Source organism: Lynx rufus, unplaced genomic scaffold (genome assembly GCF_022079265.1).
Source record: "Lynx rufus isolate CCGP_SWC_20201006 ecotype Redwood Valley unplaced genomic scaffold, mLynRuf1.p SCAF_8, whole genome shotgun sequence".
Taxonomy (NCBI): domain Eukaryota; kingdom Metazoa; phylum Chordata; class Mammalia; order Carnivora; family Felidae; genus Lynx; species Lynx rufus.
In genome coordinates this window covers 35,817,174-35,889,262 of record NW_025814896.1, presented here as the reverse complement: position 1 = coordinate 35,889,262, position 72,089 = coordinate 35,817,174, and the positions used below count along the sequence as shown (strand labels likewise).

General features: G+C 39.1%; 1 protein-coding gene across 1 annotated transcript; it reads left to right on the top strand.

Annotated features, from left to right (window-relative positions):
• Positions 1 to 40,087: 40,087 nt before the first annotated feature.
• Positions 40,088 to 40,887, top strand: LOC124503713 (protein FRG1-like). Its single transcript, XM_047068936.1, has one exon. The coding sequence runs from the start codon at positions 40,111 to 40,113 to the stop codon at positions 40,885 to 40,887; it is 777 nt and encodes a 258-aa protein (XP_046924892.1). The 5' UTR covers positions 40,088 to 40,110.
• Positions 40,888 to 72,089: the final 31,202 nt, after the last annotated feature.

The window sequence follows — 72,089 nt, the reverse complement described above, 5'->3', positions numbered from 1 at the left end:
ATATGGGGCTCAAACTCATGAACCGTGAGATTCATGACCTGAGCTGAAGTCAGACACAACCTACTGAGCCATCAGTCCAGGTGCCCCTTCCCACATTATAATTTTTATCGCAGCACCACTTCACACTTATCACTAGCTACCAGTAATGAAATAATAATAATATTTACTTTCCTACTTTATTTCCTGCCATTGGCTTCTCCTGTATCCCTCATTAGAGCGTCAATTCCAGTGATGCTGGGCTGGCATTGCCAGCCTGTGAGAATGAACTGTTACATTCCTGGGAATTCTGTGAACCAGTTGACATCATGGTGGTAACTTGAAATCAACCATGGCAGGATATTTGCTCCATAGAAATTGGCATAAACTACGAAGAAGATCTTTGATTTGGAGAGAGGAGCATAAGAAGCACTGATCATGTTTTCCATGAAAGCAGTGGCTTGTCTGTCTTTTTCCTCATTTCTTCAGCATATAACATAAAACCTCTCTGTATTAGCACTCAATAAATATTTATTGAATAAGAGAATGAATTGATTCATTAATAGACAAGTAAGTGAGTGAATGAATGAATGTCACATAGCCAATCAGTAGCAAATGGATCTAGATTACAGGCTTTCTGATTCTTGATCCTCTGAGGGCTCTGATAATCCTGGAACATTGAGACTCTCTACCTACCTGACACTAAAGTGGGTTCAACTTGCCCCGATGCAGCCCTCCATGTCTGTAATTATGATAACCTCCTTTTGCCCAGAACTTGACCTTATAGACATGGGTGATATAACTTGTATTCATTCAACTACTTGCAACTACCCTACCACCCCATCCTGTGCCATCATACGTGATGATGTATGTTCTACTCACCTTGCCCCTCTAGCCTGGGTAACTTCTGGATTCCTTCTAATTTATTCTCATTCTGTTGGGGCTATTTAAATTCACATTTCCACAGGAGGCTTAAGACCTAATGATCTCCTAATACATCTTGAATTCTTCCGTGCTTTCCATCTCCACGGCCACTGCCCCAGTTCCAGCCACTGTTATCTCTTGCCACGACTGTTGCAGTGCCCTCCTAACTGATCTCATCTTATCCGCTATTGCCCTCATCCATCCATTCACTACTTTGGAGCCAGAGTGATCCTGTCACACTCCTCGATGCCACCCTAACTCCCACTCACCCCCACCCACCCCACTTAGATTTCTCAGGCTTCCTCTTGTTCTTAGGATAAAGTCAGCTGTCTCTAAGATGGCCAGCAAAGCCTGCATCCCTTGACTCCTACCTACTTCTGTAGCTCTTGAATTGGGCTCTTTTTGTTCCAGTCACTGGAGCACAGGCTCATATCTTGCCCTTCTCCTCCCCTCACAGGCTTTTTGAACACGCTATTCTTTGTTTAATCCTCTTCCTCTTTGGCCCAGATTTTCCTCCTGTGATCTGGGTCCTTATATTCATCTGCTTACTGGACACCTACTTCTGGGGAAGCTTTTGGCATCTAAAAAATCGCCAAATGTCCTCCTGCTCCTCTAGTCCTAACTGTGGCTGTTTACCTCTCCCTCTGGTTACCTCTTCCACGTCCACCTTGGTTAATGGAACTGGGACTCTCTCTGTCTCCTGGGCCAGAAATCTGGCAGTCACCTTAGAGCCCTCCCTCACCATAACTTCTCAAGGCTAGTCAGTTATCAAGACCTGTCAATTTTAATTCTTTAAAAGCTCTTTACTATCTCTTCCACCACCACTGTTACTTTCTGAGTTCTGGTTCTTATCATCTCTCTCACCTAGGCTACTGCAATATTCTCCTAACATGATCCCCTTCTCCTCAAGCTTCATCCAGTCCATGCCTTACTCAGCAGTGAGAGTGATCTTTTATTGTAAATGTGGTCACATTATTCCCGTCTTTAAATTATTTTAATGATGTTTGATTGTTGCAATCATTTTATTTTTTTAAAGTTTATTTACTTTGGCGGGGGGTGGGAAGAGAGAGAGAGAGAGAGAGAGAGCAGCAGGGGCAGAGAGGGGGAGAGAGAGAATCTCCAGCAGATCTGCACTGTCAGCACAGAGCCTGATGTGGGGCTTGAACTTGTGAACTGTGAGATCATGACCTGAGCCTAAATCAAGAGTTGGACACACTTAATCCACTGAGCAGGATTCCCCATTGTTGCGATAATTTTAAAACTCTTTTATTTTTTCAGTTATAGGGAGGCAGACTTTTCACTTTTAGTAGTTTCTGGAGAAAATGGTAAACAACAGGAATTAATCATTTTTTAAATATTTGGGAGAAAATACCCATAAAACCAGTTAGACAGGGGGTGTTTTTAGAAGTCTTTGACAATCAGTTCAATTTCTTTAATTCTTACTGGTTCATTTAGCTTCTCTCTACATTGATTATGTTTGCCGTTACTCTCCTAAGAAATTGTTCATTCCACGTAGGTTTTCAAATTAATAGACATAGAGTAGTTCATAACATTCTTTTTTTTAATTTCTGTTGCATATATAGTCTTTAAACCTTATGGATTTGTGTATTTGCTAACTCCCCCCAGTCAGTCTTGCCAGACATCTATCTTTCTCACGAAGTTTTTCGAAGAGCCAGCTTTTGGGTTTGCTTAATTATTGCCATTTGCTGTTATTTCTATTGTTCACAATTTCACAGATTCCTGTCATTATTTTAATATTTCATTTGTCTTTGGATTATTGGATTTTCTCTCCTGCTATTTTTCATATTCTTTATTTCCATGTTTAGATCACTTTTTTTTTTTTTACCCTCTTTGGTTTCTTGAGGTTTCTATTAAAGCCATATATAGGGGAAGGCATGGGGGAAGGTGTGTAGAGCTTCCATGCCCTCTCTTGGGGCTCCACCCCCAGCACCTCCATGTGTTTACCAACCTAGAAGATCTCCAAATTATTTCCTTTAGGGTTTTTATGGAGGCTTCATTATATAGGGATGATTGATTAGATCATTGGCCATTGGTGATTATGTCACCTCCAGTCTCAAGTGGGGCTGAAAGTTCCAACCCTTGAATCATATGGCTGGTTCCCTTGGCAACCAGACCCCATCCTGAGGTTAGTCTGGAGCTCCCAGCCTCTGGTACTCTCATTAGATGCTTGTGATTTTGGAAATTCCAAGTGTTTTAAGGAGCTATGTGCCAGGAAATGGAGTAGGGTCCAAATACATAGTTCTTACTATGTCACAAGTGTCTCATTACCATTTATTTCTAGATGTTGCTTAATTTAGATGTATCACAGAGTAGGGAGGTGGGAGGGTATGACCTGACCTCTTAAATCCCTGAATATTGTCAAAGAAGGAATTCCTCTTGAGGCAAATTCCATGAGAACAAAGCAAAAAGATCATAAGAAATAAGACAATCTAAAATGCCACCTTCTTTCATGTGTTTAAATGTAGGTCATGTCTGTCTCAATCCTCATCCCTCATCCCAAGGGAGAAAAGAGCCTTTGAATGAAGGAAGGATGACAGGCTAGTGACTCTAATTCATTTACACATTAACTGGACTCTTTTTCTGGGAATACCACCTCGTTCTGGGTACGAATCAGAGATGAAATTTTATAAGACTTCTTTTACATTTGTTGTTAAATAAGAGAATCAAAACCTACTTTATCAAATAATATCATTAGCTATTTATCTTGATTACAGTAACCCTATCTGGTTTCATCTTATAAATGTCACATTGTTTTTCTTGCATTGAAAAAAATTAAATTAAATTATGTGCTGGTTGTCAGATCAATTTGTTTTCAGCAGTCCAGCTATTCTTTTAGATTAAATACACGGAGGCAGTTTGATCATGATATCTAATGAACTTTAAGAAATTCTTTCTAATTTGTTGTACCTGAGTCCTATTTCATTATTCTCAAAAAACAGAACACCCAAATATAACACACATGTGTGAGTGTGCATGCACACTCCCCCATAAGCATGAATTTCAAAGAAATACCATGCTTTCTATCACACTCTTTGTATACAAATAATTTATATTTTAACTATGTTCAAAAATTACAAATTAAGGAATAGAAACAGCCTATTGACTTATTATTGTGTTTTTACAATTTACCATGAAATTAATAAATTTTGCATCATGTTTTCAGTAATATGCCTTACCATACGCATCTTGTAAGATGGATATTGTGTAGAAAAACAATGTCTCATTTTTTTCTGACAGATAAGACGTGTTTGGCTGATGATTTTTTAAAATGAGGCTTGGCTTGGTCAATGGGGTCACTCAGGAGACTTTTCCATGATTTGATCTGTAGCTCTGAGATTTTGATAAAGAAAAATGTATTTAAGGCATGTAATACTGTAAGACATTTTATAACCATATTTCATTCAAAAAGGTGTATGGAAATTAGCAATATTTTGATATCCCAAAACTTTTCAGAATATATCTCTAGTTGAAAGAGTAATAAGGCTTCTAATAGTATTTGGTTATTCTTGATAAAGCCTCTTTGTTATTCTTCCCAGAAATTGAAATTTTGAACAACTGTAGTGATTGGGATAGAAATCCTTTTGCAAGGGAGTTTCAATCATGAAGTTTCAGCAAAATTGAAGAGGGGTTTGTCAAGTTCACGCCTGGTAGCTGATCATTAAAGGTTTTAATGATAGATCACAATGTGATTTTGCCATATATTTGGAAAGTTCAAATAACTGAATGCCATTGCTGTAACAAAACTCCTTCCAATCCTGTGTACTTGTTCACGAGAACAAGCTTTCACAGTGTTTATATTTATAAAACAGAAGAATAGAAATAGAATCCATGATTAGATCCATGTTCTTTGAGCAATAAATATTTGTGTTCATAAATATCTACAAATATGTAAATTGAGGAAAAAATCACATTTATCTCATTAAGAGATACACTTGCAAAAAATTGGTTTTATGTTTAATGTTTATTTATCAAAATTTATGATAGATTTATAATGCTTTTATCAATTGTAAATTACCAATAATCACAAAGTTATTCAACACAGTTTGAAACATATTAACCTTTAGGGTCTTCAAGAATCGAAAAAACCTTCAACTTACTATACGTATTTTTGGTGCTTAGAAGAATATAGAATTTTTCAAAAATAAACAAATTACCTGTGGATAAAATCATATAGGAAGACCATAATAAAAATTTGATTTCAACTAGTAAAAGAAATAATGAAAATTTTCTTTTTAAAGTTTATTTGTTTTGAGAGAGAGAGAGAGAGAGAGAGAGAGAACGAACACAAGCAGGGGAGGAGCAGTAAGAGAGGGAGAGAGAGAAAATCCCAAGCAGGCGCCACACTGCAAGTGCAGAGCCTGATGTGGGGGTTAAACTCACGAACTGTGAGATCATGACCTGAGCTGAAATCAAGAGTCAGATGCTTAATCAACTGAGCCACCCAGGTGCCCCTGTAAATTTTCTATCACTGGAGAATTTCTTCTTTTTAATGGATGATTCTAAGTTTCAAAATGCCATTTGTAGTTATATTCCTTTTGAGTACTTAAAATAAGCTGTAACAGTATTATCTCATTGGATTCACAATTTGTGAGAAGGTCTATAATTTTTCAAAATTAGTTTTGGGATATGACAGGAAAACATTTCAAGACCATTGTGTTGAAATGTCACTTCTGGAGAAACAGGTTCATGTGTGGGCAGCACCAGGGCCACACAGCATCTCAGCCATAATATAGTAGGGATGTCTTGAAAATGGTATGGACCATGGGAGAAGTCCAGATGAATATCTCAGAATAAACCTTTGTCATAGCAGCTGCCAGCACACCTAAACACTCATCTCAATTTTCAGTGCTCTTCCAATAAAACTCCAAGTTCCTGAAAGTCATGGCTCCTGCTATTAAAGAATATTATGCAAAATTTTGCCCTTTTAGTATCATAGTAGAGTATTCTATAACAAGCCTGTCTGAGGTTTACCTAATGTTCTAGGGAAGTACGTCCAATAGAACTTTCTGTGATGATGGAAGTGTTCTATATCTGAGTTGTTCAGTATGGTAGCCACTAGCCACATGTATCTATTGAACACTTGAAACATGTGCAATTAAGGAACATAATTTTTAACTTTATGTAAGTTTAATTAATTAAAAATTTTTTTAAATTTAAATCCAAGTTAGTTAACATGGATATAATGTAATGTATTTAATTTAATTTAAATCCAAGTTAGTTAACATGGATATAGTGTAATGTGTAATAATGATTTCATAAGTAGAATTTATTGATCCATCACTTATATACAACACCCAGTGCTCATCCCAAGTGCCCTCCCTAATGCCCATCATCCATTTAGCCCATCCCCCCACCCAATATCCCAATATCCTTCCAGTAACCCTTAATTTGTGCTCTGTATTTAAGAGTCTCTTATGGTTTGACTCCGTCTCTGTTTTTATCTAATTTTTGCTTCTCTTTCCCTATGTTCATCTGTTTTGTTTCTTAAATTCCACATATGAGTGAAATCTTTTGTCTTTCTCTGACTTGGTATGCTTAGCATAATACACTCTAGTTCCATCCATGTTGTTGCAAATGGCAAGATTTCATTATTTTTGATTACTGAGTTATATCCATATATATATATATATATATATATATATATATCACATCTTAAGTTTAAGTAATTTAATTTCAAATTTAAATAGCCAGATGTGACTTGGCCACCATCTTGGAAATAGCAACTCTAAGCATAATGTACCTTTGTTTGATTTACTGGTTACCAATGATTAGGGCCCAGACTTTCCAAAGTTAAATGTTAGCTTCTAAAAGATTGATAAGTGGCAAATGTTTTCTGTCCTATCCTGTAAAATAGTTTTGCTGCCCTGTAGCACATTAACCAGTTTTGTATTTAATTAACAATCTCATTTCAACATTTTTTCTTTGACTGACAATATGTGCTTCAGTATTTTGAACTCTCCTTTGAACCCATTTTACGATCCTGTTAATACTGCCATTGATGAGTTTCTGCAATTAATTGACATATTTCCTATATATTTGTGAGAAAGTATTGCTTTTGAAGTTTTTGAAAATTATATTCTGATGTTACTTCCCTCATTTACTGTTTGAATTCATCTATCCTCAGATTTTGCTCCTGGATATGATCTGGAAGTACCCACTAATTACTTAGCTCTGTTTCCAAACCCAAATCCTATTTGTATTTGCTAGAGGAAAGAATATGAATTTCAGACAGAGTGGAATAAAATCAGCTCTGCCACTTATATCACTGCATAACCTGGACAAAACTATTATGTTAAACATAATAGGAGCTACCTAATAAGGTTGCTGTGAGGAATGAATGAACATCATAGAAATAAACTCAGTATAGTGCTGAACAGTCGTCAGTGTTCAATGAAAACTAGTAGCTTCCCCTGGTTTGGTGTCTGGCCCCATCCCCTTTTTCCATATTTATTGGCATTTCCCCTGCAAGCTCTTCCACTCTGGAAGCTTTCTGCTGTCCCCACCCTTTGCTGTATGAAATTCACTGAAACGACTTGTTGTGGGTTTGTGTCCTGCCCCCCTCCCCATTCTTAGGTTAAAGTACTACACCCCCCCCCCCCGCCCCGGCAATACTTTCAAATGTGACTGTATTTGGAGATAGGGTTTTTAACAAGGTAACTAAATTAAAATGAGGCCATGAAGATGGGCCCTAATCCAACATGAGTGGTATCTTAAAAACAGGAGATTAGGGCATAGCCATGTACAGAGAGGGAAGAACATGGGAAGACACAGGGAGAAGAAGACCATTTACAAGCCCAGGAGAGAGGCCTCAGAAGAAACCAATCCTGTTGACACCTTAATCTTGGACTTCCAGCTTTCAGAACAATGAAAAAATATTTTTTTTGCTGTTGAAGCCACCCAGTCTGTAGGTGCCCCAGAAAACAAACACAGCCATTTAAAAACTGAACATCTATGATCTTTGGAATTACAGAAGTCCCTCTCAGGAAATGATTTTAATCTTCAGTTAGTGATTAACACTTCAACATGGATGAAGGCCTAACATTGAAGTGAGAAACTGGGGACAACAGACTGGGGACTTTGGTATCTAAATAGTTAATGAGGAATTACCATTTGTTTAGGGAAAGAGTCAAAGAAAGGGAGAAGGCATGTGAGTACCAAGTATATCTTTGTAACAAATATGGGCTGGCCCAGCATATCAAGTCAACAACTGATGGATTTTTGTAAGAAACTATTACATCAGTTAACTATGGCTAAGTAACAACTATTCAAAATTTGGTAGCTTAAAACAACAGCTCTTTGTAATTTCTTTCTTCTTTCTTTCTTTCTTTCTTTTTTTTTTTTTTACTTTTAATGTTTTATCTTTTGAGAGAGTGTGTGTGTGTGAGCGGGGAAGGGGAAGAGAGAGACAGGGACAGAGGATTCGAAGTGAGCTCTGCACTGACAGCAGTGAACCCAGTGTAGGGCTCAAACTCAAGAACCACGAGATCATGACCTGAGCTAAAGTCAGACGCTCAACTGACTGAGCCACACAGGTGCCCCTAGCTCTTCATTATTTCTAATGCATCTACAGATTAGCTAGTTGGTTCTGAAAATCTGGGTTGGGTCCTTCATGGCAACCTAGTCCACTGGTTAGTCAGTGTGAGCTGACTGATCTAGGATAGCTTCGACCTGGAAAATTTAGCTCTCTTTCGTATGGTCTCTCATCTTCTGACAGGTTAGCTCAGGCTTACTCTCCTGGTGGTAACCAGGATCCAAAAGTAAGAATGGAATAGAGCAAAGCCCCTTGAGGCCCATGCTCAGAACTGGTACAATATCACTTTTGCCTCATTCTATTGGCCAAAGCTAATTCCAAGGCCAGGCCAGAGCCATTAGGTGGGGAAGTCTCTTGGTGGGAAGAGTGGCAATAACAGCTTAGAAAGGAAGTGTATTTAGGAAGGGGCAGAGAGTTGGAACCATTTCTATACAGTAGCCCCCCCTTATCTGCAGTTTCATTTTTTGTGGGTTCAGTTACCTGTGATCAACCATGGGCCAGAAGTAGATGACTTTCCTTCTGACCTATCGTCAGAAGGTCAATGGTATAATGCTATGTCACAATGTCAGCATCATTAACCTTACTTCAACTCATCATGTAGGCATTTTATTGTTGAATATCATCACAAGAAGATGGGTGAGTACAATATAATAAGATATTTTGAGAGAGGCCATGTTCACATAACTTTTATTACAGTATGTTATGATTGTTAAAATTAGTTATTGCTATCAATCTCTCACTCTGTCAAATTTATAAATTAAACTTTATCACAGGTATGTATGTGTAGGAAGAAACAGAGTATACATAGGGTTCAGTACTATCTGTGGTTTCAGACATCCACCAGGGGTCTTGGAATGTACCCCTCCCCCCAGATAAGGGGGAACTGCTGCAATATGCTAAACTATAAGTCTATTTTAAATTGTATTTTGACGTTTCTGGAGCTTTTGCACTTTACTTTTGCATGAGTGCTTTCTCGGGATATCTTTATATATCTTCAGAGCAAAATGTGCATCAAAAGATGCAGAATGTGGAAAATTAACAATTACGTGGGTTGAATTCTCATTCTTTTCGATATTCACCTAATGCAAACAGTTATTTTCAGTACAAAATAATCACAAGAGACAGTTTCCGCTTTCAGGGCTTTTCCAATATTAACAAATGGGCCATGCATATTTCCAAGCATACCCTCTCTACAGGGAATATATTTGTGCACTGCCTGCTCCTACATGCTGCTCAGTACACTACCATCTCCCATCACTGTCCCTCCTCCCTCTCTCCTCAGATGTACCACCCCTCTTCCAGCACACTAACTGTTCCCTTTGAACAGCACACTCGCACCTTCTCTGAGACTTTGCACCTTCTGTTACTTAACAATGGTCACAAAGTGTTATATGAAGTAATCAGCAGTTACACAATAAAAGGTACAAATATTCAAAATCAGAAATATTCAAAATTCATACAACTGTTTTCAAATGATATGACTTCATGCCTGCAACAAATAAGTAACTCAGCTAAAAACACTAACAGCTCAGAAATCTCAGTTAAATGGATAGATACATGATTAACATATATAAGATGTATGTGCTGTGTGTGTATTAATTCCACTTCTGGTTGGACACTCCTCTCCACCAAATTTTCATAGACATTGGAAACAATTATGTATCAGTTTAGTCAGTACTATTTATTATTCAATGGTTATATTTAATTATTGAATTTTGGCCTCTTAATGCATCCCAGACTATGAGAATTTAGCTAAGTGTCTTGTTACACATGAGGTCTTGTCAATATTTCTTAAATTGCTTATATTGTCTTAGGACTGATAGTTCACATACACATATTCATGACTATTATTGCTTTAACATAAAACAAAATTGTCTCATTCTATAATTTTAATATTAATTCTACTTTTCAGATATTAAGATTCCATTGTTTGCTTTTCTCAATATATATTTATCCACCTGTTTGCCTCTATTAACACAAGGTGTTTCAACATTACCATCCTTAATGGTATCCTTAATTTTTTTTAACGTTTATTTATTTTTGAGAGAAAGTGAGTGGGGGAGGGGCAGAGAGAGAGAGGGAAACAGAATCCCAAGCAGGCTCCAAGCTATCAGCACAGAGCCTGCTGTGTGACTTGAACTCATGAACCAAGAGATCATGACCTGAGCTGAAATCAAGAATTGGACGTTTAACCAACTGAGCCACACAGGCACCTCTTTAGTAAATATCTTAATTTTAGATTAAAGGGAAAAAAATCACCTTCTCAATAGATACTAAAAATTGATAAAATATAGTACCCATTCCCCCATCCTGTCTCTTTCTCTTCCACTCCCTCTCTTTCTGTCTCTCTGTCTCTCACTCTCTCACACACACACAACTATTAACCAACTAGAAGTAGAGGAATCTGTCCTAATTTCAGAAAGGGTACTTCCAGAATAACATAATAATCATTACATGCCAGCTGTGAAGACTTTAAATTTTATTCAGTAGAACAAATTCTTACAGTCTTAGTGACCAATTTATAGCTTTATAAAGCTTTATCTATATTTCCAATTATCATAGGAAAGAGTAAGTGGTCCCTGACTCTAGTCCTAAAAGCAAGGCTAGAATGGAGGGCAAGCAGGATGAGTCTAAAGGAAACCGAGCTCCCCCCAAAACAAATAATCCAATTAAGAAATGGGCAGAAGACATGAATAGACATTTTTCCAAAGAAGACATCCAGATGGCTAATAGACACATAAAAAGATGCTCAACATCACTCATCATCAGGGAAATACAAAACCATGATGAGATATCATCTCACACCTGTCAGAATGGCTAAAATTAACAACACAAGAAAAAAACAGGTGTTGAGGATGCATTGAAAGGAGAACCCTCTTATGCTTTTGGTGGGAATGCAAACTGGTGCAGTCATTGTGGAAAACAGTATGGAGGTTCCTCAAAAAGTTAAAACTAGAACTACCCTAACATCCGGCAATTGCGCTAGTAGGTATTTACCCAAAGGATACAAAAACACTGATTTGAATGGATACATACACCCTTATGTTTATAGCAGCATTATTAATAATAGCTAAACAAAGGAAAGAGACAAAATGTCCATTAACTGATGACTGATGAATGGATAAAGAAGTTGTGGTGTGTGTGTGTGTGTGTGTGTGTGTGTGTGTGTATGTGTGTGTGTGTAGTGTAATGGAATATTATTCAGACATCAAAAAGAATGAAATCTTGCCATTTGCAACGACATGGATATGGCTAGGGAGTATTGTGCTATAAGTGAAATAAATCAGTCAGAGAAAGACAAATACCATATGATTCTACTCATATGTGGAATTTAAGAAACAAAACAAACAAACACAGGGGAGAAAAAGAGGGGGAAACCAAGAAATAGACTCTTAACCATAGAGAACAAACTGATGGTTACCAGAAAGGAGATCAGTGGGAGGATGGGTTGGACAGGTGATGAGGATTAAGGAGGGTACTTGTCATGGTGAGCACTGGGTGATGTATGGACGTGTTGAATGACTATGTTCTACACCTGAAACGAAATATTACATTGTATGTTAACTGGAATTTAAATAAAACCTTGAAAAAAAAGGTGCAATGAGGAAAATTATCCAGCAGGACAAAACAAGAGGCCTCTAGAGAAAGCAGAAATTTAGCTAAGAAGTACTTGAAAGGTGATTCAGACCTACTGAAAGAAACTATGTGAACTAAGAGACAAAAAATACAGAAGCAAATCCAGAAGAGCATGGCACATTTCAGGTGTGGAGAATGATATTTTTCAGTCAAGTTTGGCCTAACACAATAGATTCGAACATGCAACAAGCTACATTTCCTGTAGACTGTGAGTCATGTCTGATTTTTCATGAAGGGCCCCATGAATCAATCATTACAGTACTTCCAGAGAAATTGTTCATGGACCATTTTATTCAATAGAGTATTCCTTTCCATGAATAGATGAAGATCATAAATGATAGCACAACAGACATATAGGACTTTAAAAGTAACTTAAAGTACGGGGCGCCTGGGTGGCGCAGTCGGTTAAGCGTCCGACTTCAGCCACGTCATGATCTCGCGGTCTGTGAGTTCGAGCCCCGCGTCAGGCTCTGGGCTGATGGCTCAGAGCCTGGAGCCTGTTTCCGATTCTGTGCCTCCCTCTCTCTCTGCCCCTCCCCCGTTCATGCTCTGTCTCTCTCTGTCCCAAAAATAAATAAATGTTGAAAAAAAAATTAAGGGTTAATATAGGGGATTCTGGGAAGATGGCGGCGTAGGAGGACGCTGGGCTCACCGCGCGTCCTGCTGATCACTTAGATTCCACCTACACCTGCCTAAATAACCCAGAAAACCGCCAGAGGATTAGCAGAACGGAGTCACCAGACCCAAGTGCAGACGAGAGGCCCACGGAAGAGGGTAGGAAGGGCGGCGAGGCGGTGCGCGCTCCACGGACTGGCGGGAGGGAGCCGGGGCGGAGGGGCGGCTCGCCGGCCAAGCAGAGCCCCCGAGTCCGGCTTGCAAAAGCGGAGGGGCCTGACGGACTGTGTTCCGACAGCAAGCACGACTTAGCGTCTGGGAGGTCATAAGTTAACAGCTCTGCTCGGAAAGCGGGAAGGCTGGAGGACAAAGGGAGGGTGAGCTGCGGAGCCCCCGGACGACAGAGCTCAGTTTGGCGGGGAACAAAGGCTCTAGCCAGCGCCATCTCCCCCGCCCATCCCCCAGCCAAAATCCCAAAGGGAACCGGCTCCGGCCAGGGAAATTGCTCGCTCCGCGCGAACACCCAACTCTGTGCTTCTGCGGAGCCAAACCTCCGGCAGCGATCTGACTCCCTCCGGCTGCCACAGGGCCCCTCCTGAAGTGGATCACCTAAGGAGAAGCGAGCTAAGCCTGCCCCCCCCGCCGCCGTGCACCTTGCCTTCCCACCCCAGCTAATACGCCAGATCCCCAGCATCACAAGCCTGGCAGTGTGCAAGTAGCCCAGACGGGCCACGCCACCCCACAGTGAATCCCGCCCCTAGGAGAGGGGAAGAGAAGGCACACACCAGTCTGACTGTGGCCCCAGCGGTGGGCTGGGGGCAGACATCAGGTCGGACTGCGGCCCCGCCCACCAACTCCAGTTATACACCACAGCACAGGGGAAGTGCCCTGCAGGCCCTCACCACACCAGGGACTATCCAAAATGACCAAGCGGAAGAATTCCCCTCAGAAGAATCTCCAGGAAATAACAACAGCTAATGAGCTGATCAAAAAGGATTTAAATAATATAACAGAAAGTGAATTTAGAATAATAGTCATAAAATTAATCGCTGGGCTGGAAAACAGCATACAGGACAGCAGAGAATCTCTTGCTACAGACATCAGGGGACTAAGGAACAGTCACGAGGAGCTGAAAAACGCTTTAAAGGAAATGGAAAACAAAATGCAAACCACCACGGCTCAGATGGAAGAGGCAGAGGAGAGAATAGGTGAACTAGAAGATAAAGTTATGGAAAAAGAGGAAGCTGAGAAAAAGAGAGATAAAAAAATCCAGGAGTATGAGGGGAAAATTAGAGAACTAAGTGATACACTAAAAAGAAATAATATACGCATAATTGGTATCCCAGAGGAGGAAGAGAGAGGGAAAGGTGCTGAAGGGGTACTTGAAGAAATAATAGCTGAGAACTTCCCTGAACTGGGGAAGGAAAAAGGCATTGAAATCCAAGAGGCACAGAGAACTCCCTTCAGACGTAACTTGAATCGATCTTCTGCACGACATATCATAGTGAAACTGGCAAAATACAAGGATAAAGAGAAAATTCTGAAAGCAGCAAGGGGTAAACGTGCCCTCACATATAAAGGGAGACCTATAAGACTCGTGACTGATCTCTCTTTTGAAACTTGGCAGGCCAGAAAGAATTGGCACGAGATTTTCAGGGTGCTAGACAGCAAAAATATGCAGCCGAGAATCCTTTATCCAGCAAGTCTGTCATTTAGAATAGAAGGAGAGATAAAGGTCTTCCCAAACAAACAAAAACTGAAGGAATTTGTCACCACTAAACCAGCCCTACAAGAGATCCTAAGGGGGACCCTGTGAGACAAAGTACCAGAGACATCACTACAAGCATAAAACATACAGACATCACAATGACTCTAAACCCGTATCTTTCTATAATAACACTGAATGTAAATGGATTAAATGCGCCAACCAAAAGACATAGGGTATCAGAATGGATAAAAAAACAAGACCCATCTATTTGCTGTCTACAAGAGACTCATTTTAGACCTGAGGACACCTTTAGATTCAGAGTGAGGGGATGGAGAACTATTTATCATGCTACTGGAAGCCAGAAGAAAGCTGGAGTAGCCATACTTATATCAGACAAACTAGACTTTAAATTAAAGGCTGTAACAAGAGATGAAGAAGGACATTATATAATAGTTACAGGGTCTATCCATCAGGAAGAGCTAACAATTATAAATGTCTATGCGCCGAATACCGGAGCCCCCAAATATATAAAACAATTACTCATAAACAGAAGCAACCTTATTGATAAGAATGTGGTAATTGCTGGGGACTTTAACACCCCACTTACAGAAATGGATAGATCATCTAGACACACGGTCAATAAAGAAACAAGGGCCCTGAATGAGACACTGGATCAGATGGACTTGACAGATATATTTAGAACTCTGCATCCCAAAGCAACAGAATATACTTTCTTCTCGAGTGCACATGGAACATTCTCCAAGATAGATCATATACTGGGTCACAAAACAGCCCTTCATAAGTTTACAAGAATTGAAATTATACCATGCATACTTTCAGACCACAATGCTATGAAGCTTGAAATCAACCACAGGAAAAAGTCTGGAAAACCTCCAAAAGCATGGAGGTTAAAGAACACCCTACTAACGAATGAGTGGGTCAACCAGGCAATTAGAGAAGAAATCAAAAAATATATGGAAACAAACGAAAATGAAAATACAACAATCCAAACGCTTTGGGACGCAGCGAAGGCAGTCCTGAGAGGAAAATACATTGCAATCCAGGCCTATCTCAAGAAACAAGAAAAATCCCAAATACAAAATCTAACAGCACACCTAAAGGAACTAGAAGCAGAACAGCAAAGGCAGCCTAAACCCAGCAGAAGAAGAGAAATAATAAAGATCAGAGCAGAAATAAACAATATAGAATCTAAAAAAACTGTAGAGCAGATCAACGAAACCAAGAGTTGGTTTTGTGAAAAATAAACAAAATTGACAAACCTCTAGCCAGGCTTCTCAAAAAGAAAAGGGAGATGACCCAAATAGATAAAATCATGAATGAAAATGGAATTATTACAACCAATCCCTCAGAGATACAAACAATTATCAGGGAATACTATGAAAAATTATATGCCAACAAATTGGACAACCTGGAAGAAATGGACAAATTCCTGAACACCCACACTCTTCCAAAACTCAATCAGGAGGAAATAGAAAGCTTGAACAGACCCATAACCAGCGAAGAAATTGAATCGGTTATCAAAAATCTCCCAACAAATAAGAGTCCAGGACCAGATGGCTTCCCAGGGGAGTTCTACCAGACGTTTAAAGCAGAGATAATACCTATCCTTCTCAAGCTATTCCAAGAAATAGAAAGGGAAGGAAAACGTCCAGACTCATTCTATGAAGCCAGTATTACTTTGATTCCTAAACCAGACAGAGACCCAGTAAAAAAAGAGAACTACAGGCCAATATCCCTGATGAATATGGATGCCAAAATTCTCAATAAGATACTAGCAAATCGAATTCAACAGCATATAAAAAGAATTATTCACCATGATCAAGTGGGATTCATTCCTGGGATGCAGGGCTGGTTCAACATTCGCAAATCAATCAACGTGATACATCACATTAACAAAAAAAAAGAGAAGAACCATATGATCCTGTCAATCGATGCAGAAAAGGCCTTTGATAAAATCCAGCACCCTTTCTTAATAAAAACCCTTGAGAAAGTCGGGATAGAAGGAACATACTTAAAGATCATAAAAGCCATTTATGAAAAGCCCACAGCTAACATCATCCTCAACGGGGAAAAACTGAGAGCTTTTTCCCTGAGATCAGGAACACGACAGGGATGCCCACTCTCACCGTTGTTGTTTAACATAGTGCTGGAAGTTCTAGCATCAGCAATCAGACAACAAAAGGAAATCAAAGGCATCAAAATTGGCAAAGATGAAGTCAAGCTTTCGCTTTTTGCAGATGACAGGATATTATACATGGAAAATCCGATAGACTCCACCAAAAGTCTGCTAGAACTGATACATGAATTCAGCAAAGTTGCAGGATACAAAATCAATGTACAGAAATCAGTTGCATTCTTATACACTAACAATGAAGCAACAGAAAGACAAATAAAGAAACTGATCCCATTCACAATTGCACCAAGAAGCATAAAATACCTAGGAATAAATCTAACCAAAGATGTAAAGGATCTGTATGCTGAAAACTATAGAAAGCTTATGAAGGTAATTGAAGAAGATTTAAAGAAATGGAAAGACATTCCCTGCTCATGGATTGGAAAAATAAATATTGTCAAAATGTCAATACTACCCAAAGCTATCTACACATTCAATGCAATCCCAATCAAAATTGCACCAGCATTCTTCTCGAAACTAGAACAAGCAATCCTAAAATTCATATGGAACCACAAAAGGCCCCGAATAGCCAAAGGAATTTTGAAGAAGAAGACCAAAGCAGGAGGCATCACAATCCCAGACTTCAGCCTCTACTACAAAGCTGTCATCATCAAGACAGCATGGTATTGGCACAAAAACAGACACACAGACCAATGGAATAGAATAGAAACCCCAGAACTAGACCCACAAACATATGGCCAACTCATCTTTGACAAAGCAGGAAAGAACATCCAATGGAAAAAAGACAGCCTCTTTAACAAATGGTGCTGGGAGAACTGGACAGCAACATGCAGAAGGTTGAAACTAGACCACTTTCTCACACCATTTACAAAAATAAACTCAAAATGGATAAAGGACCTAAATGTGAGACAGGAAACCATCAGAACCTTAGAGGAGAAAGCAGGAAAAGACCTCTCTGACCTCAGCCGTAGCAATCTCTTACTCGACACATCCCCAAAGGCAAGGGAATTAAAAGCAAAAGTGAATTACTGGGACCTTATGAAGATAAAAAGCTTCTGCACAGCAAAGGAAACAACCAACAAAACTAAAAGGCAACCAACGGAATGGGAAAAGATATTTGCAAATGACATATCGGACAAAGGGCTAGTATCTAAAATCTATAAAGAGCTCACCAAACTCCACACCCGAAAAACAAATAACCCAGTGAAGAAATGGGCAGAAAACATGAATAGACACTTCTCTAAAGAAGACATCCAGATGGCCAACAGGCACATGAAAAGATGTTCAGCGTCGCTCCTTATCAGGGAAATACAAATCAAAACCACACTCAGGTATCACCTCACGCCAGTCAGAGTGGCCAAAATGAACAAATCAGGAGACTATAGATGCTGGAGAGGATGTGGAGAAACGGGAACCCTCTTGCACTGTTGGTGGGAATGCAAATTGGTGCAGCCGCTCTGGAAAGCAGTGTGGAGGTTCCTCAGAAAATTAAAAATAGACCTACCCTATGACCCAGCAATAGCACTGCTAGGAATCTACCCAAGGGATACAGGAGTACTGATGCATAGGGGCACTTGTACCCCAATGTTCATAGCAGCACTCTCAACAATAGCCAAATTATGGAAAGAGCCTAAATGTCCATCAACTGATGAATGGATAAAGAAATTGTGGTTTATATACACAATGGAATACTACGTGGCAATGAGAAAAAATGAAATATGGCCTTTTGTAGCAACGTGGATGGAACTGGAGAGTGTGATGCTAAGTGAAATAAGCCATACAGAGAAAGACAGATACCATATAGTTTCACTCTTATGTGGATCCTGAGAAACTTAACAGGAACCCATGGGGGAGGGGAAGGAAAAAAAAAAAAAAAAGACGTTAGAGTGGGAGAGAGCCAAAGCATAAGAGACTGTTAAAAACTGAGAACAAACTGAGGGTTGATGGGGGGTGGGAGGGAGGGGCGGGTGGGTGATGGGTATTGAGGAGGGCACCTTTTGGGATGAGCACTGGGTGTTGTATGGAAACCAATTTGTCAATAAACTTCATATAAAAAAAAAGAAAAAGAAAAAAAAATTAAAAAAAAAAGTAACTTAAAGTAAATAAAAATTGTCAAATATGAACAAAAAGTTAAAGCAGCAAATACCTTGTGTGGGGGGTGGGTAAAAATCAAGATTTGAAATAAATATTTCTCTGAGGAAGAGAATATATAAAGGTTCTGACCAGAATCCTTAAAATAATATCTCAAATAATAAATGAAATATTTCTAGGAAGTGTACTAGTTTGGGGAAAGTTAGTATAAAATATAAAAGCAAACACCTAAAGGAAACAAAATCAAACAGAACAAGGCATTGGAAATATAAAACAAATATTTTCAAGGGATTTTTGTAAAACTTTCAAAGTGGACAAAATAAAAAAGCCTTAATGAAGTTACATTCAGCAAAGAGAAGACTGACTTCTAGCAGGTTCATGAGAAAAAAACCCTCAAGACCTAAGGAGAGCATGGAGCAGTTACTCCAGAAAGCAGAAAACCAGAATAAAACTTAGCTGAGGGAACCAACCAAATCAGTTCACTGCAAAATTCAGAAAGACCTCCAGGAAATGCTTGTTTACAAAAAAACGAATTTGAAGTTTTGAATAATTGCACCGGGCAGCTGAAATAATGGGTAAATCACCAGAGTGAGAAGATAAAATAAATCAGAGATGACAGATGATATATATCTCCTGGCTATAATCTTTGTTAACAATAGCTGGAAAAGATTGAGGCCATTTCCTATCCAAACTGAGTGATGAGGTGACAACCTGGAATGGGCTGGAAGAACAAATAAAGAACATGAGATTTGTTCACTGTGTTGAGCTAAGTTCTATTGGAAAATGAATGCAAAACCTTACAGCCCAGGGTAGGGTTCCCAAAAGCACATAAAAAGGTGGCTCCGTAAAAGAAGCTGATTTACGAAGAGAATAAATGGGGAAAGAAAGAGCAAAAGCAACCAGCTGCAGAGGAGATGAAAACCTGCAGGCAGAGAATTTAAGACATGGAGGAAGAATTACAGAAAATGGAAATATGCATATGCAATTCATGATAAGAAAGGAATCACCGCTTAAGATCAAAATTAGGGTGCACCTGCCTGACTCATTTGGTAGAAAGTGCGACACTTGATCTCAAGGTCGTGTGTTTGAGCCCCACATCGGGCATGGGACCTACTTTAAAAATCAAAATTAATGCCATTTTGTAAAAAAAAGGATGCTTCTAAACCAGGGACTCTAAAACCAAATCCAGGAAAACCTGAACCTGAAACAACCCAAAAAGAACTATATTAGTGGGCAAACTATATTGTGTGGTAGAATCACCTAGATGGCTTGTTGAAACAAAGATGGCTGAGCCCCATCCCTGAGTTTCTAATTCAGTAGATCTAGGGTGAGGCCTGAAAATTTGCTAAAGCAAGTTCTCTGGTTATGGTGATGCTGCTGGTCTCAGGACAACGTTTTGAGAACGACAGCTCTAAACAAATTTTGGTCACATATTAGAATCGCCTCAGCTCCTTGCAGACCTTTTCAATTAGAATCTCTGTCGGGGGGGAGCTCAGGCATTGGTATTTTTTGAAGGATCTCAGATGATTCCAACACAATCAAGGTTGAGAACCACCACAGTTAGTCAAGGTGGTTCTTTTGACCAGTTCACTGAAATTAGCAACATATTACCTCTCATCCCTAGTGACGGTGTTTTTATCTTTGATGCCTTTCTTTTCTCTTTAACAGAAGAGATTTGTCCAAAAATGAGCAAATCCGATTCGGGAGCCTCTACCATATCTTAGGGAGTCATCTGGTTCATCAATGGAATAGTAACTGCCTCTGTTTGGGTTCTAATGAAGCTTCATTGAGAAACCCGAGGAACCACTTTGATGATAGTTTAGGAGTATGATTCTAGTGTCAAAGGCTACCACATCCCTCTTCCACCCTCTCCACTTCCAAACAGGAGAATGCCCACCACCCTCCAGTCTATCTGGACCTCTACCTGAAGTCTGGGGGATTCACCTGCTTTTGCTTTTCCTTCCACCTCTGGATTTTCCAGAGCTAAGTAAATTGCCTTGGCTTTTGCCCAGAATAAGGAACTTGCCTTCTGACTCTGTGAGGATAGACGTGGGCACTCAAGTTGAAAATATTCAGACTCTCTTGGTTCAACAGAGATCATCTTATCTGGTCTCTGATCAACACCTCTCTCTTTATCCCTGAACCCAATTCAAGTGGCTCTATATCTCTAGCTTTTGCAAGATCTTTTTTTTTTAGCTTCAAGCATATTAGCATCCGCACCACATGCATGTACACACACACATATACACACATTTACTGCTCACAGCATTGCAAAGGACAATGCATACACTTTCTCAGGCTTTTAATATAAGACAATGAATGGGCAATTTAAACATTTCACTTGATTCTTTTTTCATTTTATTGAGGTAAATTTTAAAAAAATGTTTTTTTTAAGTTTATTTATTTTGAGAGAGAGAGAGGAGCAAGTGGGGTAGGGACAGAGAGAGAAGGGAGAGAGAAAATCCCAAACAGGCTTTGCATCATCAGCACAGAGCCCAATATGTGGCTTGAAACCATGAACCGTGACATCATGATCTGAGCCTAAATCAAGAGCCAGATGTTCAACTGACTGAGCCACCCAGGCGCCCCTATTGAAGTCAAATTTATGGACAGAGTAATATACAATTCTCCAGTGTAAAATTCAGTGAGTTTTGACAAATGTAACATCACGTAAATAGAGCATTTGCATCATCTTAGAAAGTTCCTTTATGCCTCCTTTCAGTCAGTCCCGTGAGCAATCTCTGTCCTGATCTCTATCACCACATACTAGTTCTGCCCGTCCTTGAACTTCATATAAATAAAAGCAAACATTATGTTTTTGTTTGTGTGTATTTTTTTTTTTTGCTCAGCATAATGACTGTGAGATTCATCCATACTGTTGTGTCTCAGATGTTTATTCTGCTGTGTCCTTGAGTAATATTCCATTATTTGAAAATAACATAATCACTTTATCCATTTTCCTGTTGATAGACATTTGGGTTATTTTCAGGTTTTGGCTGTTTTCAGTAAAATTCTATGAAGATTCTTGTGCAAGTATTTTTGTGGGCATGTGTTTTCATTTCTCTTGGGTGCATTTTCTCCCAGGAGGGCAATTCCCCTATCATAACCATAAGTGTTTAACTTTATAAAAGACTTTTGCCGAAGTCAATTATACCATTTTACACTCCAAGCAGAAATGTATGAGCATTCCAGTGGCTCTGGATCCTCATCAGCATGTGGCCAGTTGTCTTCATTTTAACCATACTAGCAGGCTTGAGTGGTAACATTTACTAATTTTGCAGAGTTTTTTTCCAAGGTACGCTGACCTGAAATTGTCCATATTTGAGCCAAGTTATTTAATTCTGAGGGCTCTATTTAATGTTTTTAAAGTTTACTATGGATGGAAATCATCTTTTGAGCTTTAGTCTCCTACAATATGACTGGACTAATTTTTTTTTTTTTAGTTTTTATTTATTTATTTTTTTGAGGGAGAGAGATTGTGTGCATGCATGCATGCAAGTAGGGAAGCAACAGAGAGAGAGGGGGATAGAGAATCCCAAGCAGGCTCTGCAGTGTCAGCGCAGAGTCTGATGCGGGGCTTGAACCCACGAACTGTGAGATCATGGCCTGAGCTGAAACCAAGAGTTTGATGCTTAATTGACTGAGCCATCCACACGCCCCGGGACTAGTTTATTTTTAATTATTTCAACCATGTAATTTTATTTAAAGTTTATTTATTTTGAGAGAGCATGCACAAGTGGGGAAGCGGGGGGTGGGGGAGAAAGAGAGAGAGAGAGAGAGAGGGAGAGAGAGAGAGAATCCCAAGCAGGCTCCATGTCCAACATTGGGGCTCAATCTCATGACTGATAGATTATGACCTGAGCTGATACCAGGAGTTGGACGCTTAACAGACTTAGCCACCCAGGTGTGCTTCAGTCATGTAATTTTAAATGGTTTAATGTTATGGAAATAAATAAATACCTTTTAAATAAAAATTATATAAATAGCCATAAAAAGAAATATGGGCTAGAAGGGAAATTTGGAATATGGAGTGTAGGTGGCCTTGCTTTAAGGTTAGCACTTAAGTAGGAAACTGAAGGAAAATTAAGAAAGGAAGGTTATGATATTCTAGATAATATTTAATAAACCACTATTCTGAGAATAACTTGCAGATTTTCCATGAGCATTTAGTATACAATTCAGGTATAGCTTCTTCTGCATCAAAGCAAAATGAAATATTTTTAATAGGCTAATACATAAATTGTTTCTATTTGATTTTGCAATATATTATATTGATTTCCTTTTATTGTTTTTTTAAAAGTTTTCTGGAGTGATATCAATTTAAAGACTTTTTTCATAGGCGTTTTGCATAAAATAATTGCTCAAAATATTTGAGAAAAATGTGTGTATAATCTACAGCAGTGATTCTCAAATTCAATAGGTATGGGAACTTGGTAAAAATACAAAAGCCCAGGCCCCTTGTCCTTTTCAGGAAACTTAGTCATGTGTGTTCTCCAGGTGATTCTGAGACCCACCAAAATGTACTAACCACTGCCCTCCAGCACATTCCAGTGTGAGGGAGGCCACACTGAAAGAAAACAAAATAGGACTTAATTATGGTGCAGTTGTCAGCAGTGACCAAAAGGTGGCTCACTGGATCACAACACTGGTTAGTGAACCGAGTTCATTTGCATATCAAGGCATTTCTAGAGAAATAAGCAGTAAGTGGAAATAAATACTACAGTTATAGCTCTAGAATAATTCAAATGACTCTCTTTTTAAATGTATTTGAATGTATGCTACTTCAAGAGAAACATATAGAAACTTCTATTCTTAAATCTGAAAACATTTCTTTAGACTATATGTTAGGATGCATTTCTTCTGAAGAAAAATTCAGTTCTGCCAACATAAAGTGATCAAGAAAAGGCTCCATTCATTACACTGTGCTTGACTTCACCGAAAGGTCAGGAGATGATTCATTCTGCTCTTACTAGGGCAGATATCCTTAAAGGTTCACGCTGGGAATTACTTCAAAGATGAAAAGTCTGCCTCTTAGGCCGAGTTTTAATTATGGCTGATCAATTGCAGTGATTCTGGCTGCAAAGCCAGCTTGCTTTGAGTTTACTGTGGAGGAGTGGGAAGCACGCTGTGTGGAACTGTACAGAGTGTTCTTTCTGGGTGACAGCTAAGCAAGGATTACAACTTCACTTAAATGTCCCCAGTCAAGGTGACACGTTCCAAAGCAGCCAGTGATTTCCCAGATCTGTGCTTATCAGTAGAGTTTAAATGCCCAGCTCAACCTGGAATTGTTCTTCGGGCTCACAATTTTCAAATAAAGGGCTCCAAATCAGCCCGAGGAATATACTTCACTTATTCACTGATCGTTGGGAAACATTTATTGAATGCCCACTCTGTGCCAGATAATGAGTAAGGCCTGAGAATTAAGACATAAAAGAGGGGTGCCCGATGGCTCAGTTGGTTAAGTGTCTTACTGTTGATTTCAGCTCGGGGCATGATATCACCGTTCGTGAGACTGAGTCCCTTGTCGGCTCTGTGCTGACAGTGCGGAGCCTGCTTGGGATTCTCTCTCTCCCTCTGTCTCTGCCCTTCCCCCACTCATTCCCTCTCTCTCTGTCTCTCAAAATAAATAAATCAACATTTTTTTAAGAAAGACATAAAAGATATTGTTCCGACTTGGGGGTAGACCAGTGGTCAACTTGCTATAGTTGTGTGATACTCATTCCCCTGCAACTGATGGTTGGATGCCTGCTGGTTTCACTGCTACACCCTTGTTGTCCAGCACAATGCCTGGACGATGACACGTACTTAATAAATATTTTCTCAATTATGTGGCTAATATGTTGATAGATGTTATCATAGCTACTAAGAGAGCACGATGGATAATTACATAACTCAAAGCAGAAAAACCTTTGGAGAACTTCCTTTGAGTTGGTTTCCTTTGACTGGATATGTTTACTATGAATGTGTACAGTTGGGGTTTTATAGTGGAACTGGCATTGCCTTGTCCACCTTCCCTCAACACTCCTATGTTACAGGTAATTTCCCTGGAACACATAAGACTCACCACCCAAGGGCTTTTCCTTTGACATATGCCCAGTTGCTGCCGGAAGTCACCCCAAGAGTGGCTTTCAACCAGAGATTTCCAGGAGTTGGTGGATAAACACACCAGCTTCCTGACTTTACTGGTGAGATAACGGAAGTTTTTCTACACTCTCAGTTCCTTAGTGGGCTGGAGTGTCTCTAATTGCCCACAGTGGTAACTGCCTTCATGACATATCTTTTACTAGATGCTTCCCATTCTCTGTCGCCCATTGGTGGTTCCTGGCATCAACTCCCAAATAAAACACACTCACGTCCTTGTCTTAGGGTCTGCATCTGGGAGAATTCAACCCAAGGATAAACATGAACTGTCCATGTGCAGATGGGTGAGAAGTGGGGAGAAGTGTTGGTGATATGTGCACAAACAACAAAGCATGAGGAAATGTGAGATTGTGAGGAGTTACAGTTGATGGGACATAGGGTGCAAGGCTGGAAGTGATGAGAACAGACCCTGTGTGCTAGTCAAAAAAATCTGCATTTGATTTGGAGAGCAGCAGGGATCCATTAAAATATATATATTTTAAGTTTATTCATTTATTTTGACAGAGAGAGCATGCATGTGAGTGGGGAGGGGCAGAGAGAGGGAGAGAGAGGGAATCCCAAGCAGGCTCCACACTGTCAGCTCAGAGCCTGACACGGAGCTCAGTTTCATGAACTGTGAGATCATGACCTCAGGTGAGATCAAGAGTTGGATGACTGACCAACTAAGCCACCCAAGCATCCCCACTAAAATATTTTTAAAAGGAGGGGAAGGGAGCATGTTATGGCCTAGTTGTAAGATACTAGTGTATTTGCAAGTATGGATAAGGCTTCAAGAGTGAATGAAATAGCCCAGGACAAGTGAGTACTGCTTTTAGAAGCTGATAAAAATTACAAAATCTTCTACATAAAAATGCACAACAACAGGTGCACACAATTTGCTAAGGAATTTCCAGGTGTTCATTGACACCCTTCATAGCATAGCCATGGACCTCCTCAAGGTTTCCAGAAGAGTGGTTGGGAACTCCAGGTGCTGAGTGAGAAGACAAGAGGGTTAAGGAATTGAAGCCCTGAGAACAATAACAGTAAATAGAGACAGGAATAAAGAAGGTAGAATAAGAAGCTGTCACTGGGATGGGAAATGACTCAAAGCAGAATTGTATAGGGAAAAAAACACAAGATGCTCTTGGTTGAGCTACCTTTGAATAACAATAGATGACAGAAAGGATCACCCTCTAGTACTTCCTGTTGTTGTTGACTCAAATAGGAAGAAATAGTAATCATCAATCAGGAAATACTCCGTGGCAGAAGATACAAATCAAAAGCATCCAGGTGAAATTCAGTTAATAAATGTATTGCTTGGTTCTGACAATGTTAGTTGTTTAGTTTTCTTTCAGTTAGTCATCAACCCTTAAAAAAATGTTTATTTATTTATTTTGAGAGAGAGGGGCTGGGGGGGAGAGTGTGAGCAGGGGAGGGGCAGAGAGAGAGAGAGGGAGAGAGAGAATCCCAAGCAGGCTCTGCCCTGTCAACACAGAACCCCATAAAGGGCTTGAACTCACAAACCATGAATTCATGACCTGAACCAAAATCAAGAGTTGGACACTTAACTGACTGAGCCACCCAGGGGCCCCAGTCATCAACATTTAAAAATAAGTTTTGGGGCACCTGGCTGGCTCAGTCGGTTAAGTTTCTGACTTCAGCCCAGGTCATGATCTCATGGTTCATGGGCTTGAGCCTCATGTCAGAATCCTCACTGATGGCGCAGAACCTGCTTGGGAATCTCACCTTCTCCTCTCTCTCTGCCCCTCCCTCACTCATGCTTTCTCACTCTCTCAAAATAAACTTTAAAAATAAAATAAATTCTAGATTTCTTGAAAAAAAAAACAATCAAAGAGAGGAGGGAGCCAAGATGGCGGAGCAGCATGGAAGTTCTCTGCTTCTCTCATCCCTGAAATGCAGCTACATCAGCACCAAACCATTTTGTATACCTAGAAAATTGATCTGAGGATTAACACAACAATCTGTATAACTTGAGCCACAGAACTTGGCAGTACATGGTGCGGGGAGGTGAACTGGGGAAGAGAGAAGCCATGGAGGGTAGGGAGCTGTTTTTGCAGAGAGAGGACAGAGAAAGGGAGGGACAGGCTGGCACTTTGGGAAAGTACAGGAAAAGCACTGCCCCCAAAAGTAGCTAGAGAGAAAGAGAAAGAGTGGGAACACTCACAAGAGACTGAAGAAAACTGTTCCCCAAAACCATTGACAGGGAGAGAGGAGAGGGTTTCAATACCATTAGGGTTCTATAAGCAGGGGAGTGCAGAGTTGGAATTCCATAGCTCAATACCTGGTGGTGCTCTGGTGGGGAGGAAGGGTGAATCCTCAGGAGCAGGCAGCAATGTCTGGGGTCCGGCGGTGGGGGGGGGCACGGGGGGGTCCATGGGCCACACAGGGAAAAGTGCTTCCCCTGCTTGGAGGGCATTGGGTAGAGGCCATACAGTCTCTCCACAGGCAAAGATCCCGATGGACTCTGGAGAACAGCCATGTTGGCTGGTATTGGACCAAAGACACCAGAGTGCAGTGAAACCTGGCACCAGCTGTGTATTGTGATTTGCCATAATCTCTGAACCTTGGCCACTGTGCAATCCCACAGACATTGGCCATTGCTCACGAGACTCTCCCCCAGAGAGGGAGAGAGGGCTGGAGTGAGTCCCAGCTGCAAGGTTCTCAGAAGTGAGGGGTTTGGAAACACAGCCCCATCTGAGATTAAATTTCGGAGGGAAGTGCCACCTGGCAGGTTGATGGCTTGGACAGGGACAGTGTAAAAGGGGACAGCATAGAAGCAGGGAGTGGACAGAAGCCAGAAAAAAAGGAGGGCTGCTTGATTGTGGGTCAGTGAGAGTGCAGAGTTCCTGTGCCAGAAACTAGGAAGCTGCATGTGCCATTTTCACCTCTCCTGTGTGCATGTGCATATAACATGCGTGTGCCACACCAATCACCCCAGTAAGCTAAGCGGCACCACCTAGTGGAGGACAGAGCCATTACACCAAGTCCCACCCAACTGTGCCCTCCTAGCACATGCCCTAGAGGACCACCACAAGTCTCTTCACCTGCTTAGTGTACAAACTATAGGGTGCTTCATAGTTTGAGTTTAGGGGATACTGGGTGTAACTTCATTCAGGTTTCATTCTGCTTGCTAGTTCATCTATTTTTTTTTTCTTTTTCTCCTTTTCTTTTTCTTGGATACAGAAAGAGAAAATTTTAATGGACAACTAATCTTTGACAAAGCAGGAAATAATATCCAATGGAATAAAGACAATCTCTTCAGCAAATGACGTTGGGAAAACTGGACAGCAACATGCAGAAGAATGAACCTGGACCACTTTCTTACACCATAGACAAAAATAAACTCAAAATGGATGAAAGACCTAAATGTAAGACAGAAAGCCATCAAAATCCTAGAGGAGAAAGCAGGCACAAACCTCTTTGACTTTAGCTGCAGTCACTTCTTACTCAACATGTCTCTGGAGGCAAGGGAAACAAAAGCAAAAATGAACTACTGGGACCTCATCAAGATAAAAAGCTTCCACACGGTGAAGGAAACAATCAGCAAAACTAAAAAGCAACCAATGGAATGGGAGAAGATATTTGCAAACTAAATATTAGATAAAGGGTTAGTATCCAAAATCTACAAATAACTTGTCAAACTCAACACCCAAAAAACAAATAACCCAGTGAAGAAATGGGCAAAAGACATGAATAGACACTTTTCCAAAGAAGACATCCAGATGGCTAACAGACACATGAAAAAATGCTCAACATCACGCATCATCAGGGAAATACAAATTAAAACCACAATGAGATACCACCTCATACCAGTCAGAATGGCTAAAATTAACAACTCAAGCAACGACAGATATTGGCAAGGATGGAGAGACAGGGGAACCCTTTGCACTGCTGGTGGGAATGCAAACTGGTGAAGCCTCTCTGGAAAACAGTATGGAAGTGCCTCAAAATATTAAAAATAGAACTCTATGACCCAGCAATTGCAATACTAGGTATTTATCCAAAGGATACAGGTGTGCTGTTTTGAAGGGGCACATGCACCCTAATGCTTATAGCAACACTATTGACAATAGCCAAAGTATGGAAAGAACCCAAATGTCCATTGACGATGAATGGACAAGAAGTGGTTTATATACACAATGGAATATTTCTCAGCAGTCAAAAAAGAAGGAACTCTTGCCATTTGCAACAATATGGTGGAACTAGAGTGTATTATGCTAAGCTAAATTAGTAACAGCATGACAAATATTACATGACTTCACTCATATATGGAATTTAAGATACAAAACAGATGAACAGAAAGGAAGGGAAGCAAAAATAATATAAAAACAGGGACAGGGACAAAACATAAGAGACTCGTAAATATAGAGGACAAACTGAGGGTTGCTGAAGGAGTTGTGGGTGAGGGGAAGGGCTAAATGGGCAAGGAACATTAAGGAGGATAAACACTGGTGTTATATGTAGGGGATGAATCACTGGATTCTATTCCTGAAATTATTATTGCAGTATATGCTAAGTTGCATGTAAATTAAAAATAAATAAATAAATATAAGGTGCATTTAGAAGACTGAAAAAAATCAAAACCTCTAGGCCAGGGTGTGTGTGTGTGTGTGTGTGTGTGTGTGTTTGTGTGTCTGCGTGTTGTATGAAAATCCTGGTTGTCAGGTGTACAACATCAAAAGGGTCCCAGTACACTATCTTTAAATTATTGTGCTTTGATCCCAAAATTCAGAGATCTATTCTCTCCTGAGAAGCCATTAGTCATTCACAGGTTGGGTTAATTTTTCAAGGAATAATGCAATCATTCATAACTTTTGAGAGTGGAACAAAGGAGAGCTTGAACACTAAAGGAAAATGAAAAGGGAATGGTGAGAGAATACAATAACAGAAGGCAAGAAGGAAGTTTTCCCAGATGAAAAAAAGAAAGGGGAATGTGGTGGATGCTTTTAGATCACCACTACGAGGCTGGTGTACTCATGGGCCAGTGCAACCCATATTTCAGCTTCTTTAATAACTATTGGTTGTTTATGGTTCATGACTGCATAGAACTGCCCTTAGTCAATGAGAGTTGCCTTCTATGATAGGTTATAAATCTTTCTTCCTGGAAGAAAAGGACATCCTATAGCCAACAACTGATAGACACAGAGGTACAAAAGACCAAGTGATAGTGATACAACTCATTCTCCTGAACTCCCAGTGGGATCAGAGACTAGATTCCAGCTGAGACCATGCCCTTGCCTTACATTTTCCCCCTGTTCTAATCATTTTCTCCCGAGAATTCTTCCTCAGTGAATTACCTACTCCTGAATCTGTGTCTCAGGCTCAGAATTTTAGGGAATTGTGACTATCATAACATACAAAGACTAACAAAACCTTTGTTACTACTTGTCTCCTTAACAGAGAATATCAAAATATCAACCTGTAAGGGTGCAATCGGATTTTGCAAAAGTAGATCAGGGTACAATGATATAGTCATGGCATTTAATGATTTGTATATTACAATTAAACTCAGAATTCAATTTGTAGTTCTCTTTAGAGACAACGGTATGCTATCCTAGAAGTGTGGATATTTCCACATTGGAGGTGAGACGTTACTAACTTTCATTCCAATGATAAACATTGTCAGTCACCACAGGCTTTTGAGGAGCTTCCTGTGAACGATTACAGGAAAGGTGGTTTCTGTTGGTTTGTGCTAGGCATATGGGTTTCGCTTCTAGAACAAAGCCAAGGAATGTGGACTCCTTATTTCACTGCTGGAACAAAGCCAAGGACTGTTGATCTGTAGGTTGGCCTACAGATCATGTGGATCCTCAATTAGCCAGTAGATGAGAAAAATGAAGTTGAGATGGAAAAGGCTACAAGATCATATCTTTCAACAGTAAGGACAGTCTTCCTGCCCTTGTGCAAACACGTTAGCAGCGGCCTCATTATCTTCCCTTCTAGTGCTTTCAAGTCTCCTCCTACTTCTATTTCCATGTCTACTTACTCTTCAGACCACATAACACTGAAAGCAATGTTATATCTTGCATTTAAAGAGGATTACATAAATCAGGGTTGAAAACTAAGGAATATCAATATTTTGACCAAATAAATACTAGGATTACTTTGTTCCAGCTTCCGTTTCTTATATACTTGCATATCTGGGATAGACACCCACACCCCCATGCCTGCTGATTATTCACTTATTCAATTCTCTTCTCCAAGTTGGTTTAATAAGGTATAATCCCATTTGAGGAAGGAAGTAGTTGGGCCCCCGATAGTATGTCATCACATTCACAGCAGAGGAAAAGAAAAAGGAAGCCAGCTATTGTCCAGTTGGGGTTGTTGGACAGCAAATGCTCAGGCATGTCCACAGAAGGTTTTTCAAGTTGTCAGGAATAATGTAGAACCTTTTTTGAAATGTATCAATATTCTGTCACAGGATATAGGTTCATCTCAAACTAAGAACATTATGTTGGACAGTCATATATGGAAAACAAATGTTCATTGATTTGCTCTCTTGCCCATTTCAGGTTGCTACCCCAATCTAGGTAACACTATCCTCCTTACTTATCTGACTTATTTGTTTGTTTATTGTTTGTCCTCTCCCCATACCCTCCTTTACCCCACAAGCTTGCAAACACCATAATATCAGGGGTATTGTCTATTTTGCTCACCTTCTGTCCCTAGCAACTAACTGATTCCTGGCATATTACATGTGCTTACTAAATATTTGCCAAACGCATACTCACAGGATAATGGCAACTTCAGACATATGAATTGTAAATAGGAAAAAATGTGGGGTGCAAAAATACCAATAAATAAAGTAAGGATCTTGACAAACAGTTCCAATATGTAAGAAATATCTTTATGACATTTTCTAACTGTTTAGGTGATGCCTTCTATCTGCTGGATCTTCAAGGAACTTCTTTGAAGGGTTGTTTTAGTACAAAAAAACATACTGGTTTATTTTTCTTAATAAGGTGTTCACTCTTGTGACCAAGCAGAACGTATAATGCACACATCATGCGGTTAGTCATAGAGAGTAGGAAGAAAATAGGAAATGCCTGACACATAGTTAATATTTGATTGTTAACTGACGTAGTTGTTATTGTTACTATCTTTGATCTTCAAAAGCTTAACATTTTCTAGGGGAGACAAGTCAAGCATGGGAAATGTGTAAATGATCGTGAAATTTGGTAGAAGGTAATACTCTAAATCAATAGGACTGATGAGTGTAGCAGGTACAAGCAGGGGCTGGGGAGTAGGAGAGAATTTTAACTGTGCCCTGTGAAGTAGGTGGGATGGAAAAGAAAGAAATTAGGTGCCCTGAGGTTTCTTCAAAAGCACTTTTTCTACAAGGGCAACTGGGTGGCTCAGTTGGTTACGCATCTGACTTCCACTCAATCATGATCTTGCAGTTTGTGATTTCAAGCCCCGCATTGGGCTCTGTGCTGACAGCTTAGAGCCTGGAGCCTGCCTTAGATTCTGTGTCTCCCTCTCTCTCTGCCTCACTACCGCTTGTGCTGTGTCTCTCTCTGTCTCTCAAAAATGAACAAATGTTAAAAAAAATTTAAAAAACCCACTTTTCTGCAAAAGTCTTCCTGTGCTTGTAATTTAGTTTGCTGAGGACAATTCACCAATATATTGCCATTGATGGGAGTCATATTCTCATTTCAAGGCAGCTAGCAGCCACTTTGTAGTGGATAGGGAGGAAGTGTTTTGTTTTGTTTTAATGCTTATTTCTGAGAGAGAGAGAGAAAGCACGTGTGTGGGGAGGGGCAGAGAGAGAGAGAGAGAGGGAGACACAGAATCTGAAGCAGGCTCCAGGCTCCAAGCTGTCAGCACAGAGCCTGACGCGGGGCTCAAAATCACAAACTGTGAGATCATGACCTCAGCCGAAGTTGTATGTTTAACCGACTGAGCCACCCAGGCGCCCTGGAAAGTGCTGTTTTGATACCAGTGTCTTTTCTGCTCTCCAGAAAAAGAAAAAAGACAATAAAGGAGCTTCACCTAAATGGAGAATTTCTTTATGGAAGACAAGCATTGGAATAATTTCCGTAATTAAGAACCCATAATAAACAACTGTGAGATACCCTTACTCTGCTGAATGATCTATCTAGACCTATCATGTGGTCCATGAACCAGCAGCATCTGCAACACCCTATGGGCTGTTAGACATGCAGGTTCTGAGGCTCCACCCCAGACTTGGTGAGTCAGAATCTCAGTTTAAGAGTTACTGTTGTACAACACACTCCTGCTCTTAAGAGGTTAATATTTGGAGAGAAATAAAGCACAAACCCATTGAATGAGCAAAATGATGAACACACACATTTCAGGTGATTCCAGAATAACCAAGAGTTTGACATCAAACCTATCTGGACATTAAAACTGTATGCCAACTCAGAGAAAACTTCATTAAGACAACTGTTGTTTGTTTGCTTAAAACACCCTACTGTTTGGGAGAAGTACACTATCTCTTTCTGGCAACTTTTGGCACTCACTCCATCCACACTGTCCTCATGTTGTAATCAAAGAAAGTCTTTTATCTTACATGAGTCGGCCCCTAGCCCTATTCATTACACTCCTTGGGAGGAGCCTGTCTTTGGAGGATATTCATTGATCATGAAGAAAAATGCCAGATCCTTGTTGGTGGCTTCTGCTTCCTTTATTAACATTGTCCTCAATCCAAGTTACCATACCCTGTCCCTGCCCCAGCACTTATACCCACATTTGAGGACACAAAGTGTTGAACTGTCAAAGGAGACTCACAGTGATAGATCCTACCTAATCCAAAACTTACTAATAATTCAAAGGAAGCAGGTGTCACTGGTGAAGCATTCATTTCTTGGAGGAATCTGAAATATTGAGATACAGATCCACAAAAAACTATGTTTGTCCCTGATTTCACTGAATTTTTGTTTTTAACAGATAGAGCAATATATATGGAGATATTACTCACACAAAGAGACCCATTTTCATTTTAGAAAAGCCCATTTTATATTCTGCTAATTATGGTCTATGGTACAACGTTCCATTCTTCAGTCATTCATGACCTATAAATCCACAAATTTCAGTTTTGTGAACAATAAGTAACCGAGAGAGACCAGGTATATCCCATGGGGGGAAAAATCATAGGTAAGATCTCCCTGGTATTGTTCTACCAACAAACATTTGTATGTTTACCGGGAGGTCTTGTCTCCAAGTCCTTACCACATTTACATGAAGATTTGACTGAATTCATTACTTCCAGGTATCTCTGCTAAGAAGGGAATGGGTTACTGGCCTGCTGTTGTTTCCTGTCCATTAACAAAGCTGTTTGAACTCCTGTATTTTCCATTTATCACAGTCAGATTTGTCAGTAATCTAACCTACAAATCAGCAAGCTGTCCTCAACTCCATCATCTCCTTCTTCATCCACATCCAATAAATAACTATGGCCCACATCCTATATCACTCTTGAATCCATTTTTCTTTTTTTCACTGTCACTGTCATTCAATCCTTCATAATTTCTTAGCTAAATATTGTAATCTCTTGCTTCTCTGTCCACCTCTAATCTCTTCCCCTTCAAATTTACTGTCAATATGTTTTTTGAACTGGTCTTTCTAAAATATACACCTGATAAACTGTTCAATAGCTTCAGTGATTCCTGTATGACTAGCTATTGCTGCATGATAAACCACCAAAAACTAAGGGGCTGAACACAACAATTTGTTTGTATATATCATGAGGCCAAAGATGAGCTGATCTCAGCTGGGCTTTCTCACACCTCTGTGCGTCAGTGGGGCATGCTGCTCTAGGCTAGCTTGACTGAGGTAGCTTAGTTGGAGCACCTTCATTCCATCTGTCTCTCAATCTCCTCCTGATACCCAAAGACTGACCTGAGCATCTCCTTATGACAACAGTAACATCACAAAAGCACAAACTCCCTTATGCAAATCCATTCCACACTGCTGCTTGCATTATGACTAGTATTTTCTCAGCATAACAGATGTAACAGGTGACTGCCCCCATAAAGTCATGGGAAAAAGTATATATATTTTTGTATATTGGGGCCAACAATGTGAGCTACCATATCTTCTAATTGCCAAAGGCTAAAACCTAGGCGTGATGGTTATGTAGCCACTGCACATGAAAACTATGTCATTTCCATACTTTCCTCCCAGATGGTTGGCTATTGCTTCCTCAAAGCTGCTTCTCTCTCTATGTCTATATGTCTATTTTTTTGAGAGAGAGAGAGAGAGAGAGAGAGAGAATGCAAGTGTGAGGGGCAAGGTGGGGAGAGAATCTTAAGCAGGCTCCACACCCAGTATGGAGCCCATATGTCTAATACTTAATACACAGTTGTGTAGTATATTTGCATTGCAGTCTCCTCAACAATCCTAGGAACTTTTTGAGAACATTAGTATGTTTCATTTATCTTCATATCCCCAGACTCTAGTATGGGACTAGGCTCTGAAGTTGCTTAATGAATCTTTTTTGAGTTGAATTGAGTAGAAGTGAAAATACATTGCCTAGAGTTGAAACACAGTTCATGTTTTACACAATGTTTCTAGCATTTCTGAGAAATTCAGCCAGGTGTCTGAGTTGCTGATGAGATTAGTGGGGAGCAATCCTCAGACTCTGGGAGGTTAACATATAAGAGGAAGGCAGATTCTCAGGTCCTAGAGAAATTTGGAAATCAGACTGTCTGCAATGATAAGGAACAACAGGAGATTCAACAGTAGCAACTGGGGTGGAAATTGGAAATCTGGCCCCAAGAAAAAATTGCAGAGGTCCCTGTACCATCTAGAGTTAGAGCAGGAAGGATTTGATTCTAGGCACCAGAGACTTGTGAACACTTTAAATCTCTCTTTCTGAGGTCAAAATTGGTTCTAAAGGACTGACAGTGGGGTCAAATGACCCTATTTCTGAGAAGAAAAGGCAAGTGGAGAAGACAAACTGATCATTTTCTGGCAATTCTTAGTGCTGTGATATTTATTAACCTTGTCATCAACAATAACATATGGTCTAGTGCCAGGAAATAAGATCAGAATCACAAAGTAATAAAGATGTTTGACTGGATGCTGAATGAATGTCTTGTTGGCCTAGGGGTGAAATATGATATACATGACATAGTGTGCCAATTCAGTGATACAGAAAAGGAAAAATAGAACCTACAATAAAAGATTTTTTTCTGCACACACACACACACACACACTCCTCAAAAGAATTTTGATAACATATGGTAATATGGCCAGTCAGGCTTCCTAAATAGTATGTGCAAAAAGAGAAAAGAAATCAAAGGGCTTATCAAACATCCTTTAAAGAGTCTAAGTCAGTATCCTAAAAATATAAAAATGGAGGAAAAGAAGTCTCAATAGAAGGAAAGTGCCAGTGTTGATCATTTCTCATAACTAAAATCACAAAACAAATATTACAGTCTTATTTATAAAATATATCTGTTACAATATTTAACCAGTTCTATCCTATTTTTTTAGTGCATTTCTAGTTGCATTTTTACTTCCTAAGACATAATAAGAAGTTGCTGCTTTATTAGAATGAATTAATATATTGAGATTATTAAAAAATCATTAAATCCTTTCTGTGAGAAAGTAGTTTTATAAGGGACAAGAGAAATAATTCACAGCTATTTTATAACTGTAAGGTTGTAAACATTGTTCTATATGCTTTAGTAATTTTGTTTCCTCTTAAAGAGCCTTATTTTGTTGAGAAAATCTAAAATGCTTTTTGAAATTAATTCACTTTTATAAATAAAATAATTATCTGTTTCAAAATGTGTGACTCCCCAGAAAATGTGGCTCTACTGTTTATTATACATGCAAAAAAAAAAAAACCCTGTAAAATGTCCTATACAAAAAAATTAAAATTGGGTCTTTCTTTGAGAGCACTTATGGTCTAGCATCAACTATAATGTAAGTATAGGCATTGACATATTCCATGGGGAAAAGAAAAATGTGATACAGATTAAGATCTATGCAATTTCAGAAAAGTAAAATATTTCTTCTAGCATTGGTGTCAAGGTTGATTTCATGGGATGAAGGAAAATTACACTGAGAGTTAGAGACTGGGTTAGATGTGGACATGAAGCAAACACTTCATTCAAAGATAAGAGAATATATATGCAGTTCTGTCCACTGAAAGCTAAAAGCAATGACAACCAACCAGCATGAGCACACCTAGTGCCCTGATCTTGGTTTCTAAACATGATCCTTCAATGAAAGGAATCAGGGTTCCTTATAAAAATGGTTGATACCAAGGCCAACACAGGGAAAATATAAGACTCCTGGGGAGCAAGCCCAAGTCCTTAGAATATCTTGTAGTGTAAGAAAATAAGGAAGTACTTGATAAAGGAGGAGTCATCTTAAAAGGGCATAGGAGCCACCTGGATGAGCAACCAAAGGCCAAAGCCAAAAGTTTCTATGATAATATTGCATGACTCATAAAAAAATCCATGAGTCCATGCTAAATAAATATTTAAATATATAAATAAGTGCAGGAGCACAGATAACTTTGTCTTATAATATAATTATAATTAATACTATGATATTATCAAATATTAATATATAGTATAAATGTACTATTGATATATAACATTTATATGTGATATCATTAAATATATTAACATAATTTAATAATATTATAATTAATAAATGCAGAAGAAATGAGGGAAATACAAAGTTACCATTAGGCAAACATCATTGGTAATCATTGCTGCAGGCATAACCCACCAACAGATGCTAAAATTAATGGGTGAATGTTTGAGGAGAAATAGGATTTTTACATAGTCTCAATGTATCTCTTCCAAGGCAGTCATTAATTAAAAGAGTAGAAAATAGTAACTTTTTAGTAGAGAACAACTTTAACAGACACATCTTGTACACAAAGATTTACAATAACAATGTTTATTAATACAAAAATATGAGGAGAAAACACTCCAAATGCCCAAAGACAGCAAAGGCATAAATAGATCAACCCCCCAAAATATTATACAGCAATCCCATGGATGAATCTTAGGGACCCAAGTCTCAGAAGACCACATAGAACATGATAGTCTAAGAACAATTAAACTAATCAATATGTGGTTTAAACATATAAACATTTTTAATAAATCTATATAAATGTTTGAAATTTATGTAAATTATCAACACAGAATTCAGGATGGGGGTTCCTTTCAGGGAGGAGGATGGCAGGGGAAGAAGCACATGGGTGGATGCAAATGTTTGTTAATTTCTCGTTTTTGACTTGAGTGAAGGAGCCAAGACTGTCCATTATATCATCTGAAAGTAACTGAATAATGAATAGATGAGTGAATTAAAGAGGGCTGTGTATAGACTAGTGATAGCATATCAAGAATTATGATTATGCTAAATCCCATCCTGAGTACCTGAGGTCAAATTAAATAAAAAGCTGATGAGTACAGGGTGGGAAAATATTCCCAAGTTTACCATTAATAACACCATTACACACATTTACCAAAATTTATTAGCAAATGTCTTTTTCTTCAATATTTATTTAAACATTCCTCACAGACTGTCCCTAAGCATTGAATTAAGTAACAGAGAAGTTCTGACACTTAGTATATTTGTTTTTTGTTTTTGTTTTTGATTTTTTTGTTTTTTTGTTTTTAGCTTTTAGATGATATTATCATGGCCTTCTACTAAATTGTTATGATAGATAGATAGATAGATAGATAATAGATAGATCAATCGATCTTACTCTGCTTTGCTTGATGGGCTTTTCCCCCTTTTATTCTGAAACCTAAAAAGGAGTATTGGGTTCACCATTATTGTCCACTCCCTGCCTCTCCTTCTATCTCCTGATGATCATCGATTGTTGATATTTGAAATATTTTAAAGAGAAAAATAAACAGCTCCTCTATAAAAAGAAGAGCTATAGCCACAGCGTCTTTGAACTGGAAGGGATCCTGGATCCTTTAGTCTAACCTTCTCATTTCACAGGTGCGAAGGAAGAGGCCCTTCAGGGCCACGTGATTTGCTTGTGTGCACACAGCTGTTGGAGGCTGAGCCAAGATTAGAAACACATCCCAAGAAATCTTTCCTTGGCACCATTCTCAGAAAAATGCAGAATTCGTTCCTAGATGAAACTGGAAACTTTAACCAGAGCATTCTCAATGATGGACAGAGGGGAATACAACTTGAGAAGAAGTGACTTTCTCAAGACCAAGCAGTTAGCTAATAGAAGAGTTGGAAACATGGTTTGCCTCGCTAGGCGGTAACAACAATTACCTCCGTCTTCCACTCTTCTCTAGGAATGTCTCAGTGGCATTGAGATCCTTTCATTAGTGCCTACCCTCTATTTTGTTTGAGCCCCATTTGAATTTGCACTGTGGTTCTGCAACCAATCACCATCCTTCATCCACTTGGCTTCTCCCCTTCTGACTTCTTCCTTTTCAGTCAAAACCAATTTTATGGGGCTAGCCACTGTGCTTTATGAAAACCATAGTAAAGTAAAAAATGAAAGAGGGAGGGAAGGGGAGGGAAAAAGGAAGGAAGAGGGAAGAATCAGTCTCTGGTAAAAATGGGGCCTTTGGAGAAGCTAGACAAGAGGCAGGAAAATTGGTTTGGTAGGTACAATTTTGATCCAAGAGACTCCATCCTGGCCCCCATCAGTAGTATAGATAGAAACTACAGAACTTAATACCTCATAGATGAAATGGATGAAGGAACGCAGATACCTAGGCCCTACTACTTGAACTGTAGCCCCTGGATTAGTATTCACAGATCTGGTAGCTTGGTAGAGATGTAAACCCTTGGGCCCAGTCCAGACATCCTGAATCAGAAACTGCGTTTTCACAACATTAAGATTAGAGAAGCACAGCCGTAGGATGACTCTCAGCGTTCTGGTTTGGGTGACATGATGCATGGTGGTGTCATTTGCAGGATAGGGGCAGGTCTAAGGCAGGAGGATAGGCTGGAGGAACAAGCATGGCTAGCATTGAAATGAGACTATGACATGGCAGGAAGGCTTTTATCTGGGCTGATGACAATAGGAACATGAGGCTTAGTGGAATTATCAACCACATTTTTACCTGGAATGCTGAAATGAGATGTGCACCTGTCTTCTCATTTGTAGCAATTATGTGGTGAACCGTGTGGATGCTCCCATCCTTCACCAGCAGCCTTTGTTAAATTTCAAGAATAACACTGGAGATTACTTGTTTTCTATCTCAGCCACAGTTGTCCCTGAGTATTGTCTAAATAAGGCCCAAGTGAGAATGGAAAAGACCAGGGTTGGCACGCGTGCCTATTCCAGTGAAGGTATTTTGCCGTGAGCCCGCTCTCACCTCTTTATACAGTATCCCCAGAACCATGGCCGAATACTCCTACTATGTGAAGTCCACCAAACTCGTGCTCAAGGGAACCAAGGCTAAGAGTAAGAAGAAAAAGAGCAGAGAGAAGAGAAAAAGAGAAGAAGATGAAGAAACTCAGCTTGATATTGTTGGAATCTGGTGGACAGTAACAAACTTTGGTGAAATTTCAGGAACCATAGCAATTGAAATGGATAAAGGAACCTATATACACGCACTTGACAATGGACTTTTTACACTGGGAGCTCCACATAAAGAAGTTGATGAGGGCCCTAGTCCTCCAGAGCAGTTTACAGCTGTCAAATTGTCTGATTCCAGAATTGCCCTGAAATCTGGCTATGGAAAATACCTTGGTATTAATTCAGATGGACTTGTTGTGGGGCATTCGGATGCAATTGGACCAAGAGAACAGTGGGAACCAGTCTTTCAAGATGGGAAAATGGCCCTATTGGCCTCAAATAGCTGTTTTGTTAGATGCAACGAAGCAGGCAATATAGAATCGAAAAGTAAAACAGCAGGAGAAGAAGAAATGATAAAGATTAGATCCTGTGCTGAAAGAGAAACTAAGAAAAAAGATGATATGCCAGAAGAAGACAAAGGAAATGTTAAACAGTGTGAAATCAATTATGTAAAGAAATTTCAGAGCTTCCAAGACCACAAACTTAAAATAAGTAAAGAAGACAGTAAAATTCTCAAAAAGGCCTGGAAGGATGGATTTTTGCATGAAACACTTCTGGACAGGAGAGCCAAATTGAAGGCTGATAGATACTGCAAATGACCAGAATTTTTGTTTCTGTCTCCTCCTATTGTTTTTTTCTGAATAAAATAATCAATGGAAAAAAAGAAAAAGACCAGGGTTATGAAAGTCTTCAGGCTTTAGCAGATCTAGGCCAAGGTGAAGGTTGTGAGGACCCATGGCTCTGGATGTCAAAGATGAGTTTTCAGGTTAGTAGCTTGGAGCCCTGACCACACTAGAGAATCAACGTTATTGTTTTGTTTTTCTGAATACATGAGATCCTATCATCCATACAACTATATTAATTTGAAACATGTTCTTTCCAAAACCCAACTAAAACAGCTTAGAATCAACTAACTTTCCTATATTGCTATTTTCTATTTCTGTTTTTCTTTTTGGTCATGTTCCTGGGAGATTTTCTAACCTTCCAGTATGTTTTTATAATTTGGCAGTCATAATTTTTTAAATTCCCAAGGTCTCCTTTCTTTGCCCTGCCTGTTTCTTTTTCATAGTATTTATTCTACCATGAATGTACATTTTCATCTTCATCTAAGTGTGTGATATTTTTCATTTTAAGTTTTTTTTCTATTTCCCTCGCTTTATCTCTCCACTCTGGGTCCCCCTTTTTTTTCTATATATCTTTTCAGCTCCCCCCCACCCCGCTTTTCCCTTTCATCTTAGAGTGTTTCTTCAAATATCATTAACTTTTATTGAAGAGAGGCATTAAGAAGTAGTGTGTGGGTGGGGCTTTTGAAATGCCCCATTGCAGGTCTTGAATTATGGCCCACTGTTTTTTAACCTGAGCCTTTCATGTCTCCTTCTGATGTATTGGTGCCTCCAAATCCAGAACCTTCAGTGTTGCACAGAGTGGATCAGCTTCCTTCTTGCTATTCTGCCCTCCCGCCTACCTGAGTCAGCTGTCTCTTCACTGACCCTCTCTCCTCCAAATAGCAGGTGAGATTACTCACCTGAGAATATCTCCTCTCCTGGTCTCTATTCTTATGGGTTTAGGGTTTTTTAAAAAAATTTCTATACTTTATCTTAGTGAAGTTTCAGGAAGTGGAGGAGAGAAATGCATATGATCATGTTAAAATCAGAAGTTCTGGACTTTAATTTAAAAAAAGCAAATGTAGAGAAGACATTGAAATAAATGAGGCTTATTGCCTCAAGGAGGGAAGAGTAGAGTGTGACAGCTCTTACCCTGGGGCTAATGAAATTCCACTTAAGATATAATTGTCTATGTCTGCATGTTACAAGTCATATTTATATTTTAAACCTGTTTGTATATATTTTTATAACTTTCATTATGAGAGTAAAAATCCTAGTTTATAGGGCACCTGGGTGGCTCAGTTGGCTAAGCGTCTGATTTCAGCTCAGGTCATGATCTCACAGTTCGTGAGTTTGGGCACCGCATCAGGCTCTGTGCTAACAGCTCAGAGCCCGGAGCCTATTTCGGATTCTGTGTCTCCCTCTTTCTCTGCCCCTCCCCCACTCACACTCTGTCTCTCAAAAATAAATAAACATTTTTAAAAAAATCTTAGTTCCAACAGATAGTTAAGGAATGCTGGCATCTTGTTAATACAGTTGCAAGAGAGACAGAGGAGAAATGGAAATCCAAATTACAGGGAGCACCAAGTTCAAGTGTGTTTCAAGCCACCATTTCCATTTGGAGGACTTCATGCAGGTGAGTGGGACATCACATTGTGAGATGTGCTATTTGCTATTCAGCAAATAGCATTATACATAATGGTCTGTGAACTAGCAAGGGCCTTTGGTTCTAGGGATCAGGCCTGACATAACCAGATCCTAATCCTACAACAGGTCACTTGGCAGTCTGGGACTGAAGGAGGGAGGCACAAGACACAAATACATAAGGCTGAGGTTTAGGGAAACTGGCTAGAAGAACCTGGTGCCGTGGGCTGGGACACCACAGAATGGGTGCTGGCGGAATTAGGGCAGGGGCATTGGAGTGGCTGTGACTTGGAGGTTTCACTCCCTCCAGTACTCCCTCAATTCCAACCTCTCCCCAGAGTTCTCTTACCAGGTGTATCAGCTTTCTCACTTCCATCAATGAGGTGAAGTATGACATGCTTTCAGTTCCTTTCTTGAATCTTTCTTTCAGGTACAAGACATCAATGACTCCAGTTCTGAGGATCCCAAGATAAGACTTTTTTATTGAGCATATGGGGTGCTAGAAACTAGCTCTCAAAATATAAGGACCCTTGAAACATGTAGAGAGATTATCATAGCTTGATGTTAAGGAAAATTCAACTCTAACCACACAGCTAAAGCTGTAGCTTATTACTATTACTGTATTGCCAACCAATCTAAATCATCCTCCGCTTTCAAATGATCGCTGGTTTTGAGTCAGAGACTAATTACCTCTTGGTAATTAGTATGTTTCTGGACCTCCAAAGACCTAAAGTCCAGTCCTTCCAAAACATAATAATGTTGTCTATGGCTTTCTAGCTGACACCTCTGCCATGTCTGACTTTTTAACTACTCACATCCCACACTTGATAGTTTAAATTGGCTTCCTCTCCAAGAAGAACAATGGTCCCCATACAAAATTTCATTCAGAAAGTTTTATTTCAGTAAATTAGTGTTTCTTTTTAATATTTAGATTTTTTAAGTTATGCAAAAAAAGCCAGAAGCAAACCTAATGTAAAGCATGTGACATCATGGCCATTTAGAAACCATACATTGTAGAAGAGGTAAGGCATAACTGTTGAGCCAAACACAGGGTCAATCACATACCACACCGAGAAGAGACTTTGGGTCCTGGGATGGAGGAAAGCAGCAGGGGCAGGATATAATAAAGTTCCTCTCAGTATTACATCACAGTTACTCCAGAGCAGCAAGGTCTTCTTGTGAGTTTATATTAAGGAGGGGAAAAAATCAATATAATCAAGGAAAGTGGTAACATATTATGCCCCTGGTAAAAAGCCGATTGCTTTGAATATGGTCTCCATGAAGAGTACATCTTGTGAATCATGATTACTACCATGTACTGGTAGTTTATATTTGCCATTTATAATCCTTAAATCACACCAGAGCATATGGACCACATTATTCCTTTTATATAAATGAAAATAAAAATTTATTAAAAGCTAAGTAAATGGCCCAAGGGAATCCATAATAAGTGGTAGAGTCAAAATTTGACCTCAAATTGTGACTCCAACTCCAGAGTTTACTTTCTAGCCATGAGCCACATTGCCTCTTTGAGGGATAACATGATGGCAGCTAATTGCATGAGCAACCATCCACCATCAACTCTTCTCTCAAAGATGCCTAAGATTTGCTTTCCTTTTCTTACTGCTCATTTATGTTAATATCAAACCCTGCCCTGTTCAAATAGGGATAACTACCAGTGCCACCCAAAAGTATTAAGAGTTTTGTTATGATTTTCCCTAAATGGAAAAAAAGGAAGGAAAAAAGAAAAAAAAATCTTATCTAAGTCAGTGCTAAATTTGTTGTCATTCAATTAAATTGAGTTAGACTTTCCCCCCTACCAACATACTGGGAGGAAGTGTAGTATATAAGATAAAACTGGACAGTTCTGGCACATAATCCCAGCTCAGCCAATTGCTAGCTAAACTGGCCTTAGGCAAAGCACTTAACTCCTCTGAGTTTTTATTTCCCCCTCTGTAAAAATATTATAATACCTTCAATCTCAGAGTGATGATGCCATGAGAATCAATGACCTGACCTAGGTAAAGGACTTAGAAAAGGAATGGTACATGTTATATGCATAATAAATTGCTATTATTGGCCATTATAACTTTTTAGTGAACTTAATTTTTAATTCTGCTTTTCGCTGGGCAAAGGAAAATTGATCTTTTACTGTTAGTGGGCCTTAGTCTACTTATGTTGACATTTCCACTGAATTTTTGAAGGTCTTGAAAAATACCCTACATTTAAGCAAAGCTAAATTAAATTTTAGCAAATTGTGACTTTCCACAATTTGTGACATCCTGCAATAACCCTGTAATATAGGCCAAAATAATAACATATTGTCAGTATGACACACGCTCAAGTACTAGTGACTGTGTTGTACTAGAGCATTTCAATTGTCTGTCTTCTACTTAAAACCGAAGGCTTTCAATTTCACAGGTAATTGTTGACTATTTACCATGTGAAAAGTCTCAGGCTACATATTTTGAATAACACAATCGTGAACAAGATGGGGTTCCTGTTCTCAAGAAGCTTGAAATCTAGTGAGAGAAAAAGGCTAGGCTTGTATGATAAATTGCAGACATGATGTGCCCTGCAGTAGAGCTGTGTGTTGAGAGAAGCTCTAAGAACATGGCAAGAACATAGACTTACTCCAAAGGGAGATGATCATAAATCTTTTATTGATTGGATTGTGTGGGCCTGAGCCTTGGAAAAATGGGTAGAGATTGCCCAGGTAGGATATTTAAGAAATAATTAGAATAGGGTTGATGTTTGGTACAAACTGGTAAACTTGTTTACAAGAAATTCAAATCTAGTTGCTTGGCTGTTATATTTAGTTGATGTCCATTTAAGTTTTTAATAGCTCAAATAGCACATCTCAGGTACAGAGAACCAGTCTTTATTCATGGTTACCTCTACAGTATTTAGGCACACAGTGAATGTTTGGAATGAATACCTGTAGCTAAGAGTGTGCTTCAGTAATCTTGAGTGTCATTTATAACCAGTATCTAAAGTATCTATGCAAACTAGAGAGCGTTGAAATATTGGCAAGATTAATTGGTACCAGATCACAGACATCTTCCAATTGCACCCTGAGAAATTTTTACTTCACTCCATAGCATAGGGTAATGTTGAAGTGGTTTTTGGAGGAAGAAATTACATGGGTATTGCTTATACTTCAAGAAGTTTACTCTGGAAGCTATGAGAGGGTAAGTTGGATGCACAGAATCATGACTTGGGGGAATAGAGAGCAAGCCAATAGTAGGTCATTGCCACTTCCTAGAACAGAAATAATGAAGGGACAAATCACACCACAGGAATAGAAAGAAAGTGTAAGAGACAGACAGAAATATTCCCTCCAGAATTCAGCACCAGAATTAAGGGCCTTAAGTCATCAATGCCATCAATCTACTATTATGACTATTAATTTTTGAAGTTATTAGCAAGCAAATACTCTTCCAACTTCGTGAATATCCCAAAATAAGTATAATACAGAGCTTAATTCCCACCATGGGAGATAAAGAGGGCAATCATTCTCCTTCCTCACTCTCAAGCATCTAGGATATGATCATGTTATCTAATTTGGGACAGAGGAATGCTCCCATGCAGGCTTTTGAAAGACCCAGACCATTTGTCATGGCAGCTGTGGGACTGAGAGCTGGAAGTTCAATGAGAGCTGTCTAGTGGTCAACACTGATGTCCTAAGAGGAACCCCATGATGCAGCCTTGGCTGTGTTCCCAGCCACCTTTGATTACTGTTCATTTTAGATAATTGGTTCTCTAGAACTTTTTTTTGATTCCAAAAGCTAACAAATATATTTCCAAACATTCTTTTTTTTTTTTTTGGTTTCTATTAGTTGATTTTGTTGGTTTCCACCACAGAGTTTGTGTTCTGCCATCCCAAGTCTCACATAAGGCTACCTACAGTCCTGCCCTGTCAAACACTGTCAGGGCTACAAGCTCTTGGGTAAAGCAGCTATTTCTCCAGAGCAGCTGATGTCAGATAGGGAAGAAGCATCATCATCATATAATTAATTAAATGTCCACTTACATATTTACCTTAGTCAATTTTCATTTTGAAATCATGGCCTACTAATTGTGAAAATTAGTAAAGGGAAACCTCATTTAAAATGAAGTCTGGAATCCAGAAGGGGGAGCTCTTATGCCATACCACTGAAGATCAATCACAGGAAAAATTGTCAATTTACAGACCCCAACAGAATCCTCAATAGGAAAGAATCATCAATGATAGGCCCCAACAGGGAAAAATGTACATTGCATCTCCTACAAGAAGCCAACTACCACAGCAACTCAGGACTTGCCTATGGTTTTGCTATAGGTTGTATGTTCCAAATTGTAATGTTCTGCTATTCCCAAATAAACCCATTTTTTTGCTGGTAAAATAACAGTTTTATTTTTAAGGTTCTCATAACTCAAAGGAATCTCCCAAAGGATTACATATATTGATTGTTCATTTAACAAACATTTATTGAGTTCTTGCTATGGACTAAATTTCTTAAGTCTTGTGATTAAATAAGACAAGATATCATCCCTTCTTTTCAGGAGCTCATAACCCCTGTAAGAAAATTAGATTAAACAGGTAACGGTGGGACCTTTCCTAAGTGCCAAGACAGCACTGACCTCAGAGAATTCAGAATGTCATAGGAAAGGTAACCTTTCCACAGGGTCTAGAAGGATGAGTTATACATTTTCAGATGTTAGTATACTTACAGTGATGAGCACTGAGTTATGTATAGCATTGTTGAATCACTATATTGTGCACCTGAAACTATATAACACTGTATGGTAATTATACTGGAGTTAAAAAAAAAACTTTCAGATGTATAAGCGATAGTGTAAATATTCATGAGTTTAAGGAGATACTTTAGAAGAAATAAGCTTTTGAGTCATACATGTGGCCATTCACTATTTGCTCATTGGTTTTAAATTTCAGTTTCCTGACCTCCAAGTTAGTGATTCCTAGAGAAATTCTTCGTTTAAGCAGGATTAAATGAGAAAGCACAGGGAGAGGGGCCTGAGATGATACAGACATGCACCGAATATTAATTTCCTTTGTCATTTATTTATTTATTTATTTATTTATTTATTTAAATTTACATCCAAGTTAGCATATATTGCAATAATGACTCAGGAGTAGAATCCAGTGATTCATCCCCTACATATAACAGCCAGCGCTCATCCCAACAAGTGTCTTCCTTAATGCCCCTTGCCCATTTAGCCCTTATCCTTACCCACAACCCCTCCAGCAACCCTCAGTTTGTTCTCTATATTTATGAGTCTCTAATGTTTTGTCCCTCTCCCTGTTTTTATATTATTTTTGCTTCCCTTCCCTTCTGTTCATCTGTTTTGTATTTTAAATTCCACATGAGTTAATTCATATATTTGCCTTGCTCTTACTAATTTTGCTTAGCACAATACACTCTAGTTCCATCCACGTTGTTGCAATATTAAGATATCATTCTTTTTGATTGCTGAGTAATATTCCACTGCTGAGTAATATATACACCACATCTCCTTTATCCATTCATCAGTTGATGGACATTTGGGCTCTTTCCATACTTTGGCTATTGTCAATAGCACTGCTATAAACATTGGGGTGCATGTGCCCCTTTGAAGCAGCACACCTGTACCCCTTGGATAAATACCTAGTAGAGTAATTACTGGGTCACAGTGTAGTTCTATTTTTAATTTTTTGAGGAACATCCATACTGTTTTCCAGAATGGCTGATCCAGTTCGCATTCCCACCATACAAAGGAGTTTCCTTTTCTCTGCATCCTCACCACCATCTGTCATTGCCTCAATTGTTAATGTTAGCCATTCTGTCTGGTATGAGGTGGTATCTCATTGTGGTTTTAATTTCTATTTCCCTGATGATGAGTAATGTTGAGCCCTTTCTCATGTATCTGTTAGCCATCTGGATATCTTCTTTGGAAAAGTGTGTATATAAAAGTGTCTTTTGCCCATTTCTTCACTGGATTATTTGTTTTTTGGGAGTTGAGTTTTGATAAGTTCTTTATAGATTTTGGATACTAACCCTTTATCTGATACGTCGTTTGCAAATATCTTCTCCCATTCCATTGGTTGCTTTTTAGTTTTGCTGATTGTTTCCTTCGCTATACAGAAGCTTTTTTTTTTTTTTATCTTGATGAGGTCCCAATAGTTCATTTTTGCTTTTGTTTCCCTTGCCTCCAGTGACATGCTGAGTAAGAAGTTGCTGCAACTCACGTCAAAGAGGTTTTTGTCTCTTTCCCCTCTAGGATTTTGATGGCTTTCTGTCTTACATTTAGGTCTGTCATCCATTTTGAGTTTATTTTTCTGTATCGTGTAAGAATGTGGTGCAGGTTCACTTCTCTGACCTGAGTGTCTGTTTTTGTGCCAGTACCATACTATCTTGATGATTACAGCTTTGTAATACATCTTGGAAGGCCAGGATTGTGATGCCTCCAGCTTTGGTTTTCTATTTCAAGATTGCTTTTGCTATTCAGGGTCTTTTCTGGTTCCATACAAATTTTAGGATTGTTTTTTCTAGCTCTGTGAAGAATACTGGTGCTATTTTGAGAGGGATTGCATTGAATATGTAGATTGCTTTGGGTGGTATTGACATTTTAACAATATTTGTTCTTCCGATCCATGAACATGGAATATTTTTCCGTTTTTTGTGTCCTCTTCAATTTCTTTTATGAGCTTTCTATAGTTTTCAGTGTATAGATTTTTCACCTCTTTGGTTAGGTTTATTCTTAGGTATTTTATGGTTTTTGGTGCAATTGTAAATGGGATCAATTCCTTGATTTCTCTTTCTGCTGCTTCATTATTGGTGTGTAGAAATGAAACCAATTTCTGTGCACTGATTTTATATCCTGCGACTTTGCTGAATTCATGGATAAGTTCTAGCAGTTTTTGGTGGAATCTTTTAGGTTTTCCATATAGAGTATCATGTCATCTGCAAAGACTGAAAGTTTGGCTTCTTCCTTACCGATTTGGATGCCTTTTATTTGTTTGCATTGTCTGATTGCTAAGGATGGGACTTCCAATACTATGTTGAATAACGGTGGTGAGAGTGGACACCCCTGATCTTACAGGGAAAGCACTCAGTTTTTCCCCATTGAGGATGATATAAGTGGTGGGTCTTTCATATCTGGCTTTTATGATCTTGAGGTATGATCCTTCTATCCCTACTTTCTTGAGGGATTATATCAAGAAAGGAAGCTGTATTTTGTCAAATAGCTTCTCTATATCTATTGAGAGGATCATGTGGTTCTTGTCCTTTCTTTTACTGATGCGATGTATCACATTGATTTGCAGATATCAAACATCCCAGGTATAAATCCCACTTGGTCATGGTGAATAAATCTTTTAATGTCTTGTTGGATCCAGTTGGCTAGTATCTTGTTGAGAATTTTTGCATCCATGTTCATCAGAGAAATTGGTTTATAATTCTCTTTTCTGGTGGGGTCTTTGTTTTGGAATCAAGGTAAAGCTGGCCTCATGGGATAACTTTGGAAGTTTTCCTTCCATTTCTACTTTTTGTAACAGCTTCAAAAGAATAGGTGTTACCTCTTCTTTAAATGTTTGGTAGAATTCCCTAGAAAGCTATCTGGCCCTGGACCCTTGTTTTTTGGGAGATTTTTTATTACTAATTCAATTTCTTTACTGGTTATAGGTATTTTCAAATTTTCTATTTCTTCTCATTTCAGTTTTAGTAGTTCATGTGTTTCTAGTAATTTGTCCATTTCTTCCAGATTGCCCAATTTATTGGCATATAATTGCTCATAATATTCTCTTATTATTTTTGTATTTATGCTGTGTTGGTTGTGATCTCTCCTCTTTCATTATTAATTTTATTTATTTGGTTTCTTTCCTTTCTCTTTTTGATCAATGTGGCTAGAGGTTTATCAATTTGGTTAATTCTTTCAAAGAACCAACTCCTGGTTTCATTGATCCATTCTACTGTTTTTTGTTTTTGGTTTTGGTTTCAATAGCATTAATTTCTGCTCTAATCTTTCATGATTCCCTCCTTGCCTGAGTATTTTGTGAATTTGACTATGATGTGCCTTACTGATGGTCAGTTTTTGTTTAATCTAATGGGAGTTTTTTGTGTATCCTGGATTTTGATGTCTATGTCTTTCCCCAGGTTAGGAAAGTTTTCTGCTATGATTTGCTCACATAAACCGTCTACCCCTTTTTCTCTCTTCTCTTCTAGGACTTCTATGATTCTGATGTTATTCCTTTTTAGTGAGTCACTGATTTCTTAAGTCTTATATTGTGCTCTTTTGCCTTGGTTTCCCTCCTTTTTTCTTCTTCATTTGTCTCCATAATTTTGTCTTCTATATATCTGATTCGCTGCTCTGCTTCATCCATCCTTGCCGCTATGGTATCATTCAATATTGCATCTCAGTCATAGTGGTTTTAATTTTGTCCTGGCTAGATTTTACTTCTTTTATCTCTGTAGAAAGGATTCTATGCTTTTTTCAATTCCAGCTAGTATTCTTATTATCGTGATTCTAAATTCTAGTTCAGACAGCTTGCTTATATCTGTGTTGATTAAGTTCCTGGATGTTATTTCTTCCTGTTCTTTCTTTTGGAGTGAATTTCTTCATTTTGTCATTTTGGAGGAAGAAAAAGAATTAATAAAATAACAAATAAAAATTAAAAATTAAAACAACACAAAAAATCAAATAAAGAAAGCCAGATCCTAGGTGTGTTTTGGTTTGGTTGTTGAAAGAAGCTTGATAGAATAGAGAAAAAATGGGGAAAAAAGAAAAGAAAAAAAAGTAAGAAAATGCTTACAAATTTGAAATGTATAAAATAAAAAAGAATAAAATGAAATGAAAAAGGAACAATAGATTTAAAATACATTTACAAAAAATACATATAGTAAATTTTTTAATTTTATATAAAAATGGAAAATAAAAATAAATTTTTTCTCTCTTTGTATCCAAGAATAAGAAAAGAAAAAGAAAAAAAAAGATGTACCATTGAACAGAATGAAATCCGATTGAAATTAAATTAAGTTTCCCCTAGAAGTCACACTATGAAGCACTTTATAGTCCATACAGTAAGCAGATGGAGACACTTGTGGTCATCCTCTAGAGCTTGGTTGGTGCCATTGGACAGGAGCTTGGTATAATGGCTACATTCTCCACTAGGTGGCGCTGCTTAGCTTACTGGGGTGGATTGGTGTGGTGCACGTGCACATGTATGTACATGCCTGGGAGAGGGAAAATGCCATCACCCACTTTCCTAGTTTCTGACACAAGAACTCTGTGCTCTCACTGACCCTCAATCAAGCACCTTTGTCTTTGTCTCTGGCTTCTTTGTCTCTGGCTTCACTCCACTTTTCACTCTACACTGTCCATGTCCAAGCCGTCAGCCTACCAGGCACCATTTACCTCCCAAATTTTATCTCAGATGGGGCTGTGTTTCCAAACCCCTCACTTCTGAGGGCCTTGTGGCTTGGACCCACTCTGACCTGACCCTCCCCTAGCAATGGCCAGGTGCCAGCTTGCCCCCAGGAACGTTCCTGCAATCACACTGCTGCAGAGGCCCAGAGATTGTGGCTGGGTGCCAGCTTGCCCCAGAAAACATTAATGGGATCAAGTAGTAGCAGAGGTTTAGGGATTATGGTAATCCACAACACACACCTGGTGCCAGGTTTCACTGCACCCTGGCATCTTTATTCCAATACCAGCAATTGTGTTCTCCCGAGTCTGCTGAGACCTTTGCCTGTGGGGAGGCTGTATGGCTTCTAACAAAAGCCCTCTTAGCAGAACTGCTTTTCCCTGTGTGACCTGTGGACCCCTCGGACCTCACTGCCTGCTTCTAGGGGTTCACCCTTCCCACCAGAGCACTGCCAGGTATTGAGGTCCAGAATTTCTGACACTGCTCTCCCCTGTTTATATAGTCCTAATAGTATTGAAACCCTCTCTTGTCTCCTTTCTCCCTTACTTGTTCAGTCACTTATGGGTATTCCCTCTCTTTCTCGTTCTCTCTAGCTACTTTCAGGGGAAGTGCTTTTACTGTACTCTCCCCCTTTCTCTGTCCTCTCTCCACAAATACAGCTCCCTACTCTCCATGGCTTCTCTCTCCCCAGTTTACCTCCCTGTGCTACACACCTGCCAAGTTCTGTGGTTCAAGTTATGCAGATTGTTGTGTTAATCCTCAGATCAATTTTCAAGGTTTGCAAAAATGGTTTGGTGCTGATCTAGCTGCATTTCAAGGATGAGAGAAGCAGAGAACTTCCATGCTGCTCCACCATCTTGGCTCCTTCCTTGAAACATTTATTTTAAGAACATTTTTTTCAGTAGGATTGTTCTGTCAGATTCATGAAGCCCACTGCTATTAAAGCAAATATTTTTTCCTACTAAATCAATGTAATGCATTACTTGCAAATATTTTTTTAAATGATTGTTTAGATGGGAGAACACATAGTAGAACTAGTAATGGAAAAATAATTGAAATTGCTTGTTTAAGAGGAGAACAAGGAAATGCTGGAAAAGTCCTTTTCACAGTTACCAAAGACAGGAATGGCACACCATCTACTCTCCAGGATTCAGTTCTTATACCTTTCAACTAGAATTTCCATTTGGTTCTTCTTCTTTTTTTTTTTTTAATAATTTCTATTTCTTAACTGATATTTTCTATTTTAGGCAACATTGTCATTGTACCTTCTTTTCCTGTTTAATCACGGTTTCTGTTTGTTCTTTGAACATATTTATAGTGGCCATTTTGATGTCTTTGTTAGATTCAACATCTGGTTGCTCCCAAAAGTACTTTCAGTTGCTTGCTCTTTTTCCAGTTCATGGGTCATACACTCCTATTTCTTTGCATGTCTTGTAATATTTTGGAAATGTAGTCACTCTGGGTTCTTCTCCCCACCTCTACTCCCACCCTCCTCACTTCCAGGGCTTATTATTATTATTTGCTTATTTGTTTAGTGACTGGATGGAGAATTTTAGTGGAGTCTCTTCACACTGTGTGAAGCCTCTAATGATGCCCCTGTTGGTGGGGTGTGGGTGGGGGCTGTGGTGGGTAAGCCTATAGTCACCCTCAGAGCATAGTGATGTTCTCTTTGGCTGTTTCTTTAAATTGACCACACCCAGCTATTAAGAATCACTGATTTGGTGGCCAATCGCTCCATTGTTTACAACAATGTCCTAGGCTCTACAAAGTAATACCATCAAATTAGGCTCCTTTGAAAAGATAGTTACTAAATATTAGTGTTTTATATTTGTTCTGAGCCCAGGAGGGATTCTAGTTCTCTCTGGCAAACTACCTCTCCCACGGTTGAATTTGTATTTCCAGTGAATCTACCAATCTCCTTCCAATTACCTTTCAGCACAACCTCCAACTGTTTTTGAGAGCACCCTGAGGTTTGAACGTCTCTATACTCTGCTGCAAGGAAGTCAGTTCCTTTGTGAAGACATAAGGAGCTGTTTTAAGGCCTCTTTGTCCCCCAGTCCACATCTGGGACTCTGGAGCTAAGGATGGGAACGGCAGTACGTATATTTTTGGAACTGAATCCCAGGTAAAAGGGAGAAGCAGATGTGTCAGGCCATCTCAGCCCACCTCTCCTGGCACAGAACCATGGCTGTGCAAGTCAAGGTATGACACCTCAGCATTCCCAGAGGTACTGTGCCCAGGTAGAACCTGGAACCTCCTTCCCACCAATGGGAGCTGGCAGACCAGGGACACCCACCTCTTTGGTAAACTCTCCCAGAACTGAGTCTTAGCAACAAGTAGCTGGGGGTAGGGTGAGAAGCATTGAAATCCTGCCCCTCCCAGTAAGATAGGCCTGAAGTAGGAAAGGGGCATAGAGGGCACCCTATGTTTTGGTTGCACTAGTCTAGAGTGAAGCTTTGTCCTACAGAACTAGAAGGCAAAGAGGGAATGTTCAGTCCAAATACCACAGACTCACTGTTCTTAATGAAGTGTAGTAGATTTTCTTTTTTTTTTTTTTTAAATTTTTTAAGTAGGCACCGTGCCCAGCATGGAGACCAGAATAGGGCCCAAACTCATGACCCTGAGATCAAGACCTGAGTTGAGATCAAGAGTTGGATACTTAACCAACTGAGCCACCCAGGCACCTCCTTTGTTAGATTTTCTTAAACCGATATTTGTTTATTTGCTGTATTCCCTTACCATTTCTAGAAACTTTAAATCATCATATATATTTTTAATTTAAAAAATTATCATTATTATTATTATTTAGTTACCCTGGGGAGCACACCCACTGAGTTCCTCAGCTTCTCAACTGTCATGATGGAAAATAAATGCCCTTTATCTAATACTTTTGTCTGTAAATTCAACTTTGTCTGATATTAAGACTCATCTCTGATTCCCAATTTCATTTAGCATTAACTTTCTACTTTTGCCCACTTTTTTTTTTGTTTTTTCTTTTTTTTGCTATTCTACTTTAGATCTGTTTTGTATATTTTGCAGATTGGTGGATTTTGTTTCTTGATCCTAAGGTATGATCTATTATTTTTAAAATTTCCTTTTTCTTTTATTTCTTTTTTAATTTTTTAAATATTTATTTATTTTTGAGAAATAGGGAGAGCAGGGGAGGGGCAGAGAGAGGGGAGCAAAGCATCCAAAGCAGGCTTGGTGCTAGCAGCAGAGAGCCCGATGTGGGGCTTGAACACATGAAACATGAGATCATGACCTGAGCCGAAGTCAGAAGCTTAACCAACTGAGCCACCCAGATGCCCCTTTTTAAAATTTTTTTAATGTTTATTTATTTTTGAAAAATTTCCTTTTTATTTTCAAAGCCTGGGACCATACCTAGTGTTCATTACATATCTGTGGAAGAAAGGTTTTTTCTTCTCCTCAGGCCTGAGTAGGGAGAGTCCTCCCAGGCCTCCTGGGAAAAGCTCCAGGATTTGACAAAAACCTGTATCATTCCTGCCAGAAGCTGCTTTTAGAAGTCACTAAGGGGGCGCCTGGGTGGCGCAGTCGGTTAAGCGTCCGACTTCAGCCAGGTCACGATCTCGCGTTCCGTGAGTTCGAGCCCCGCGTCAGGCTCTGGGCTGATGGCTCAGAGCCTGGAACCTGTTTCCGATTCTGTGTCTCCCTCTCTCTCTGCCCCTCCCCCGTTCATGCTCTGTCTCTCTCTGTCCCAAAAATAAATAAACGTTGAAAAAAAAAATTAAAAAATAAAAAAAAATAAAAAAAAAAATAGAAGTCACTAAGATCAACTTCATTAAGAAAAAAAAAAACTTACTACCTTTGTTGACATAAAAATGACATACCACAAATTGCCTATGTCTAAAGGATATGCTTTGACAAGTTTTGATACATGCATACAACAGGAAACAATATCGACAATCAAGATGTACCCAGGGAACAAAGATCAATCGCACCTGAGGTCCGGGGATCCCACACAGACCAATTTGGCCACTTGCTGCTGACAAAATCTCAAGGCACAGAGACTAGTGCTAGTGAAACAAAGGGAATTGATTTCAGTGAGGCCAACACTGAGATGACAGTGTCTCAAAGATTGTATTCAAAGTGCTGAAAATAGTTCTAAGTTCATATGAGGGAAATGTAGAATCAATGTTGGTGGGTACATGAAGGTGGGCAGAAAGGTCTGGTTGATCATTGTCTTGGTTTCAGTCTTGCTGGCATCAGAGCTTGATGGGGTGGTTTTGGTTGCCATTATGGGATGCTTTGTTGCCTGAGGTAAGAGACAAGCTGGAAAGAAGAACTTAATCAGAAAGCACAGACTGAGGTCAAAGTGGAGGTGGTTGAAGTCCTTTTTTAAAGGTAGTTAACCATCATCCCCAAGAGTTTCCTGGTGCCCCTTGTGTTTCCTGTGTTCCTTCCCAAAGAAAGCATGGCCCCCGTTCTCATGCAGCTTGGGTTCTAGTGCTTCTTGTTTTTTGTTTAAAAAATTTTTTTGTAATGTTTATCTTTGAGAGAGAGGGAGAGACAGAGTTGGGGAGCAGAAGAGAGAGAGGGAAACAGAATCCAAAGCAGGCTCCAGGCTCTGAACTGTCAGCACAGCCCAACGTGGTGCTTGAAACCATAAACCATGAGATCATGACCTGAACCGAAGTCGGACAATCAACTGACTGAGCCACCCAGGCACCCCATGGGTTCTAGTGCTTCTTGACCATGATACCACATATATCTAACCCAACTGAAGAAAAACTTCATCAGAGACATAGCAGGCCCTTTGCTGTCTCATGATACAACTGCCTTATGCTCTTAGTCCAGTGACTTTTGTGGAGGATTTGGGATATATCTCCCAATGACCTTGTCTAGTACTGGGTAAAATAAATAATGGAATTATTCAAATTAATTTTGGGAAAACCAAATCTCATGCAGGTGATCTTACTACTTATAGAGCTGCAACCCTTCACTCTTGTGACTCTTCCGTATTTTAACATTTCATATTCATCTATATGATTCTTTGAAAGAGAATTCTTTTATGGGAGTGAAGAGAGGAGGAGAATAACCTTGCTAGGTGCTACCAGCTGCTGACTCTACTTTTCTGAAGCCTCCAAAATAAATATATTTTAAAAACCTTCCAGAACATATTTACCAGAAGCATCATGGATGGCTAAACTTGCCTAGTTGGGATAACAGATGTTAATTTGTTTACCAAGAATAAAGTAAGAATCTAAGTATATTTTTCATAGAGTGTCCAATTTGGAGGACACAAACATTTATTTAGCCCAAACAGACTTCGTGGTTTATTTTCATCTGAATATTTTACCTACTACATTTTATGCATGCTCAAATAATATGTTATAGGATACTTTTTTAAAAAGTAAAAGGAAATGTGTATAGTATCTCCATTGAATCAAAACTTCTCTGTTGTGCTTAATTAATTTCAAATCTTGATGGGAGTGAAGGAGAGAGCTAATATTTGAATTTAAGAGCACAGACACTGTCTGGGATTAACTACTGTGCCTATTGCTAGCTGCGTGATCTTGGGCAAAGTACTTAGCATCTCTGAGGGACGATTTCATCTTTAAAATGGAGATAAGGGATGGCTGGGTGGCTCAGCTGGTTAAGTACCTGACTTTTGATTTGGCTCAGGTTGTGATCTTCTGTTTCTTGAGATTGAGCCCCGCATGGAGCTCTGTGCTGAGCATGGAGCCTGCTTGGGAATTCTCTCTCTTTCTCTCTCTGTCTCTGTCTCTCTCTCAAAATAAATAAATAAACATTTTTTAAAAACTAAAATGAAGATAGTAAAATATACCTCACAGGGTAATATTAAGTGTGGCAATATATGTATAATACTTAAAACAGTGTCTGGACAATAAGTGCTATTTATGCTTATTATTCTGCAATGAAATAATACTACTTGAAATGAATGTTTTCCTTGATGTCATGATTCCAAAAGCAAACCAAGTGGTCATAAATTTGAATTTGATATTTAACTTTGAATATATGGACATTAAGATATGATTTTATAGTTTACATTATTCTTAAATATTTTTTGTCACTTTGGCACAAAATAATAGCTCTAAAAATGTTAAGCAGCAAAGGCAGAAAATAGCTCAAGACTATTTAGGGGAAACTCTCTCTGAGAATATTGAGTGAGAGGGGTACCTGGGTGGCTCAGTCGGTTGACCCTCCGACTCTTGATTTCAACCCAGGTCATGATTCCAGGGTTGTGGGATACAGCCCCACATCTGGCTCCATGCTGAGCATGGAATCTCTCTCTCACTCCCTCTGCCCCTCTTCTCCACTCACTTTCTCTTTCTAAAAAAAAAAGCGTGTATGTGTATATACATATATATGTATGTACACACACATACATATATACATATCTATGTATATATATACATAGATATGTATACACACACACACACACACACACACACACACATATATATAGTGAGAACAACATATTCATTTTTCACCTCAATCTTCAGAACACTTGGTACTCAGGACAACTCAGTTTTGTGGTCAGAAGATTTTGCTTTAGGTGGATCTGGTTATTTTTCTTTGTATTTCTTATCCCAGTGCATATATGCAAAGGGCATTCTGTAATCATCTGTTAATTCAGTGGAAAACTAGTTCCCCTAGTTTTCCCCTACCATGTTTTTATGCTCCTTGATTCCCAGTACACTTGAAACCAATGTGGCCTTGAGTGAGCAAGTGAGAGGGGGAGGGGCCATGGCAGAGGATGTGGGGACAGTTGTGAGCATGAGCTTTCTACTTCCTGTGATGATTATGCTCTGGAAATGGTCCCCTAGCTCCTAAGGAATGGTACCAATAAATTACACTGATGGCCAAAACCACAGGTGCTCACTAATGTTTGTGTTCTTTCCTTTTTTTCTTTGGCCACAGCTGTGTTACATCTCCCAGACTCTCTTTGGGCTAGCAGCCATCATGTGATGAGTTCTGGCCAATGGCATGTGAGTAGAGGCCATGAGTGCCTCCTCTAGTACTGACCCATAAAATAACTGGGACTCCTGATACTCATCTTATTTTTCCCATCCACTGACTGAATTAGCAGACTTCCAGGATGTTGATGGGAGACATGCATGGAAAGATCCCTTCAGTAACTGATTAGGTGTCTGATCCATTTTAAATAATGCCATGGCCATATTGTGGCTATAAAGGAGAACCAACATAAGTCCACTGCTGGATAAATTATGGAAGAAGGCAAATTTTTTCTCTGATTCTCTATTCCTGCTTCAACACTCTCCTTCCTTTGATGAAAATAATTAACATTTGTTGAGTGCTTAACATATATCAGAGATTATATTAATTTCCATACTAATTATAGGTGCTATCTTATTTAATCTCCCCATCAACCTGATGCAGTGTAATCTGTTATTAATCTCATTTCACAATTGAGGGAAGGAAGTACAGAGAGGTTAAGTTACAGATCTCTAGGAATCAAGATTTAACTCCAGACATTCTCATCTCATCACTAAACTGTACAAATTCCCAATACTTTCTAGGTGTCCGGATTCCTCAGTTGTATAGAAGCCTTTACAGAAGTTTTCCCAGATGACTCACCAAACACATAAATTTTCCTCTTTTTATGCCCTTCAGAACACCTTATCCTAGATTCCATCTCTTTAGTCATCTACTGCGCAAAGAAAGTAATACATTGATTAAGATTTTAGTGTTAGCTATTCGCTATTTTAAAGGATCAGTATTAACTGCAATGGACACAGAAAAATGTATAGGATTTGGTACTTGATTTCAAAGGGATTTCAGTTTCTTTATCAGCTGGCCACCCTACCCTGAATTGGAATCTAGAATGTTAGAAAGTCCTGGGTGGGGTTTGGAGTATCCTTGTTCCATTATCCTGACATGTAATACAATCATATCCAAAGGTAGTAGAGACGTGTGTCCAACTAGACTGCATAAGTGGAGGGTCAGCAGTGACTAGAGTATCAAGGGCATATATGATGAAATAAAAGGGAATTAGAAAGCAGGAAGTGGGAGAACAAGAATCTGGGGGCAGAGGTAGGTGGGTCTGGCATAACTCCAAAACATGCTGTGCATGTGTATCATCTCCTAGTCTGTTTCTATCTATGTGATGGTCCTGGATCACTTCCAGGAGCCAGAACAGGCTGAAATATGAAAAGATGTCACATAATCATATAACTTGTGTATAGGGAAAAGCAATAAATACCATGGGGTGGGGGTTCAGATAATATAGAGTGAGAGCTAAAAAGACAACTGGAAAGATTGTATGAAACGTTGTATGGTGTTGGGCTTTCCTGGACACACAGGAGTAGGAATGTGGATATTAGAGAAAGGGCAAAAGAGGCACCATAGGCAGTGGAACTTGCATAAGCAGAGGCATGGAGGTAGCAAAGTTTAAGATGTGCTAGAGGGAAAAAAGAAAGATGTGCTAGAGAAACAGCAAGTTGTTAAATTTTCAAGACCTTGTAAGCTGCACAAGGGGTAGCACCAAGAGATAAAGGCAAGAGATAAGCTACTCAGAGGAAGAGCTCCTAGGTGGCTGAGACCTTGAGGCTAGGTGATCTGGAGTGATAGTGGACCCTCTCCAAGCAGAATTCCCAAGTGAGAGAATTTAGGGAAGGAAGGAAAAGGGCTAAGGACAGAAGAAAGCTTTGGAAGAAACTACAACATATTAGAAAAAAAGACCAAGAGATGAACAGCTCTGAACCAGCAGAATGAAGACAGCAAAGGAAAATTTCAGCAAGTTTTGGGCTAGGAAGAAGATAAGCTGCAAAGTGCTGACTGGCACGCCCTCACTAAGCGATTAGTCATCGCCTATCAGGGGACTGGAGCTGTGCCACGGGCTGGGTATAGATGACACACCAAACTTCTTACATGCAGCTTCTTCTAAGGCAAGAGAGAGAGATTACAAATAAATGAGGAGGAGGACGTGGAGGTGTGGGCGGAGGTTATTGTCCAGAGAAGCACTTAGATGCTCAGAGGAGCAACATGAGGGAAAGAAGATGAGTTTTCAATCTAGGGGACACTTAAGAAGGTTTCCAATGAGGAGAATGAAGGACTGATGAGAAAAAGCTTAACATGCAGGAGGAGGCTAGGAAAAAACAACGGAGGGAGACGTGGGGGATGGTAGGAGGAGAGAGGCTTTGCGCAGAAAAAATGGTGGGTTAATCTGGAAATTCCTTTGGTGGAGAAAGTGAAAATGAGAGAAGCCAAAATCAGATGACTTTGAACTTAATGAAGTTGGGCATCAGGTTATCTTCAAAGAAGGAGGGGGTGAGTATGGGGGCCCCAAGAGAGTGGAATGTTTTGGCATAAGATCTGTGAGGAATGTCTACAAAGATTGTACTATATTTTAATCCATCAATCACAAAGTATTTATAGAGCATCTAATCTATGTCCAGTGGTATATTAGATATTATATTTTCACTCTTCCAAGTGCTGGTGGCTCCTGCCAACTTGGCAATATCAGCAAATGTTGTAAAATGTGTTCTCTAACCCATCATAGAAGTCACTAATAAAAATAAGGAGTAGTTTTGGATTTAGGTCCTTTAGGAACCCGGGTTGCTTTCTGTTTCCAGTTTAAGACCAGAGTACTGACAGCTCCATTTGAGCGTTTTTAAGTCAACATTATTTATAGTACTATTTCACTGTAACCTATATTTTGTATGCTCGGCTATGAGTACATCTTAGCTTTTCATCACAACTTTCTGAGAATCATGTGTGGCTTTATACTTAATAAATTACCATTTTATAAAAAAGATAGTGGGGCTTGGATGACTCAGTTGATTGAATGTCCGACTCTTGATATTGGCTCGGGTTGTGATCTCATAGTTCATGAAATGGAGCCCTGTGTAGGGTTCTGCTCTGACAGCATGGAGCCTGCTTGGAATTCTCTCTCTCACTCTCTCTCTCTCTCTCTCTAATCCTTTCCTACTCATGCTCTCTCTCTCTCTTTCTCTCTCTCAAAATAAATAAACTTAAAAAAAGGTAAAGTTACAGGTGTAGAGGGTTACAGAAAGTATGATTTTAACATGAAGTTCAAAAAATTTGTGGAATCAATGATTAACTCAAAATATGGCAATGAAAAATACCTGAGAAAGGGGCCAGTAATCAAAAAAGACAAAAACATCAAGATAGAGGAAAAGCACATTGAGAAATGCGCTTTGAAATCTTAAAGTAGTGAATTCAAGGATGGTAGCCACTGTCCATGCTCCATTGGTTTTTCTTCAGCCTTCTTTCTGCCAATGCAATCTGATGTCTTATTGAGAAAGCCTGAGGCTTCCTCTGGCTTCCAGAGCATTATTGGCTAGAGCACAGGACAGGCCATAAATGTAATGAATTAACTCTGTAGGAGGATCCTTCAACCAATAATGGATAGAATTTGGCACTAAAATATTCCAGATTCCTCATCACCCAGATGCAACAATTCAGAGGCATGTTCTACCCATCTCTCAGAAGTGCCCATCAGGAGAAGCCTCCTTAGTGCTAACCTGTTCATCAAGAAATGGATTCCTTTCCTCCCCTTTCTTATTTCCTTCTTCCTTACTCATGTTCCACATTTGCTTCCCCAAAACAATGACTTGCATTCAAGTTCTTGCTTCTGGTAGAATTGAGCCTAACATACAGAATGAAACCAAATTCCTCTGCAGAAGAGGAAAAAGTAGAATCCATCAACATAGACTCCATCTTCCCTGTAAATCTAGTCCACATCCAGTTAAACTGCTATCTACCCAATTCCCTAAAATAGAAACCTAAAAATTATCTTTAATAATTCCTCCTCCTCACATTATATTCAAATGATCAAGTTCTGTATGTTTGCCTCATAAATATCTCTCAAATTGACTTCTATCCATGTCAGTTTGTACAGCCTTCTTCCAATCCAGTCTGCATTCAGCTTTCCAGGGTGAAATTCTCAAAGATAAGTTTGATTTTTTACATCCCACACACTGCTTATAACTCTTTCAATGGCTACCATAGACTGAATGTTTATACCCATCCCCCCCAATTCATATGTTAAATCCTAATGCCCAATATGCTAATATTTGGAAGTAGGGCCTTTGGAAGATGATTAGGTCATAAGGATGGAGTTCTCATGAATAGGATTCATGCCCTTATAAAAGAGACCTCAGAGAGCTTCCTCACCCCTTCCACCATGTTAGGACACAGTGGGAAGATGGCTGTCTGTTTCTACTAGTAAGTGGGATCTTGCTAGACACCAAATCTGCCAGTGCCTTGATCTTGGGCTTCCCAGTTTCTATAACTATGAGAAATAATTTTCTGTTGTAGTTAAGACTCCCAGTTTATAATATTTTATTACAGCAGTCTGAGCTGACTAAGGCAATGGCTTTTCATCTCTTTTGCATTACAGCCAGCACTCCTGCAAGGTTTTGCATGATCTGGATTCTCCCCCATACCCTACATCTCCTCTCTTACCTTAAGCCACACTCCTCTTGCTTTCAACTTTCCAGCCATCCAGACTTTCTCTTTTTTCTTTTTTTGAAGCTTTTATTTTAATTTCAGTTATTTAACATACAGTGTTATATTAGTTTCAGGTGTATAGTATAGTGATTCAAGAATTCCATAAGGCGCCTGGGTGGCTCAGTTGGTAAGCGTCTGACTTCAGCTCAGGTCATGATCTCGCGGTTCATGAGTTCGAGCCCTGCATCAGGCTCTGTGCTGACAGCTCAGAGCCTGGAGCCTGCTTCAGATTCTGGGTCTCCGTCTCTCTCTGCTCATCCCCCTCTCACACTCTATCTCTCTCTCAAGAATAAATAAACATTAAAAAAAATTAAAAAAAAAGAGTTCCATACAATACCTGGTGCTCATCACGACAAGTGCATTCCTTAATCCCCATCATCTATTTCACTTATCCTGCCATCTGGCCTTTCTTAACTTTGGTTCCTCCAAATTTCTTGCTCCCTTGCACCATGGGATGTTTGTAATTATGGTTTGGGCTTCTTAGAAAAATCCTTCTCTGTAATCTTCTCCTCACCTAAAAACCCCTTGCCTAGTTAGTGTCTATTCTTCTTCAGACCTCAGATACAGAGTAATTTTCTCTAAAACATTCCGACATGCCTTGTTATGTTAAATCTATTATAGGTTGTTCTAGATCTATGTAATTCTATGCTCACTTTTCACTATTTTAGTTTTTACATTTATATCACTGGTTGTCTGATTAAATTTGGTCTTGTCTATACTGTTTATAATAGATTTTTTAAAATCACTTTTCTATTTCTAATTCCTAGCATAGTAACGTGTACCTAATAACTGCTCAATTTGGGAATGAATGAAAGAGGAGATGAGTCAGTGAATGTACGTGTGATAACTTTGCATTTATCACCATAGAAGTAGATATGTTGTTGTGGGAATAAGCAACATAAATTTTGAGGATGCAGAAAAGGACACATAGGAAGGAACCCTGAGTTAACCTTCCATGTAGGAAAGGATTGCCCTTCTGCCCTAATAACAGAAAAATTACAGAACAGAAACGTGTAGTGAGTCAAATCTGCTTGCATCTCTGACTTTCTCCAGCAAAGTGATAACAGGGTATAAATAAAGCACATTAGTTAGTCCTGAGGATGATGACTACGGCAAATTAGAAGCCTGAGGGTGCACAGGATGTTCAGAGATGATTATTCTTATATGGATTACTAAAGCATCTTCAAGATGTCTTGCTTTCCCTTTCCCCCCTTCCTGAGAAGAGATCTCTCCTTATCATAAAGTTGTCCCCAATGTATGTTCTGAGAGTTGCTCAATATTAACAGAAGAACATTTTGTTAGTTTGGAGGCATTTTTCTGGGAAGGAACCTGAGGAATTGAAACCATCTCCAAAGGCTTCACAATATTGAATGAACTGATAAGGATTCTTAATCTCTACAGGGTGGATAGAAGACCAGGGAGAACCTAATGTAAGGAAGAGAGACCCTAACAGTGGGTGGTCCAGAGAGATAAAACCATGGAAGGGACCAGCAAAAAAGTATGAATGAGGAAAACCACCTAATACCTACCTCAGATGGACCCTGGAGGGACTGATTAGTGACTTGATGAGAAAAACTCTGTTTTTTACCAAACTTCAGCTTCTGTGTGTTTTTGTGAACACCTAATAATGGATTTGTTTTTTAATGCCATTATCCCATGTCTTTTTGTCCTTGAAATTTAGGGACAAAACCAAGGGCTACATGAATCTTTACAACTTTGTGGAATGAATGAGTAAAACCAAATGTGGCCCTTGTAGAGCATGGAAAGGGAATTTCAAAAGAAAGGCTAAGGGTCTTGGTGAAGTGAATGGGGATTTGAAATGGACATAAGCTTCTGGGGAGAAGGAGACAGTGGATAAAGAGGTTCTTTCAGTAAGACTTGGAACTAATTTGGAGACCTCGGGAAAACCACAACAGACTGAAACCTGTTTGGTAAGTATAAATGTAAGGTGAAGATGGAAGTCAAGGAAATAAGAAGTGACTAATATTAAAGATGACTAATATTAAAGATGATGAAGACAAAAGCAGATGATAACAAGAGATCTAGTGAAGGAAAAAATATTGACTAGGTCCCGAACACTGCTGTAAATACAGATCTGGGGTCCGTGCTGATGAAGATTTGGGAAAGGAGATAATTGTGAATAGGTGAAACCAATTCTATTTAACATATGATATAACACATTAATATAGGTTATTAACACATTTTCTTAAGTTTATTTATTTATTTATTTATTTATGGGAGCAAGAGTGAGCAAGAGCAGGGGAAGGGCAGAGAGAAAGGGAGAGAGAGAATCCCAAGTAGTCTCTACACTGCCAATGGAGATCCCTGGCCAGGGGCTTGAACCCATGAACCACGAGAGCACCCTGAGCTGAAATCAAGAGCTGGAGGCTTAACCGACTGAGCCACCCTGGTGCCCCATTAACACATGTTAATAAATGAGGACTAATGTACTGTACATTGTACAGTATGTATGAGAAAGTTTGTTTGCTTTATTTGGCATAACCCACTTAAGCAAAATGAATATTGTTGCTCATTAACACATTTATTTTCAAGGTGCCTACAAATGAGCCTTTAATTAATTGCTCCAGAACCTTTTCAGATACTAGAATTGTGCTGACTGGTCTCTCCTTATTTTCCAAATTTAAAAAAGGAAAGCACTGAGAATATTTAAGTAACTTTCTCTCCTGATTTGGAGAGTGTGCAACCATAACAAATCTGGAGGTAAACCATAAGAAAAAAATGATCTTCCATATCTCCAGTACTGTTATTCTTACAAAGAACACCACCGATGGGTTATGAGAGAGAGAGAACAGCTCACTGTCATGTGGTGTAACTCCATCTGTTGTCCTTTAGCGAATGTCCAGATGGATTCCATTTCTGGTCTCTGGAAAGACAAGGCCAATCAATATAAAAAAGCTGCCTTTGATTATCCATCACAATCACCCAAGGAGAATCACAATTTTTTGGTTTCTACCCGTCATCCTTGTCAAGAGGCTCACGGTTTTATTTTTACTCATGAAATCTGCTTCTGAATTTCTGAACAATAACAATGCCAACCGTCTGTTTTTCCTTGGGTTTCTTTCATATGGTGACCGGGAAGTCTGGCTTGAAAATGTCTCTCCTATTCCTTGTCAATATCTTTCACTCAGTTTTCTGACGAACGATGTTTACTTTCAGGAAGTATGAGGCTTTAAAAGGCTTATCATATTATTACAGCTTAAAGATACCTCAGATTCAGGAGTGAAATAAATGGCTTGAATTGGAATACCACTCTGATGAGAAATGAGACCTGTTGAAGCACATTCATGTTTGAAAAATTTCCCCCATATGCTCATTGTACTTACATCATCTCTTTTTCACATGGATTAAGTTGTGTGACCGTTTTTGTAACATTGCCGGTATCAAAAAGAAAGGACTCCATGGGTGCCTGGGTGGGTCATTCCATTAAGAGGCTGACTCTTGATTTTTGCTCAGGACATGATCTCACAGTTCCTGAGTTCAAGCCCCGCATTGGGCTCTAAGCTAACAGTGCAGATCCTGCTTGGGATTCTTCCTCTCTCTCTCTCTCTGTCCCTCCCCCACTTGCACTCTCTTCTGTCTCTCAAAATAAATAAATAAATAAACTAAAAAAAAAAGTAAAGGACTCCTTGTAGGATCCTAATTTACACACCCACACCCACCACCCACCCCCTCTCTCCTTGGAATAGGTCCATCCTGTTTGAATACTATATTTTGATTTACATATATATTTTTTTAAGTTGATAAGATTTTGACCTAAGTATAAATTCAGAAGGGTCTAAGGAAAATACTGGTTTTCTCTTAAGCATAAATAATCACTGCTTTAAGCTGAAACTTTCTGGTAGAAGTTACTTATGTTTTAAATTTTTAAAAATTCACATTTCCTATTTTTGAATTTGTGAGGAGAGAGTGAGAGTTGTCCCAAATATCTCTTTCCCCATTTCTTCAGTAGTAAAGCTTCCATTTCAGCTGGGCATGTGGCCACTTGGAATAAAGATCCTTTTCCCAGTCTCCCTTGCAACTAGTTCTGGTCATATGGCCAAGTTCTTGGCAATGGGATCTAAGCAGAGGTAGGATGTGCAACTTCTAGCAAGTGCATTGCATCTCTTCCATAATACTTCCCATTTCTTTAGGCAGCAGTAAGAGACTGGGGTAACTGGAGTGGCAGCTGCCATGTAGACAGTAAGATGACTTTGAGAATAGAAGCCATGCTCAACAGGGCAGCAAGATAACAATAGCTCGGGTCTCTCACATCATGGAGCACCACTTTAACCCTGGATGGACTGACTTCTTGGATCAGACATCTTGGATGTGAGGTCAAAATAAATTGTTATTTTTATATCCTTATTATTTTGGTGCTTTCACTCATAGCCTATTTTATATATATATATATATATATATATATATATATATATATATGTGTGTAAGTGGAGACTGTCCTACTAATAAAAGATTCTAGCAGATGCCATTTCCAACTAAGATCCAAGTACTGATATGTATAATTGCAATGAAAATTTTTAAGAAAAAGCATTATGTAGTCAATATCTTTTCAAATGAAGAAAAGACGAAAAGAAAATGAAATTTTGTGCATAATTATTTTATCCTTTATGATTTATTTTATTTTTCAAGTTCCTCTTTAGTATTCCAGCTAATGAAATTGAACTTCTATAGCTCAGCACCAAAAAATCTGACTTCCAACTGCCAATACCTGTGATTTTTTTTTTTCCTGAGTGTTTGATCTAGCAACAGAACTGTCTCTTTCTCTTTCTGAGGATGGACAGGCTGGATTTGTTGGGAGAATTAACACACATACCCCCAACTCAGAAGGCAGCTCGAATGACTGAAAGGAGACCATTTATAAATATACCAGGTGCTTTGTCCTACCAGGTAGATTCACTCAAAGGCATTTGTTCTATGCTGGTCCCTAGAGTTCCCCACCAGGATTAAGATCTGGTTATCCAGAGCAGTAACCTGCTTGATAGCATACCCTTTATTGGCTGCCTGCTTTTCTCTGCCTCTACTCTTCTACCAGTGTTTTCTGGGTTCACATCCTAAATAAATGATTGCACATACATCCTTATCTCAGGGTCTGCTTCTAGGGTGCTGGAGCAAAGACATAATATTTGCATATTGTGTGAGTGGCTGTAAAAACATTTATGGCCAAGGGAATGAAATAAACAGGGACATGACATAAATTGCAAAGTAGACCTGGAGTATCTTTCGTCTTTCTTTCTTTTTCAGTCCTCAGTGGGAGAACAGAGCAAGGCTTTACAACAACCCTAAAAAAAAGACTGATTAGTAAAAAAAAAATGTGCTTGGAAAATAGAACCCTAAAACACTGGGTAGAGTATATTCCCATATCCTTTAAATAATTCAGATGAATTGGCTCAGGGTGAAAGCAAGCTACATTAATTTCTTTCAGAAGAGTGTAAACAGGAATCATTACGCTTATTATTTCCCCCCAATATCTACAAAGTGCCCAAATACATAGCAGTTAATTAATAAATATTTGTCGAGTAAAAATGTGGTAGAGAGGGAATTGGAGTAAAGTTAGCAGATCAGTTGATCAAATACTCTACTAGGGATAGAAGAGCATACCACAGAATCAGAGAAGATACATATTAGCAATACATAGCCAATGAAGGACTCCAATCCAGAGTATGCAGAATATTATAAATCAAATATAAAAGCACAACCCCACAGGAAAAAAAAATAGTGAGGAAGTTCTTCATGTGTTGTATCTAACTGGTTAATAAACATGTGACAATGTGCTCAACTCTATTAGTCACCAGAATGATGCAAATTAAAACCATTATGCCATACCATATCTTCTCACTAGATTGGTTTAAAGTGAAAAGAGAGACAATGCCAAGTATTGGCGAAGATGTGGAGCAGTTGGGATTCTAATACACTGCTGCTGGATGGAGAAATTGGTACAACCGGTTTGGAAAAGTTCTCTGGCGATATTTACCGAAGCTCAACACACACATTCCCGATGATGCAACATCTCCACCCCTGCATATATAACTAACTGAAGTGCACACACATGTTCACAAAAGGCATGTATCAAAATACACATAGCAACAATACTGATAATAACCCCAAATTTAGAACAACCCAGATGTCTATCTACTGAGGCATGAAAACATAGGTTGTGGTATAGTCAATGGATTATCATTCTACAGCAATCAAAATGAGTGAACTATAATTGCAAACACTACATGCATGAGTCTCACAAACAGAATATTTGGATGAAAGAAGCCAGATATAAAAGAATACAGACTGTATGATACCAAACATACATAGTTCAAAAACAGGCAAAATTACCTTATGCTATTAAAAGTTGGTATGGTAGTTATTCTTGGGGGACATACTGAATTTAAGGGGCAAGAGAGGGACTTCTGAGGTGTTAGTTGTCTCAGTGTTCCCAAGACCATCCGCTAGTTTGGAAATCTACTGGAAGGACTAATATGATTCAGCATAAAGTTAGTGTCATGGCTTAAGATTTATTCCAGCAAAGGATACAGTGAAGGAATAACGGAAAAAGTATATACACAGTAAAACCTAGGATTGTAAGTAACTTGTTCTGCAGTGTTCCACAAGATGAGAAAACATTTCTAATAAATTTTAGCTTGATAAATGAGCGATGTCTTGTAATACGAATAGTATATGAGGCTGAATGTCACATGATCACAACTGAGCCAATTGTTCTTCTCTCTCTCTCTCTCCCTCCCTCTCTCTCTCTCTCTCTCTCTTGCTGCAGGATTGTGGGTGATCATCTCCCATGCTCAGATGCTTGGTCTCAGACCACAGTGTTTGGCAGAAATCAGTGATTTTCAGAACACTGGAAGGTGCCCACAACTGTCACCAGTGTATTTTTTGTCACTTCAAAGCACCTATGGACATTTTTTGCTTTTCCTTACAAGAGTAAGCTTAGGAATTCTTTGCTTCATTCTAGGTCAGACTGTCTGCAGATAGAGACCCTTTCCTCTTCTGCCTTATTGCCAGTTACATTAAATGCAGCATATGACAAGAGTTTATTAATACTTCTCTGTAGTCAACATCCATGTGAGCATGTACAATGGCCCCCATGCGGAAAAAGGTTGAAAAGAAAGGCGGTAAGAAGAAGGAGATGATTACAGTGGACGTTAGGAAGGGAATCATCAAGAAGTACGAACGAGGTATGCAAGTGGCTGAAATTGCAAGATTTTATAAGAAGTCCACATCTGCATCTCCTCTGCAGAGGAGGAGGAGAAAGAGGCAGAGGAATCCCTCACTTCAAATGAGATTAGGGAGATGTGTAAAATGTGGGAAACAAGTGCAAACTTTGTGGAAAAGCACCACCCGAATAAGGCTGTAGCAGTGTGAGCAATGAATCTGTTGAACAATGCAATGCCACATTACTGTGAAATCCTCAAAAGGAGGCAAAAACAAGTGTCATTGGATAGATACCTTGTTAAATCTGCATGAAAAGAAAAAGATTCCTTTGAGCCAATAGATAGCAGTGATTCCGTTAGTGATAGTGAAAGTCGTCCTACATAATAACCCTCTTCTCTTTTGTCTCCCTCACACCAGCCATGAAGGTTTTCAAAGGTAAGTGCAGGTTAATTTGTTTATTTTTCTTTATATTTTATATTTTCTTTATTATTTTGTATTATATTACAGTAATTGTCATCATTTTTATATGAATATTTTTGGATTGTGGAATGAATCATCTGAGTTTCCATTATTTCTTTTTATTTTTTAAAAAATGTTTATTTGTTTTTGACAGAGAGAGAGAGAGAGAGAGAGAGAGATCATGAGTGGGGGAGGGGCAGAGAGAGAGGAAGACACAGAATGTGAAACAGGCTCCAAGCTGTCAGCACAGAGCCCAACCTGGGGCTTTAACTCACAGACAGTGAGATCATGACCTGAACTGAAGTCAGACGCTCAACCGACTGAGCCACCCAGCGCCCCTGAGTTTCCATTATTTCTAATGGGGAAATTTGCTTTGATATACAAGTGTTTTGAATTACAAGCATGTTTCCAGAATGAATTATGCAAACCAAGGTTTTACTGTATAGGCAAAGGCTAGAAGAGGTCAAATGCACACTTTCTTGTATGCCCCCTGTAGGGAATGCATAGGTGTATCTTCTTTTCCAGTTGGGAATTGCAAAGACATGTGTGAGATTCTCATGCCTAGGAAAGTTGACTTGTATCTTGGAGTGCAAAGTTCTTAAATAGAATTGGTCACATCTCTGCCAAATGGTGTAAACCCCAAACCAGGCCCTGGGTGCACATTGTGATCCTTGATGTTTACTTTAAACATGCTGGTAATCTGGTTCATCCTGACTGAATGCTTTGGGCATGTAGACTAATATCTTTACCTAGTCAGTATGTGAACATTCCAGGAGTTTAGTCTCCAGAGTTGACCAAAGGTCATTACCATGGCTTTAGAGATGAACAAGAACTGAATAAAACAGACCTGCTTCATTAACTCCTTCTGCTCATTAGTAATGTTATCTTTCTTGCTGTGGGAACTGATCATATGGGTATGTTTAGTTTGTACATATGTATGCATATTGTACTTCAAACATTAAAAAAAAATTAGTCCATAACCATCAGTTAGAGCTTGTTTGAGAAAACAAATACTTCTTTTCCATGTTCATGTAAG

What these genes read in the sequence shown, in the direction of transcription:
- LOC124503713 (XM_047068936.1), top strand. Translation starts at nt 40,111, where the DNA reads ATGGCCGAATACTCCTACTATGTGAAGTCCACCAAACTCGTGCTCAAG.